The 72,089-nt window shown below is 40.1% G+C and overlaps 4 protein-coding genes across 4 annotated transcripts; all 4 read right to left on the reverse strand.

Annotated features, from left to right (window-relative positions):
* Positions 1-6,785: 6,785 nt before the first annotated feature.
* On the reverse strand, positions 6,786-23,093 carry LOC141588707 (uncharacterized). Its single transcript, XM_074410136.1, has 2 exons — positions 23,004-23,093; positions 6,786-7,352 (listed from the first exon to the last, which is right to left on the reverse strand). Exons 1-2 carry the CDS (start codon positions 23,091-23,093, stop codon positions 6,786-6,788), a joined length of 657 nt encoding a protein of 218 aa, XP_074266237.1.
* A 3,051-nt stretch (positions 23,094-26,144) lies between these two features.
* On the reverse strand, positions 26,145-28,890 carry LOC141588708 (uncharacterized). Its single transcript, XM_074410137.1, has 6 exons — positions 28,772-28,890; positions 27,505-27,676; positions 27,144-27,261; positions 26,895-27,005; positions 26,371-26,731; positions 26,145-26,274 (listed from the first exon to the last, which is right to left on the reverse strand). The coding sequence occupies exons 1-6, from the start codon at positions 28,888-28,890 to the stop codon at positions 26,145-26,147; spliced, it is 1,011 nt and encodes a 336-aa protein (XP_074266238.1).
* Positions 28,891-28,929: 39 nt separating this feature from the next.
* On the reverse strand, positions 28,930-30,727 carry LOC141588709 (uncharacterized). The gene is made up of 2 exons (XM_074410138.1): positions 29,775-30,727; positions 28,930-29,440 (listed from the first exon to the last, which is right to left on the reverse strand). The coding sequence occupies exons 1-2, from the start codon at positions 30,725-30,727 to the stop codon at positions 28,930-28,932; spliced, it is 1,464 nt and encodes a 487-aa protein (XP_074266239.1).
* Positions 30,728-40,221: 9,494 nt separating this feature from the next.
* LOC141587305 (phospholipase D beta 1-like) lies at positions 40,222-46,931 on the reverse strand. The gene is made up of 12 exons (XM_074408756.1): positions 46,796-46,931; positions 46,492-46,566; positions 45,060-46,208; positions 44,859-44,975; positions 44,150-44,344; positions 43,114-43,362; positions 42,956-43,024; positions 42,549-42,696; positions 41,985-42,133; positions 41,579-41,755; positions 41,159-41,356; positions 40,222-40,784 (listed from the first exon to the last, which is right to left on the reverse strand). Exons 3-12 carry the CDS (start codon positions 46,008-46,010, stop codon positions 40,491-40,493), a joined length of 2,547 nt encoding a protein of 848 aa, XP_074264857.1. The 5' UTR covers positions 46,011-46,208; positions 46,492-46,566; positions 46,796-46,931; the 3' UTR covers positions 40,222-40,490.
* Positions 46,932-72,089: the final 25,158 nt, after the last annotated feature.

Here is a 72,089-nt window from a genome sequence, read left to right on the forward strand (position 1 = left end):
ATAGTAAATAATACGTAAAATTTTAGGGGTTAAAAATAACAAAATCAAATGTTAAAAACACCGCATCCGTGAGTCGAACTTGTGACATTCAAAGCGGTGTTGCGATCAAGCATGAATTGTTTACCATCTTACTCCGTGCAAATTATTGTTCTATTTGCTGCTTATATATTACTTAACTCTGAAAATCTCACCCGGGCCATGGCCTATACGGCCATAACCGAGCTTCGTCAATGGATAGGAGGTAAAAAAAAATGCGGGAGAAAAAGCAAAACAAAGGTAAACAGAATAAACCGGTTCTCGATCTCGTGCTTCTCCTACTAGACCTCAAGCTGATTATCCCTAACATTCGATTTTCATTCGGAAACTCGGGATAGTGGCGTTTCTCAAAAAGATCCTGAAGCAAGTTGAAGTGCGGGAGGAATATCCTAGGATCAGCATCACCCTACAATATATGGGAAAAAAAATAGGATTACATACTTTACTAAAAAATATAAAATAAGAAATGAAATTTCTTAAAATAAGTAATGACCTTGTGGTCATGATAAGACGTCCGTAATCTATCTCCTTGTTTGGTCACTTGATAAGGAGCAAAACGAACGGACGCGCTGGGAATGCGCGTTTAATATGTCTATTCAAAACACGCGTGAATGACCTCCAAAATGGCACACTCCATAAGGGTGAATTAAAAACTCTTTCACCATTCATGCATTCACGTAGGAGTTTTAAAAGAATTTCATCATATCGACAATTTTCCCACAGTGTAAGATCCGAGGGAACTCGGTTCTGGTTCATCTATGTCAAGATACAAGATAGACTTCATTAGATAAAAGAGAACATAAATGACAAAAATGGAGAAAGTAGAGAAAAACGCAATACATGAACGATCTACGCAACCCATAATTTTCAACATAAAACTCAATGTTCTCCAATTAAAAACACGAGTATTGAACTTAAAAAATGGGACTTTGACGATGTTGTTCGCGGTTGGGGTTGAGGAGCCGTCGAGAATGATTATGTTAAAATATGAGAGAATTGATTGTCGAAGGTTGGCAATATGCCTGTGCTGTGTTAATTTTATTGATGATTCAATGATCTAAAGCTCATTATATACAACACAGGAAAGGATAACCAAATTAGCAACTTTTTTTTTTTTTTTTGAAAAGGAAATGATGTTTTGACCATGGTAATTAGCAACTAAATATTTACAAGATAAGTATGAAATAATATATTCCGTACATATCCCACATAATACGGGAATATATTATTTCATAGTTCCATAGATTACGAGGATCTTTACTTTGAGTTTTGCAAATTGATTGGTGGAGGGAGAAGTGAAGGGGTGTAAGAGAGAAGAAGAAAGTGAAGGGGTAGAAGAAATAGAGAAGCGGCTTTACTTTATAATGTGCCTTATTTTTGTACTAGTCTTTTATATTAATAAATCCGTCATAATATTATAATGGGTCAAATATTATCCACTTGTACATATGGAACAAACGTTAAATTGTTTGCCTTTTCTTGCATTCTATTTTTGTCTTATAATATTTGACACGTCTTAAGTTCAATACGGTATACACCCGTTTAAACAAAAACAAGGCTAAAATAATATAGGCCGTTGACTATTGATTAACATCAAATGATGACATCATCATGACATCAAATGATGACCTCATGTCTAATATTTTAGCTATAGCATGGTTAGAAAGGTTAGAAATTGTTACAGACACACGTAATAATATAATAATTGTAATTATAAATTTATAGGTGTCCTATACACTACTTGATAAAGATTTGGAGATTGATACGCAATGGATGCAAATGTTAATAGCTTTCATTATATGCAAATATGCAATGAATGCAAATGCCACTATTATCATATACAGAGTACTAGGCTTTTTTTTTCAATTGGTCTCCCTGGTGACGGGTTACCATTTGTGACGGATATTTTGTGAGATAAAATGGTAACAAAATGGGTTAGTGGAGAAAGGGGACCACATAAATAGTGTTGCAGAAAGAGAAAAAGTGGGTATATTGTGAGCAGGGACGAAGCTAGCATAAGATTGTGACCCGGGCCGATTTTCACTTCGTCCCATGTCTATACTCATTTACATCGATTTTATATCATTGTTTTAGCATCTTCGATATATATTTTTTTGAAACATACAAATTAATAAATCTAAACATAAATGATAATAATCCTATTTTAAGACGGTGCCATTATAAATTAAGTCGACACTAAAATCGTAAAACTATCATTAATGAAGCAATGGTATTATTGCTTTCATTCCCAATGAGAAAATTCGTCCCCTACTTTGTCATTACAAAAATCCTTATGGAAGATAAAAATTTTAATAGGTTGAGTTGTAAAGGGGTGGAGTATAATCAACAGATTTGATAGTAAATAATACGTAAAATTTTAGGGGGTTAAAAAATAACAAAATCAAATGTTAAAAACACCGCATCCGTGAGTCGAACTTGTGACATTCAAAGCGGTGTTGCAGTCAAGCATGAATTGTTTACCATCTTACTCCGTGCAGATTATTGTTCTATTTGCTGCTTATATATTACTTAACTCTGAAAATCTCACCCGGGCCATGGCCCATACGGCCATAACCGAGCTTCGTCAATGTTCCTAACCTTATTCTTGAGCTTAATAACATTATGATGATCCTCCAAAAACTATAGTTCCAAGTATAGGAACTCTCCTCTTAGTTGCACCCAAGACATCCCCATAACACTAATATAATTATTAACTAGATAATATATATTAGTATCCTTAAAGAATAAATCTAATACTACTATAGTAATATATATATATATATATATATATATATATATATATATATATATATATATATATATATATATATATATATATATTTCTTAGATTTGATGAACAAATGTTATCATAAAAATAATTTTTATGAGAGTGGAAGAGAGAATGAGAGATAAGCATAAGAAAAACAACCAAACCAAATAATGAGAACTATTATCATTATATGGGTAGGGGGTGTCGGTTGGAGGGCCTAGGGAAGGATATGCCTACTTTTGCCTTTTGTCTTATCAAAAACAATAGGCTAGTGTTTAGAACATCCACAATGGTAAGCTAGTTGGTACTAGCTTACCTTTTTCACATCATTTTTTTGAGCAACGACAATTTCAAGCTACAAGTTACTCCAATTGTGAAGCCAATTTTGGTATTAGCTTGATGAGACCTAACTAACACATTTTTCTATTAATTTATTTAATTCTTAATTTCTAAATAAAAAATAAAAACTTTATAAATAAGACAACTATTTTTCTACTGGTTATATTTTTATTGTGGGTCCATTTAAGCAAGTACTTTCATGGAGCTACTAGCTTGAAATTATTTGAGCAAAGCTAATCTACATGTACAACTCTAATGGTTGAGCTACTAGCTTACAATTTCTAAAAATTACAAGTAAGTCCTTTTTCTCAACCATTGGAGATGCTCTTAGGTGTGTAAGAGTAATCATGTTGTTTATGCATTAAAACAACCAACCAATCACAACCTTAACCACCCTAATTAAAAACCGGCCCCCCTTTAAAATGGACCTCCATTTTATCTTACATATTTTGTCAATTGTAATATGTTGTGACATATGACATGTAACATGTCATTAGACATATTAATGCATATTTATCAAATTAAATATCATTATAAATCAAATAAATTACATTTAACAAATTAACAAGTAATTCACAATTATATGTAAATAAAATGGGTCACATTAGGTCTAGTTAATATAATCTACAATGTTTTGTAATTATGATTAACCAATTATTCTTATCTCAATTGTTTCATAAACATTAATCAATTTTAGTAATATAACATTTTAATTACTAAATTGAATCTTATTTAATCATATTACAATAAGATATATAATTCTCACTTACAAATAAAATTTGTTCAAATTTAAGGAATTAATTAATCTGTATCGATATACAATCAATTAACTTATCAGTTAAGGGAATTTTTCTATAGGTGTGACCTTAAGGGATCAACTGATCACCACCATCAAACGACAGTAACGTCAAACTCTAGTCAGCCAATCGTTACCGATTAATGTTGATCAGTTGACAATATATTGAATCATCCCTTATGTATTCTTATTATGAGATTTAAATATGTGATCGCACTATTATTGAGGACACATACTACAACAAGCTATAACATCTATCCACCTCTTATCAGTCTGAGCCTGAGCATAGGTAGCTAGTTCAACTTCTACAATAACATTGGTTAGGGATCTAAAATATATTCATCAGAAAAATCCACTAGATCTTTAAACATAGATGTACAGACAACATAGACTTGTGTATGTCCTTACTCCCTGGTATAACAGGTAATTGAAAACCCTGCAATCTAGAAGATAGTTGCTTAGGTCTTGTAGAGTGTCTTATACCAGCTAGTTGCTGAGTTTGACTACTTCTGGTGACAGTTATGCTGATAGAGGGATTTGAATTCCTTGTGGTGTTAGGGATAACAACTGTATCAATTATAATTGTCTGATCAACAAGTGTAGTGGACCTGAAAGCATTGGCATCTGGAGTAGCATTGTGATTCCTATGTTGAACATGAGGATTATTGACAGTAGAAGCATCTTTAGGGTGTTGAGACACCAATAAAGGCTCTTCATAATCTCTATGAAAGATATCTACTAAAGTATCATTTTCTGAGCTACAATTGTGGAGGGAATTTTGTTTAAAAGTAAATATAGATTCCTGAAATAAAACATCTCTTGCTGCAAACACAACATGTAAGTCTAAGTCATACAACTTATATCCCTTTGACTATAAGGATAGCTAATGAAGACACACTTCCTCCCTTTAGCTACAAACTTGTCTTTTCCTGAAGGAGTTTTAGGCACTGGTGCATAGCAAAGACATCCAAAAACTCTCAAGTCTTCATAATCTGGTTGCCTTTCATATAATACTTCAAAGGGAGTTTTCCACCCTAAGATAGGAGGGGGCATCTTGTTAATGAGATTAGTGGCAGTAAGAACACTATCACCCCAGAACTTAATAGGTAAGTTAGCATGTATCCTTAATGCTCTTGCTGTTTCAATCAAATGCATGTGCTTGTTTTCCACACGACCATTCTATTGTGGTCTTCCTACAATGCTCATTTGATGGAGGATTCCTCTCTACTGGAAAAGATGAAGACAAGTCTCCTGGAAGAACTCTGTCCCATGATCACTTCTGAAGGTTTTAACCTTTGTACCAAACTGAGTCTTAACATAAATGAGGAAAGTTTTCAGTAAATCTGGTACTTGGTACTTATTCTGAAACAAATAAACCCAAGTGACCCTTGAATGATCATCTAAGATGGTCGGTCAAAAAATACTTTGCACCTGAAATGGAAGGTGTTCTATAGGGTCCCCATAAGTCCAAATGAACCAACTCAAATAATGATTTGGCATAAGAATTGCTCCTTTGGAAGGGCAAAATATGCAATTTAGACAAAGCACAAGTCTCACAATTGAACTTCTTATTCTCAGAAAAAATCATTACATGCCTCAATTTGTCAAAAGAATTATGGCGTAGCCTGGAATGTAATAATTCCATATTACATTCTTTATTACAAACATTAGATGCTGAAAAAGGAAATTCTCTAATGTTTGAAGCATTCTGCATAAAAGATGTTGGCAGTTGTCTATCCTGCTCTTTATTCTTCATCAAAGGAGTAAACTAGTTCAGTCCTCCTTTTTTTTCAGCTAATCCCAAAGGAACCTTACTGGAAAGGTCCTGGAATGCACAATACTTGGAAGTAAATAGGACAATCATAGGAGTAAACTGTATCAACTTGCTAACAGATAATAGATTTTGCTTAAAATCTGGTACTACCAAAACATTCTTCAAATGAATAGTGGGAGTAAGACTGATATCACCCATTTTATGCACCAACTTAATAGTACCATCTGGTAGACCTATCATAACTGGCTTCTGCAAGAGCCTTATATTGTATATAATATCCTCATTAGAGGTCATATGGTCAGAAGCCCCTATGTCAACTATCCATGATATCTGACCATAAGTTTGTGCTACAGTAAAAGCTTGTAGATACAAGTCTGTACCTGCAAAGTTAATAGAAGAAGAAGCAGCTGCAGAAGCATGGTCTAAATATGCCTTTAACACTTGCTGCATAACATTATGGACTATGACATCCACTGCAGCTTGATCCATGCATGCACCTGAGTTTTAGGACTAGGATCAACTGATCCAGGACCTGAAACTTCAAGTGGATTATCTGCAACAGGCAAAGTATCAACATTGTTTGCCCTCATGTGATAGACATTGGACCTGTTACTGCTGTTAGTGTGCCTGCCTCTACCCCTGGAATATGTATTGTTCCAAGCTCTTGTTCTGATTAAACAGTTAGTAATCACATGACCTGTCTTTCCATAGTGATCACAAGTTTTGAAATTGAAGCATTCATCTAGATTATGACCTCCTTTCTGACAATGAGTACATAACTTCTGTGGCTTAACAGTATTGGTGTCAAGCTTTTGCCTCTTCCAATCAGTCTGTTGTACATAAGAAGACCTAGCAGAAGCATAAGCACTAGACTCAGGATGAACAATTGTGGACTCAGATATCTTCCTCTGCCTTTCTATCTTTTGTAACAAACCTAAAGCCTTGGACAATGCTGACAAAGGTTTCATGGATAACACAGTTGTCCTAACTGCCTCAAAAGCATTGTTCAGGCCCATCAAGAATTGAATGAGCTTAGAGTTAGTCTCCATATCTAAGACTATTTTAAGCATCTAACAAGTGCAAGCATCCATTGCTCCACATGTGCAGTAAGGTATGGGGTCAAGTGCTTTAAGATTTTCCCAGGCTTGCTTAAGCTTACTGTAATACTCAATTAGTGCAGAATTATCCTTAGAGATTTGACCTAAATCCTTTTTCAATTCATAAATTTCTAAACCATTAGTCTGACCATATCTTTCAAGCATATCTCCAAACAGTTCCTTCGCACTAGACGCATACTGCACAGTTTCTGCAATCTGTGACTCCATAGAGTTTGTAATCCATTTCTTAACCAATAGATCACAACGAATCCAGCGATTATACTTTTTATCCTTCTTATCAAGAACTGATCTGAAAGATCCATCTATGAATCCTTCTTTGCTTTTAGCAACTAAAGCCTGATAAACCTTACGTTTCCACTGCAGAAAGTGAGTACCATTAAACTTTATATCTACTAACTTTAGTGTAGGCTGATCTGAATTAGAGATATACAAAGGATCATCTAAAATGTCAATAGCATCAGGAACAGACGTAACACTTATATCATCAGGCGTTGTTGCAAGAAACAAAGAGAACGATATCTAAATGATTCAATGAACAAAGAAAAACGTAAACAATTGAAGTAGAAGCAAGAAAGATCACACCAAAAATGGAGTAAAGATCCAGAGAATCTATGAGCGGAAGCGTAATAAAAGAAGAATATCACAAGATCATGAACCTCAAGCGACGGATACCATGTGAAGAACATATAATCTCCATTAATGGTGATGTAAAGAAGCTTTAGTGTAACATATATATCTTTTAGGTCTTATCCTTTAGCTCCTACGCTTACCTCTAGCTCCTACGCTTAACTTTAGCTCCTATGCACCTCCAGAAGCATCATGAGAAAGAAGTTTCAGGTATGGTCTTTTCTTATGGCTGGCGAGCTTCCTTACGTAGTCTAATGGACTTTAAACGACCCTCCCCGATAGTCGACAGACTCTAAAATGTTCCCGACGACAGGTCCTTGGCTCAGACCCCTTGAGCCGCCTCGCGTCGCCATTGTCGTCAGGTTGTAATCTTCGATTGACCTGATGGCTATACTTTGACTTTCGCCTTGTCCAAGCCTCAGTCAAAGTGGGGGCTCTGTAGACACCTCATTTTTGCAACTTCAGCAAACCACCCGGTGATGATTGGGCCGCATGTCTGGTACGCGGAACGATTTGTGACAGTTCGTAAGTTATTGTCAAGTGATTGCTCAAACATTTAAGTCTACCTCTTAATTGTCATCTACGCGCCGATACGGTCGTTTTGACAGTAATTAGAGTACATTTGGAGTCCGGGCCTAAAATCGTCTTCATTTTCTAAATCCCGAGTCAGAATGTTCTGGAATGTTCCGGATATTTCTATTCCATATTTCGCAATCTTTTAGTCTTTGGTAAAGAATTTCCCGTAATATTCATACAAAATATTAAGAAAAATAAGATTATTCCGTTATTCCATAAATTAAACACGGAAATCTTTCTTTCGTAGGAGGAAACCACTTGGGAACAGACGCAGCAGGTGCTGCGCCTCTTCCAAGAGACGCAGTGCATGCTGCGCCTCTTCCCAAGTCCTTTTCTGCGTATTTTTTCGTATCTTTTCATATCTTTTCAAGATTCACTTACAAAGTCTCTCCGAAAACCCTAATTCCGTGATTAGTATAAATAGGAGCCTTCGCTCCTCATATTTCTCACGCGAGTGTCCGCCCTTCTCTTCTCCATTTGCATTCTAGACCACGTTCTTACTTTTTGGCGTCTACGTGCTTGAATTTTCAACCACGTAAGCTCAGATCCTTCTGAGTACCAGCCTCGTTTGCATGACCGACCAATTTGACCAACTACACCATAATCAACTTAATCAATCTTAATCGTTTTCTTCTTACGAGGGCACTTTCGTTACATTCGAGTCGAGCATCACTAAACTTAAACTTAGTTCATCTCGTTTTGTCAAACATGTAAGTCTGAGGGTGTAAATCTCTCTTTTATTTATTGTTATTTACTTTTTATAATCATCTTGTAAGATTTATGTCGAAAGTACTTCTAAAACCGATTTGTAAAACCATGTTTAAAACCCTTTTTTACGGATTATCAGAGGGCAGACGTCGAGAAAGGACGCAGCAACTGCGGCGCCTCTTCGAAGGGATGCAGCACCTGCTGCGCCTCTTCGTGAGGCTGCCGCAGTTCCTGCTTCCTTTCTTCTTCCTTCGTCCTCTGTTAGTTTCGTCTATTTGTTTTCTTTCGTCATTGTTGCTCTTGTTTTTCTCACGTAATAATTTCACATGTTGTTAATCACTGTTAGTATATAATTCATCGTTAAATCCCGACTTAAATCCCTAATAACCAATGTTTGCGGGTTTTCGTCATTAAAGTCAATCCGTGTTGTAGAAATTCGATTCGTTCATATCGAGTTTCTGGAATTCGATCTTTGGTATATTCCCATCTGTTTATCCGTCATTAGTTCTTCATTAATTCGCCATATGTTTAACCTAATTAGTTCACCATGTCACTAATCAATCTTTCATCCATGAAATTAATTCGTTTACATTCGTCTCATCCATGTTTTATCGTTTTTATGACTCATTCACATGTAATTAATGTATTAAATCACTTTCATCCGAGTCGAATATCGTACTCAATCCTTAAATTCACCCACGAATACTAACGAGTTGTAGTTCAGGCTTAACAACCAGAACTCACCCTTGGAACAGACGCAGCAACTGCTGCGCCTCTTCCAGAGGGCGCAGCTCTGCTATGCCTGTTCCGGGTTGATTTCTGTCTCTGAACTTTCGTTCTGCCTTGACCTAGTTTTATTAGCTTACGTATTTAATCTACTACTAATCGTATTATCATTAATAATCTGTTCGTTTATTCCTTTACTCTTTCTTTCTCAAATCATCTGTTTTAAAGGTATTTTCGACATAAATCAATTAATCCAATGTAATTATTGTAATTTTCTATTATTGTATTATTTATCGCATTTGTATGATTTATTTACATGCTCTCACATGCAATTAACATTAAATTCCAATTCGACATTAATTGTATGCTAAAACTACATGTTTCACCGACTTAGTTAATTCTCACATGCTAGGATTAATCTAATGGATGTTGCATTGCATGCATATAATCGACAATATATCAAGTATAGACGATTTTCCCTAATCATTAGTAGAGGCCGCTATCGAGGCGGGCGGGATTATGTGTTCAATCAAAAGAGCTTCCTAATACGTACCCTCACCCCTTACTCCAGATCTCTGTGAACATCCGTGTTCATTGGCATCCACGAGAGTTATTCTAGACATAGAATGCTAAGGGTAACGAATTCGTGGTGTTCATGTCACTACTTTATGTCTTGACATGGCACGAGGTATTTGAACGGTTTCCGATTTTCCATAATAAATTGGTGGCGACTCCACAAATGCAAACGCTTGTTTCCCAAGCACCCCCGTGGCCCGTGTCGACAGTTTGGCGACTCCGCTGGGGATAATACACTTACGTGTAGCCAAAAGGGTGAAACTTGAACAAGGTTAGGGAATAGTTTGTACAAGACAATTGTCGGTTTTCATAGCTCGGTCTTCCTAGATCGTTTCATTCGGCCTTCCTAGGCCCAACCCAACCTATTCGACCAATCGTCCCGTCTAAACGGTCCTAATTCTTATTTGGGCCTAAGGATGAATAGCGATTGACGTCATCCATACCATGGTACTTACTCTTGTTTGTATCAAGAACTTTCACTACTTGAGGAAATGGACTAGGAATCGGCCTTACTCTTGTTTGGTACGAGCATCTCCATAGACTTCGGGTTTGATTGTTCGGTATGGCAACCCACCTTTTAAACCAAAACACTTTTAAATGCACTCAGCATCCCGTTATAATGCATGTATAAATGTTTGTACCTTACGTGATCACCATTTCTAAACGAAACCATGACGATTTTTGTAAAATCAAAATCCCTTAAAAATGTAAATTTCGAAAAAAAGCCAATGATTAGCGCAAAACCGAGTCGAAACTCTGTCCATTTGTCGAGTCAAAATTCCGGGCTCAAGCCCATTTCAAAACCTCACTTAGAGTCCACTCCTACAACTACACTATGGTTGACTAGGACACACATTTCCAAACTTTGTCATCTTTTTCAAAGCTCACTGGCACAAGTGGCACACTCCCACGTCACGAGTCAAAACATTTCTTTCTTAGTAAGTGTGCTAGAATGGTCGATCGTGTTTTAATTCATCGTCGATCTCTTATCCAGTTTCCAAGATGCCTGAAACAAGCGACGTAAACTTCAATCAACTCCAAGATGGTAATGATCAAATCCTAACCGCACTAGCTCGTCTCCAATTCACTCAAGACCAAGTGTATGATCGCCTTGACACCATTGAGGGCCAAATTTATACCGTAGAAACGAGGATGCCTCCTCGTGAAAGTGAAGTAGATGATAGCTTTGTGAACAACTTCGGGGAAGAAGACCCTCCCATAGGAATGACTGCAGCTGAGAAACGACTCCAATATTTAGAGGAACAATTGATGTATCTCAAAGGAGATGACATTTATAGGGAAAATAACCGTAAATATGAGGCCGTGAGTTCCAAGTTGCCAACCAACTTCAAGATGACGGTATCCCTAAATTCAAGGGGCACGAAAACCCTTTGAATCACATATGTGCTTTTAAGGACTATATGTCTATCAAAGGCACCAAACCCGAGATGTTCTTAAGGATCTTTCCTTCATCTCTTGACACCATCCCAAAGCAATGGTTCTACTCTCTAGAACATAAGAAGATCGCTACTTGGGAAGATGCCGCGATCGAGTTTGCTAAGCAATATGCGGATAACGCTGAGATCCAAGTCAACATGCACACTTTAGAGGTTCTTACCCAAAATGATAAAGAATTTTTCACCGACTTCCTTGGTAGGTGGAGGAAGACTAGTACCCAACTAGTTGAACGCCCAGACGAAGCTACCCTTGTGGAGAAGTTCGTGGACAACCTAAAACCCATCTATGCGAGTCATTTGAGGTACCAAAACATCAAAACTTTCAAAGATTTAACCGTACTAGGAATAAGGATCGAAGATGACATCCGTAAAGGGCTCTTATCCAAAATGGTAGGCCGAGGATATCAAGGCTCAACAAGTCGTTCTTACGGCTCCACTAGCAAGACCGATGAAGTTAACCTCCTCGAGCCATCCAAGAAGAGTACCCCACCAAGGAAATTTACAAATCTTGGGGACACTTACTCCAATGCTCTAAAAAGGTTGATGAAACAAGGCAAACTCCAACCCAAAGGCCCTACACCCGAACCAGAAAAGAAATCCATGTTCTGGGACGAGAATTCATACTGCGAATATCATAGGGGTAAGGGACATGACACAGAAAAATGCTACAAATTGAAAAATGTGCTCCAAGACATGATTGAGGATGGTCGACTACCAATACCGCCGGGAGGTAAGCCTAACAACACTCATAATCCTCTTGGAATTCTAGTGATCACAAGTGAAGAATCTACCTTAGATTGTTCACACCTCATTTCTCCAGTCGAAGATGAGATCCACGCGATCGAGAATGAAGGGTTCTACTCTATCATTTCCCCTACCATTACCGACTTCATCGTATGGGCAAAGAGTGTGGATAGGCAAGTTTCGGAATTGGAAAATGTGGTGACAACTTTACATGACCCCAATGCAACACCTAAAGAACATGCGCCACTAATTTTCTCCCAAAATGCTACTATGCAAGAAGTAGTCGTCGTGGTTGATAAATTAATCGACCAAATTACACAATTAGAGGACGAGATCATGAGAATAAAGGAACTAGCTACAATCAATGGAGTATGGGCCAATAATGATGAGGACGAGTATTCCATTGAACACTCCCTAGTCAAGGAAATAGCCCAAAATGGTGAAGACTAAGACGTGGACCACCTAACTCGCTCGGGGTGTCCATACCAAAGTACTACTCAAAATGGTCCAACCAACGTTATCACACCAAATGATAATGAAGATGACTCTACTGATCATTTGCTAAAGCAATTACAGAAGACAAAGGCTGATCTTTCAGTCTGGCAACTAGTAGCAAGCTCATTCCTACATCGTCAAGCTTCACTGCAAGCTTTGGCCAAACTAAACGTAGCACATAACTCCACACCCGACGATGTAGTCAACTTGGTCTTCCAAGAATCACCGAAGCTAAGTAATCATATTACTTTCTCATATGAAGATTTGCCGCCCTTTGGCGCTAGTCACAACTTGGCTCTTTACATCACTGTCATTTGCTTAAAGAAGAATGTGTCAATGACCTTAGTAGATGATGGCTCCGCAGTCAACGTCATACCCTTGAAAACAGCATACAAACTAGGCATGAAAGAGTCGGATTGGACCCCTACCAATCAAGGTGTTCGCGCATATAATGGTACACGACGAAAGGTAGTAGGACGCGTTAACCTAACCATAGCCACAGGGCCAATTGAGCGAAAGGTTAACTTCCAAATAGTTGACATTGAAGCTTCCTTCAACATATTTCTGGGAAGACCTTGGATTCACGCTTCCAAAGCGGTAACATCCACCCTTCACCAAAAGATCAAAATTCCACTAAATGGCAAAGTAGTGACGATCACTTCGTCACCCATCAAAGCAATAATAAAAAAGAAGTCAAATAATCAAGTCCTTGCGGATCCAGTATATGAACTTGGGGGCTTTCAAAGCATAAGGGTCGTAGAAAGTGAGTTGGCACCCCTATACTACGATCCCTACTCCAATTTGGTGGTCAACCACATACTCAAATCCCAGGGATACTTCCCGGGAATGCCTTTGAACCCCGCCCGAAGAAACGCCTTCGCACCCTACAAGGAAGGCAACTCAAAAAGAGTACCACTTGGACTAGGATACAAACCCACTAAAGAGGAAGTTCTCAAGATGCTCACTCAAGTTCAAAGCCGTAAGCACGTAGGAGTCCAAATGCGACCATATCTCCCTACCCTAAATGGATACTTCGTTAGGGAAGGAAGTCAAGAACTCTTTCACGGGTTTCCCGAACCTTGGCACTACCTAGGAGGGAAGCTGGTCGGAATCGAGATCTTTCACGATTGCTACTTCATTCCTCCAGAAACGGTTCCTACCGTCAAGGCTCGTCAAGCGCCTTGCTTAGACGAACAAGCTGTTAGTCTACTATTTGGAGAAGATCGATTTGTTAGAGCCGCGCAGAATGAGATCATTACCATGATACTTCAAGACGATCACTTCAACCCTTCCGCGTTAATCACAGAAACAAACGCGGACCAGCAGAAATGATGGAGAAAATCAATCAAGTGGACCAACAATCAAGGAAGACTCTCCAAGCTCACAACTGGAGAAGGAGAGATGTTCAAGGGAGAACCAGGAGACGATGAATTCGAGTCAGAGTCAGAGTCGGAGTCAGAGTCGGAATCTAGAGAAGTTGCTAGGGAGTCTCCTCCTGTCGTCATCCCCATTCCCTTTGTTTCTCCTAGCTTAGCCTCAAATAGTAACTGTAGTTCGGGAAATGTCCCAAGTACTGTCCCTTTACCTCCACTGACCATAGATCAGATGGCTTCTTTGTTTCAACTTTTCTCAAACATTAATATGAATAAATCAGGTTTTGCTTACTCTTTGTGTTATCTTGAATGCAATTCTGTTTACGATGATACTGAGGATGACCCAGACCCAGACTCAATTGAGATACCTCCCTACATAGACAAGGAAATACTACAAGAGGGGGAAAGGGGACCAGTAATAGAGAACAACGAACCCATCAATGTAGGAACCGAACTAGAACCCCAAGAACTTAGGATAGGGACTACCTTAAGCTCTGCCGAAAGGGCCAGTTTCATAGACCTCCTAAACGAATTCAAAGACGTTTTCGCTTGGTCCTACAAAGACATGTCAGGGATCGACAGGAATATTGCCGAACATAGAATCCAATTAAGCCAGGTTTCAAGCCCGTGAAACAGAAGCTTCATCGAATGAGGACAGAATGGGCTCTCAAGATTAAGGAAGAAGTCGATAAGCAATTCAAAGCCGGGTTCATCAAAGTTTCCGAGTACTCTGACTGGGTAGCCAACATAGTACCCATACCTAAAAAGGAAGTCATAAAGATGACTTTCCTCTACCACATATCGACATATTGGTGGACAATACCGCAGATCACGCGTTACTATCCTTCATGGATGGGTACGCAGGGTACAACCAAATCAAGATGGCCATGGAAGACATGCATAAGACCGCCTTTGTCACTCAATGGGGAACCTATTGCTACACGGTCATGCCGTTTGGGTTAATCAACGCCGGAGCTATATATCAACGCACACAACTACACTCCTACATGACATGATGCATAAAGAAGTTGAGGTATACGTAGACGACATGATTGTCAAGTCCAAGGATAGAGAGGGGCATATTTCGAACCTTCGCAAATTCTTCTCAAGGATACGAAAATACAACATGAGGCTCAATCCTCAGAAGTGCGCATTCGGAGTAACATCTGGCAAACTCCTGGGATACGTCGTTAGCCAACGAGGTATAGAAATAGACCCTTCCAAGATCAAAGCTCTGATCAAAATGCCACAACCTCAAACAGAAAAAGAAGTCAGAGGATTCATGGGAAAAGTGCAATATATAAGACGATTCATATCGAAACTAACCATGATCTGTGAACCTATCTTCAAAAAGCTCAAGAAAACAGATCACACCATGTGGGATGACGACTGTCAAAAGGCATTCGACCGAATCAAGGAGATATTAGCTAAACCACCAGTGCTCATGTCACCTCAATGAGATCAACCTCTTGGTTTATATCTCACAGTAACCGAAACAACCATGGGCTCCATGCTAGCTCAAACCGTAGGAAAAGAAGAAAGGGCTATCTACTACCTTAGTAAGAAGTTCCTGGAATACGAGTGCAAATATTCACAACTCGAAAAGACATGCCTCACTCTTGTGTGGGCACCGAAGAAGCTACGTCATTACATGCTTAGCTACTCCGTCAAAATATACTCCAAAATGGACCCTGTCAAATACCTCTTCGAGAAACCCGTCCTCAACGGACGCCTAGCAAGATGGACCTTGATGCTCTCAGAGTTCGATCTCAAATACGTGCCTCTGAAAGTTATAAAAGGGCGCGCCGTTGCCGAATTCCTTGCAGAAAATCCCATCAATGATGCACAAACAATAGATACTTGGTCATTTCCAGACGAGGATATACTCAAAACCGATGTAGACTCCTGGGACCTTTACTTTGATGGAGCATCAAACTTAAGAGGATTTGGAATAGGAGTGTTGCTCATTTCTCCTGAAGGCGGGCATACACCGATCTCTGTCAAACTCGACTTCGAGGTGACAAATAATGCTGCAGAATACGAAGCTTGTCTCATTGGACTACAAGCGGCAGTGAGCTTAGGCATTAAAAACCTCCGAGTGCATGGGGATTCGTCCCTGATCATCAATCAAGTTACGGGATCCTGGAAAATCCGAAGCAAAAGCTTAGCACCTTATCAAGCCAGAATAGACCAAGTTGCCCAATTCTTTGATCACGTGACCTATCTACACCTACCTCGAGAAGAAAATCAATTTGCAGATGCTCTTGCAAAACTTGCATCTTTGATTAATATGCTAGATGACATGGTGGAAATGCCTTTATGCATCGAACGACGATCAGAGCCAGCTTACGTCCACCAAATTACCGATGAAGAAGAAATCACAACGGAACCTTGGTTCCAAGCAATCCTAAATTTTAAGCTCAACGGTACCTATCCATCGGATATGGAAAAGAGGGGACAACGTGTTATACGCCTACTAGCTTCCCAATATGTTCTCATGCAAGGAGAGATATACAAAAGAACATCTCTTGGTGTAATTCTACGTTGCCTTGATCATTCACAGGCACGGAAAGTGATGGAAGAAGTCCATGATGGAGAATGCGGTCCTCACATGAGTGGGCCCATGATGGCAAAGAAAATCACACGTTTGGGGTATTATTGGACTACAATGGAATCCGATTACATCAAATACGTAAGACATTGCCACAACTGCCAAATCTTCGGGAATGTACAGTATGTTCCTCCTTCATTGCTCTATACGAGGATATCTCCTTGGCCATTTTCTGCCTGGGGAATTGATATAATCGGGAAGATAACTCCAGCCGGAACAGGAGGTCACTATTTCATCCTAGTGGCAATTGACTATTTAACCAAATGGGTTGAAGCGACTTCCTACACTAGTCTCACGGCTAAAAATGTAGCAAAGTTCATACAAAACAACATCATCTGTCGATACGGTTGCCCACATGAGATCATTAGTGATAATGGATCACATTTCCAAGCTGAAACTGAGCAATTGCTAGCCAAGTACAAAATTAGGCATCACCACTCTTTGCCATATAGACCACAGACTAATGGCACGGTAGAGGCGGCAAATAAGAACGTTGTCACAATTCTCAAGAAAATGATTGACAACTATAGAGATTGGCCGAGCAAAGATACCCTTTGCTTAATGGGGATACCGTACATCTATTAGGACGCCCACTGGGGCCACCCCTTTCTATTTAACCTACGGCATGGAAGCTGTACAGCCACTCGAGTTAGAAATACCATCATTGCGCATCTTACTCGAAAGTCAAATCCCAGAAGCCGATTGGAAGAGGGATAGATATGAAGAACTCATCCTCCTGGATGAACGTAGGCTACGCGCATTACATAATGTACAAACATATCAAGCACGTATCAAACGAGCCTTCAACAAAAGGGTTAAGCCAAGGAACATCAAGGAAGAAGACTTAGTACTCAAGTCAATTAGAGCTCTTTTACCTGTCGACCCACGAGGAAAATTTAAACCTAATTGGGCTGGGCCATTTCTAGTCAAGTCCATACTTCCGGGGGGTGCGGTTAGAATCACAAACCTAAATGGGAATGAATTTTCCAACCCAACAAACCTTGACGAACTAAAGCGGTATTATGACTAGAATAGGGACAAAAACGCGCCTCGCGTAACCTCATGTGTCGCTCTTGTGATACTAAATAAACGGCCCTTGTTCAAGCTGAAATAAGCTAATGTCACCATGGTCTTGCATTTTGACAATCTGTCATCCTCGTATCATCAAATAAACTAAATTGCAACTTAAGAGTAAGTAAGAAGCTCATGCTTATTTTCTAAGTTCGTTACAAGCTCTTGCTTAGAACAATTATTCTTTTACATTTACTCGAACTACGCGCAAGGGTTTGATTTCATTTTTTAATGAATACGTAGGCAATCCTTCGCGGGATACAACCCATTAATTTTAAAATGTAAATAGAAGGATATTTGCAGTTGCATTTGGAATTCGACAAGAATAATAAATAGAAAATCACAACGGTTTCATAACTATTTAACCTCCTTTATTTCATTCATTTTCTAGTAATAATAGTACGTTACATAATAATGCTAAAGATAAACAAAAAACAAAAAAATGGGCTAGGATTCTAAAAACCCCACCTTCTTATTACAATAATAATAATAATAAATAATAATAAAGACCTGGGCTATTCCTCCATTTTCCCTTTGCCCTTGTCACTTTTGTCATATTTCTTGTCCCGACCTCGAGCCGGACGCTCTTGCGCCACTTTAGACCTAATCACCAACGGTCTTTCTCGAGGTCTAGCCTTCCCATTCTTGTCCATCACTTTGTCCGCGGTAGGAGAGATCTTCGGTTTCTTCGAAGGATGAACAACTCGAAACCCGACTTCTTCCTCTCCCTCAGTCAGATGCTTCTCTTTCTCCTTTTCCACCTCGCGAACCTTGTAGTCAACGGGTTCACGCTTCCTTAATCTCTCACGCTCCTCCGGAGTAGTAGCTTTCCTCCACCGCAGATAGGAGTCCGACACCCATAAGGCACTACCAGAAGAGTTCAAGAACCATGCGTTTCTTTGAGCCCATTTAATGGCCCACTCCCTTCGACTCTCAGTAGTAAGCGCCACGGCAGTCTGCGGGACAGTGTCAAGCTTCGGGATTGTCTGCTTCAGTCCGACCTGTCTCATCAGCCTCTCCGGGAAGATGCATACCATGATTTCCAAGCCAGGAATGCGCACAGATCGGGTAGGATCCAAGGAAGATACTCCAGTGACGGATTTGAGATGCCACCATGGTATGATCCATCTAATCAAGGGGCCATCATCACTCTTCAATTTGTTTTCCCAATAATTGTAGACTCGAGTGAAGTCCACCATATAGGGCCTAGTCCTCATAGCAACTGAGCGAGCATGATAGGCAGGAGCATTAACTGGGGGCTCGATCAATCGAAGACGCTCTATAAGCCAAACCTACCAAAAAGCAGGTGTTACAAAAAAAAAAACGAAAAAGAAAAAAAAAAACTAAAACATGAAAAAAAAAAAAAGAAAAGAAATTCTTTAATTCTTTTACCTGCAAGATAATGGGACTTCCCAAATAAGGTAGGTCACGATTGGCTTTCCTGTTATCCAAACCCAATAGGATCTCTCCTAAACATAAACAGGCTGGGCTCCTGCGCAGTTCCATTTGCTCAATCAAGCTCAAAAGACGGGGATTACCTCTCATGTCCTCATCAACATGCCCTTGAAGGACATATACATGTAACAAGCAAAATCCGAATGTCCTTCGCCTAGCAACATAAGAGATGGTGGGGTCGACCTTGTTAATGAGTCGGTTAATAAAATCCAACATTCGCACTCCTTTCGAGGTCACTAGACGGTCCACCTCAATTCTTGTCAACCCAAGCAAGTCTCTAAACTTGTTCTTATACCCTTGTGAAGTAGAAGGAATAGCAGGCAAGTGTTCTGGGTCCCACCCACCGATCGCAGCAATTTCTTCAGGAAATGGGCAAATGTCACCTCCAGGGAAAGCAAAAACGTGATAATTCAGGTCCCAATAATCAAGACAAGCATCTAGGAATGGTTTGACCACCTTAATAAGCTTCAAACTCAACAACGATCCAAGATTATAAGCACCCATGTCATACTTCTCCACACTAGAGAACTCATTGGTCCATTCTTTTAGACGAATTTCTAAAGTATTCATGATGAATGATTATTTTGAGAGTTTTATGTGATAAGACGAAGGAAGAGACGGAATAATTGTGTAAATAAAACCTCTATCGACGTCTCTATTTATACTAAAAGCTGTTTCCTAAAATCCGCCAGGACGGATACACCGGGGAACAGGCGCAGCACCTGCTGCGTCTCTTCGAAGGGACGCAGCTCCTGCTGCGCCTCTTCCTCAGCAACGTCTCTGTGATTTTCCGCGTTGGATCTTTCCTAAATTCCTTAGCGAATAATTTCCTATTCATACGGGTTATTATTTTGGTAAATACGTCAAAGTTACCATAATTCGTGTTTCCTAATTCCACAGGCACGCATTTCGAGGCAATATCAACATTTTCGTCATTTTAGCACACATATATTTCTTTCTATTTTTTCTCTTTTCGAGGAATCATTTTTCCAATTTAATGTAATTTATTTCAAACTTATATATTTCTTTTTATTTGGGGAATCATTCCACTCCCGTCCTGCATTACATTTCTAACTTATAGGTTTCTATTTTTTCATATATTTTTTGGGGGTAACCCTCCCTGCCGTCCGGTCATTTCCGGCAAATTTTTTGCATTTTTTTGCATTTTTGCACTTTTGAGTCATTCGTTTTGCGCTAATTTAGGCCATATATACAAATGTATGTTTTACGTGATTTTCTATGTGAATTTCGGTAGCATGATGGCGTAAACCGTCGTCTACCAAACTTGTTCAAAGCGAACCTGCAGGTACAAACCACGCAACCCAGCAGCAAAAGGCACTCAGGCCATCGTATATACAACCAAAAGAGGGATATGTACAACAAACTGGGGGCTCGAGCACCAAGCAAAATCCAAAATGTCCAAAATATGGATCCTAAAATGTACAAATGTGTAAGATACAGCCAAAAACAAACAACAACAAACAAAACTACTGTCGGTCGCCGCCTAACTCAGCAACTCTCGCCTCGAGATCAACAACCTCGGTATCCCTCGAGCTCCCTCAGCAGGCGAGCCGTCTCCTCCCGAGACAGAGCTAGCTCTCGCTCCAGCTCGTGCTCCCTCTGCAAGCGCAACAATTGGCTCATGTCAATCATTTCAAGCAATCATAAGAAAGTTAGAAAGTTCAAAAATGAAGTAGACGAAAGGTTCATACCTGACGACCTCGACGGCAGTAGCTCGCAGCCGGTTGGCTACCCTCCATAACGCCACAAACCGAGACGGCGCAACCTGCATTTTCAAATAAGAAGTTCTCAATAATTGGATAAGTTCAACCAAATGTGTTCGTACACAAAAATCATACAAATTAGAGGCTCACCCTCCGAATCAGATGCTGTCAATCGTCCAAGCCATCATCCGTCACAGCCACGTCAAAGTCACGCAGCTCAGAGATCGTCGTCCTTCCGGTCGCGTCAGTGTACTCGAGGGTCTCGGGGTACTCTAGGGGCTCGATGCCCGCCGCCTCAACCTCCTGCAAATACAAAGGATTGCCATTAAATCGATGATCATTCATCATGCTTTTGAAATGGTCATAAGGAGAGTAAATGCTCACCACAACAGGCCAGTACGCCAACCTCCCGTAGAGGAACGCCGAGTAGTCCTCACCAAGAAGCAGAAGGGCGTCACCACCAACGCCTGCCAAGTCAGCCTCCATCTCAGCCTCAGAAGGCTCCCTGAACATCGTCCTAGGAGGATCGATGGGAACCGTCAAGATATCCCGAGAGCACTGACGTGCCAAGCTCTCGCCCAAGTACCACACAGGACCCATCGACGTCCTCAGCAGCAGTCGGCTCGAGCTCCTAGGTCGAAGGACCTCAGCCACAAAAGGAGGAGCGTCAGTGTACTCCGCCCAAGGTCTGGGCACCCACTGGGAAAAGACAAGCAAGAAATCGTTTTATGATCGGTTAAAAAGTAGTAAAGAAGCAAAACGAATATAAGTGAGATGCTCACGCTGTCCAGCTGAAGAGCGTTCACGTCCCGCCGGTAGACACCATGAGAGGAACGCTTGCTCCTCGTGCGACACATCACCTAATCCCTCACAACGGGACAGGCCTTCTCTAGCGGCTCCGTCCTCTTGGGCGAGAGGCTCGGAAAGTAGGAGTACACCCACGCCTGTGAATCAAGATATTCAATAACGATCTTTCGTAATTCGATAAGGAAAAGAAGTGATTTTAGTCTAAATGAAGGTTCATACCTCCAACAAAGAGTAGTGTGGTGACAAAGCACTGGGAGAAGTCCCCTTCTCCATCAACTCCGGACGAACCATGGCCCTCATGAAGCGGATGAGGACAAGAAAACCAAGAATGACCCGGCCCCCTGGCCCCAGGGAGCTCAGGTCAGAAATAAAGGGAAGAAGCTTCGTCGACAGCCTCTCTCCCTTGTCTCCGAGATAGATCGAAGACAGAAACCACCAGAGCTATAAGCGGGCCCTCTACTCAGCTGTATAGGGAGGAGGAGCCGTCTCCCTCCCGTCAATCACCTCCGACGCCGGGGTCTTCCCCGCAAAGTAGTCTCAAACGTAAGAACTAGGCACCAAACCAGGCACTGGAGCAGCCTTCGGCGCCAAGTTCCAGCCGATCAACGTCCTAGCCTCGGCCGAATCCACCCTCATGGCAGTCTTCGGCCACTCCACCACATCAGTCCCACACGGCAGACCAGAAATCATGCCGTAGTCCTCCAACGTGACTTCCACCTCACCAAAAGGCATGTGAAAAGTGGAAGTCGTGTCCCAGAATCGGTCCAAGAAAGCGCGGACCAGGCTAAGGTTAGCCCGCAGCTTCCTCTTCGCGATATCCCTCCAAGCCTGCACTAGGGCGCCAAATGCTCCCCGCTCGATCATGGCTCGCTCCTCCACCGACAGTCTCTCGTAGCACGCCATCGCCGTCGTGTAGCCCGAGAACGATCTGATGTTCCCGGCCTCCTATTGTGATTTGAAACAAAAGCTATCTTTAGTTTGAATGAAATTGGAAAAGGAATGGATAAATGAAACAAAAGAAGATGAGTGATGAGTGATGCATTCAAGATTACCAATCTCTTCACCGTCCTATAGGACAGGTGACCCTCCGCGCCCCAAAGCAAGTGCCTGCTGTCCCAGGTCTCAGCCCACGCAGGTGCACCCCTCAGCTGATGGCCACCTCGCCCAACGTTGGCCAGCCTCGGGGCCTCCTCCTCCTCCTCCTCCTCCTCCTCGAGGACCTCGTCCTCAGCAACCTCAACAACTGCCCCAACAGTAGTGAAAGCCTCCTCGAGAGCATGAGAAGCGTCAACGGTTGTGTCTATATCCATGGGAGCTCTCCCAGAAGTAGAAGCCTCATCACCTGCAACGTTAAAGTAATTTTAGGACACGTCAAGTGACGACGAACCTTGGTTAGGGGATGTTCGAGTTTTAGAAGCCCCGAAATCGCTCTTTTCTCGCCATCTTTGGCCGTATTCCCACAAACCCGATCACTCATGTGGTAATTTGGGTTAAGTTCAAGCCTAAGTTGAAGCCTAGTCATGGGTTCGAGTCGAAATTTCGACAGCATTTCGTTATAACGACGATTATGCCCTAGAAAAGCGTCCTGAAAAAGTCATCACAAACCAAAATTCCGAGATGGTAGGAACTTTACCCGTCATCCAAAGATTCCAAATATCAAGTTTCATCGTAAACGGGCAATCCTAAGGAGCAATTTACGGTTTAGCTGTGAAACCGTCACAATTTCACTCAAAATGCCCAAAACTCAACGAAAATTCGAAACAAATACATGGTTATGATTCTATATTACCAATTAGCCATTTACAAGGTCAATTGTGCAAGGCAAGATCATTTGGGGGAAAAGCCCCAAATTTTCGACATTTTAGGGTTGGAAACCCCGAATTTTGTCGATCCAATTCGTCCATTATAGAAGATTAATGCAAGAATGATATACATACCTCGATTAGTCATGGAAAATGCAAGCTCTTGGATCAAACTTCGACGGAAATGGTTGAGATTTGAGAGAGAAATTGATAATTTGTATTTCGAAACAATGAAATGAAACCCCTGTTTCATCGCGTTTTTACGCAGGAAAGACACCTCCAGGAATAGACGCAGCAGGTGCTGTGCCTCTTCCTAAACTTCCCTCCATACGAGTTTTCAAAAGTTCGTTATGAGTTCGTTATTTATGGGCCCGCCCATGTAACACCCCCATTTATTTAAGGGCCTGGACTAGGACTCCTCAGATAAAGAAGGGTGTTACCATCTCGGAAACCCGAGGTAATAGATAACAAAGGAAAAATAAACAGTACTTTAAATAGAAAGTTATAAATGTTTACAACTCAAATGAAACATGTCTCAAAACTGAAAATAAAGTTTGATAGCTAAACTGAAATAAAAGTGGGCTAGCTCTAAGTCAGGTGATCCATGCTCTCTCCCCTGCCAGCTCCATATATCTCAACAACTCAATCGCTTCCCAAGAAATGGATCATCACAGCATACATGAATATGGTTGTGGTCAACCGCGAGGTTGAGTAGGTAATACGATATAATAATGAATGCAATGATATGATCCTCCAATCTCAACTCCATCACACACATCCCCGGAACTGCCAGCCATACCGATCCCCGGCAGTCTATATTAATCGACCGTCGTCGATATACCAGCTCGTAGCTAAGGACACCAGGGCAAGTCCTGCAGAACCCGCCTGGGCCTTAATCGCAATAATCTCATCTCCTCCAACTCCAACTCCGATGCAAATGCAATGTATGAAACGTATGAAACAATAATGCTCAACAAGATAAATAAGATAATCAGATATGTCATATAATCACCGAACATGCCAACTCTTTATAATCGTAAGAACTCAATCGGTGTATTCCCCTACCTCAGTACTGCAGTCAAATAGTCGGGTGCTCAGTAATATTCCACAACAAAATCGCCCTCTGAAAGATAAATAAATGATAAACAATTACTTAAACTATTCCCGTGAATAGAAAGTTACTAAAAATAGAACTTCTTGAAATGGAAAGTTTCCTTAGATGGAAACTTTCCCGATCTAGCAGCTTTTCCATTTTAACAAACCCGACTCAAAACCCGTCTCTAAATATTTTAAATAACTCGGGAATTAAATTAACTAGCTAAGAATATGACAATTTAACGAATTATAACGATTAAATCTACGACAAAAACCGTTTCAAAACTAAAACAACCTGTCATCACCACCGTCCCTTCACACGCACTCTCACGCTCCCACGCGCCGCCTCTAGCCCGTGTCAGCCACCAGCCCAAACCCCCAGTTTGAACCAGCCACCAACGACCGCCCCCAACAGGGTCGACTATTGCCGGTGAGTCAAACCAGGGCCGTCGTTTGGCCTGGTTCACCACCGTGCCTCACCAACCGCCCCCTGTTTTCGACTTATAACCACCGCAGCCATCACCTATCCCCTGCCAAACCACCACAGCCCTGCTCGCCGTCAGACAATGCACCCAGGCGTCGTGGCGCTGCCATTTCGACCTCCCCCGAGTCCACGGTGGCGCCACCCCAAACCTAACCATCTAAACCCGCCTGAAAACCCGCATTTAAACCCGTTTGATTGTCTCTGTCGAAAAATCCCCCTGGCGCCATTTCCACCGCCTACAACCTCCCTAACCGCCACCAATAGGGGCGACTCAAACCTCCCAATATTATTTCCCCGACACCAACCACCCTTATCACCTCCCTGTGACACACGGTGACAACAACCACAACCCGACAAACTAAGAAAAAGAAAAGAAAAGGTGACTGCTTACCTAAACCGCCACGTAAACCACCACCAAGGCCGCCTCACAGCGTCGACAACCACCCTATGCTCTTCCTTGTTGTGCCATCAACACTCACACTCACTCCCTCTCTCTCGATTTGCGTGAAGGTTGAGATTGGTGCTGCTGAAATGAGGGAGGCGGGTGAGGGAGTAGGGTTTTGTAGTGTTAGGGTACAATTAGGTTAGTCCATGATGTTGGGTGTTGGGCTAATTGGGTTAAACATGTTATTGGGTAAACTCAAATGGGTCGAGGGTAAATGGGTTAGCTCACATCTCGAATTCCATATAAACGCGTCTCAATTAACTTACGAAACAACTCAAATCAAGTAAAATAATCTTAACGTAATTATCGACTAAACAATTAACCCGACTTAAAAAGTAATATAAAATACGGAGTATTACAGTCTTCCCCCCTTAAAATGAACTTCGTCTCGAAGTTCGCTCCTCTAGCAAACCCCCACGCATCGATGTGGGTACCAAACAGATGTTATAGTATAAAGAACTCATGGACTTAGGCCCATAAAACAAAATGTTACATTCTACCCTCCTAAAAAGAAAGTTACGTCCCGGAACTTACCTCATGCAAACAGGTGTGGATAGCTTTCCCTCATGGAAGCCTCAGTCTCCCATGTAGCTTCCTCAACATTGTGGTTAGTCCACAAGACTTTCACCAAAGCTGTCTCTCCATTCCTGGTCTTCCTCACTTTCCTGTCCAAAATCTTTTTAGGTATCTCCAGATAGGACAACTATTCATCCACCTCGATCACCTCAGGACTCAACACATGTGATGGATCGCTCAAGTACCTCCGCAACTGGGAAACATGAAAGACATTATGAACTATGGCTAACGCTGGTGGCAAAGCTAAACGGTATGACACTTCTCCAACTCTGTCCAAAATCTCATAAGGTCCGATGAATTTGTGACTCAACTTTCCTCGCTTTACGAACCTCATAACTCCCTTCATCGGCGACACTTTGAGTAGTACCTTCTCTCCCACCTCGAAAGAAATGTCACTTCTCCTAGTGTCAGCATAGCTCTTCTGTCTGTCCTGGGAAGCTCTCATCTTTTGCCTAATAACTGCACTGCTCAACCATCTCCGAATAATCTCGACCCCAAAACGACAAATACGATCCATCATCCCAACACACAGGACTCCTACATTTCCTACCATAGAGTGCCTCGAATGGTGCCATCCCAATGCTAGCGTGATAACTGTTGTTGTAAGAAAACTCGATCAACCCCAGTCTGTCCTCCCAAGATCCGCCAAACTCTAGAACACAAGCTCTCAACATATCCTCGAGGGTCTGAATAGTCCTCTCTGTCTGACCGTCAGTCGCAGGATAAAAAGCGGGGCTCATCTTCAGTTGAGTACCCATCAATGACTGCAATTCCTGCCAGAACTTGGATAGAAACCTGGAATCTCTGTCGGAGATGATATCTTTAGGCACACCATGCAACTTTACCACGTATTGAACATAAGCCTTAGCCAACTCAGCCTTACTCCAAGTATCTTTCATGGGAATAAAGTGAGCTGACTTGGTCAACCTGTCGACGATCACCCAAATCATGTTGTTACCTCTTTGAGTCCGAGGCAACCCGACGATGAAGTTCATGGATATACTCTCCCACTTCCACTCTGGCACATCTAGCGGCTGAACCTTCCCCTGCGGTCTCTTGTGTTCACCTTTCACTCTCTGGCATGTCAAACATCGAGACACGAACTCAGCAACTTCCTTCTTCATATTAGGCCACCAGAACGTCTTCTTGAGGTCCTTGTATAACTTATCCCCTCCCGGATGTACAGAATAAGGAGTAGCATGTGCCTCAGTAATAATTTTCCTCTTCAGTTCCTCATTAGCTGGCACACACCACCTCTATCCAAACCTCAAGCTCCCATCTGAATGAATACCGAATTTAGAGTAAGGTTCTGCACCTACCTGTTCCACTGCACAGCGCCATTTCTGCACTCTAGCATCCTCTTTCTGTAACTCTCGAATCTCCTCGTACAACTCTGGCTCAACTGTCATATCTCCAATGGTCTCGCCTCGTCGAATCATGTAAATCCCCATCTTCCTTAGCTCACCAAGCATCCTCACCCTGGATCTGGCACTGATCAGGGCATGGATAGACTTCCGACTCAAAGCATCGGCTACGACATTCGCTTTCCCTTCATGATAGAGTAAGTCCATGTCATAGTCGCCAATCAACTCGATCCATCTCCTCTGTCTCATGTTCGGCTCCTTCGAGTATAGATATACTTGTGCTCTTGTGATCGAAAATACCTTGAAAGTCGCTCCATAGAGATAATGTCGCCACAACTTAAGAGCAAACACCACGGCTCCCAACTCTAGATCATGGGTAGGGTAATTCTCCTCATAGGTCTTCAACTGTCGAGAAGCGTACGCGATTACCTTCCCGTTCTGCATCAACACACACCCTAACCCTTTCTTGGAAGCATCAGTATATACTTCGAAGTTATCATTCCCATCTGGCAAAGCAAGGATAGGAGCTGTGGTTAGGCGCTCTTTAAGTATCAAGAAAGCCTTCTCACAACTCTCATCCCAAAAAAACCTGTTCTTTTTCCTCATTAGGGATGTCAATGGTTTTGCTATCTTCGAAAAGTCTTTGACAAACCTCCTGTAGTATCCAGCTAGTCTCAAGAAGCTTCTAATTTCGCCCACATTCTTGGGACTCTGCCATCTAGTCACCGCCTCGATCTTGCTAGGATCCACTGACACCCCCTCTTTGGAAATCACATGCCCCAGAAAGGCAACTTTCTTCAACCAGAACTCGCACTTATCCAATTTGGCATACAACTGATTCTCTGCCAAAGTTCTCAACACTATCCTCAGATGCTCCTCGTGCTCTTCCTCATTCTTGGAGTAAACCAATATATCATCAATGAATAAAACCACGAACTTGTCCAGATAAGGACTGAACACCCGGTTCATTAGGTCCATAAACACAGCTGGCGCATTGGTCAATCCGAAGGGCATGACCACGAACTCATAGTGTCCATATCTAGTTCTGAATGCAGTCTTAGGAATATCCTCGTTCTTTATCCTCAGTTGATGATAACCCGACCTCAGATCAATCTTCGAGAACACTCCAGCCCCACTCAATTGGTCAAACAAATCATCGATCCTTGGCAAAGGATAACGGTTCTTGATAGTCACATTATTCAACTCTCGGTAATCCACACACAGCCTCAAACTTCCATCCTTTTTCTTGACAAATAGGACAGGTGCTCCCCAAGGTGAAACATTGGGTCGAATATAACCCTTCTCAGCCAATTCATCCAATTGTTTCTTCAATTCTTCCATCTCTTTCGGTCCCATACGATATGGTGGCTTAGAAATAGGTCAAGCTCCCAGCTTTAGATCAATGGAAAAGTCAACGTCGCGCCTAGGTGGTAGCCCAGGAATCTCTTCCGGGAATACCCCCTCAAAGTCTCTTACCACAGGTATCTCAGAAATCCTAGGGGTCTCAGACTCTCTATCCCACATCTGACACAAGATCAACTGGTCTCCCTTCCTCAGACTCGATTTTAGGGTATTTACAGAAATAAATTTGACTTTGGGTTTGACCATGTATCCTTTGTAGGTTACTCTGACTCCCTTAGGTCCTCTCAGTAATATTTTCTTTTGGTAACGGTCAATGAAAGCTTTGTACTTTCCCAACCAATCCATCCCTAGAATTACCTCGAAACCACCCAATGGAAACTCCATAAGGTCACAGTGAAAGACAACCTCCCCAATCTGAATAGGTACACTAGTATAGATCATATCACAAGACACAGATTCTCCCGAGGGTACTATAACAGAATCAACGACTCTATCATATGCAGTAAGGTTCAAGGCTCTAACATGCTCCCTAGATATGAATGAATGTGTGGCACCAGAATCGAATAACACGAACGTGGGTTTAGAATTGACAAGAAATGTACCAGTCACGACATGTGCATCCTCCTTTGCTGCTTCCTTTCCCATGGCAAAGAGCTTGCCACTGGACTTAGCTCCCGACTGACTCGATGAAGCGGTAATGGGTTGCTTTCTCCCCTCGTTCTGGTTCTTCTGGAAATTACCACCCCCGCTGGGCTGGTTTTGCTGGCTACGGTTCTGATAGTTGTTGTAGCTTCCTTGATAATTATTTGCCCTGTGTCGGCACCTCCTCCATAGCCGTTTTAGGAGCACGGTAGTTGTTGTACCGATCCCGCCGACGAGATCCGTCAGATCCAGATGTAGGTGTCTGGAAACCCCCAGCTTGGTTTCCTCCAGAACTTCTGCATTCCCACTTCTTGTGTTCCAACTTTCCACAGCCATAACAGGTGACCCTAGGCGCATTACCTCCACTACTAGCACCTCTATAACTGCCTCCGCTTTGATTCCTCACCCCCCCAGGAGCACTATTGGTGGAGTATCCACCGAACTTGCCTGAATTCTGCTTCTTGGCCCCAGTATTATCACTGACAGTTTCCGGCTTCCTCTTCTCAGCTTTTCCTTTCTTATCCTCCTTGATCTGTTCGGAGAGCCTCTCAGCAGCACCAGCCCTCAGGTAGATGTCCTGAACGGTGGTAGGTGGAGCTGCCGTGAGCCTCTTCTTGATATCCACCGTCAGTCCCCTCTCAAACCTCATAGCCAGCATAGTCTCATTCCTAGCGAATTCGTCGATGTATGAAGCCAACAGTCGGAATTTTCTGTGATAAGTATCCACCGTCATGTCCTCTGTCATCTGAAATGTATCAAAATCCTCCCTGAGCTTAGCTTTCCTGAACTCTGGCATGAACTGGTCCGTCAGTATCGCTTGGAACTCTACCCAAGACACATAACCCTCCTCGATGTCCCTAGCAACATGTCGGATCTCTGCCTTGTTCCTGATCCACCATTCTCCAGCCGTGGCCCTAAGATAGTGGGCAGCCTGGTCCACTTGTAGCTCCTCCGGACAAGCAATCAGTTCAAAAAGGTTGGTGAATTCCCGACACCACTCACCCAGCAAGTGAGGTTCCCCTTCCCCAGTGAAAATGGTGGGATTATGCCTCGCCACTGTGGTACTCATCCTAGCAGGATCAATTCTTTTGGCCTTTAGGGCCTCATTCTCAACCCGTAGCTGATCTAACTCTTCCTGGGTGATGTTTACAGCTGTGTCCCTTCTTGGAGGCATGACTATAAGAAAATTTTAGGACTTAGCTGCAACACAAAATCACATTGGCAACTCTAGCCAATGCTATCACTTCTTACCCTACTTGTCTACCTAGCATGGTTTAGGGATCATATAACCGCGTATCACTAGACATAGCCTTCTAACACAAACTTTATAGAGATATAAGTATGAATTAACTTTAAAACATGCAAAGTATTATGCCACAACCTCCCATCAACTCTTTTATGCAACAATTAATATATCAATCAGTTAACACTTAGGCAACGATATATGAATTCATGCTCAACATCATGCAACTTTTCTACCCTTTCTCTCATATACACTCAGGGTTCCCGGGTCAAACTGAGAGGGCCAATGGTTCGGTGTGAGGGGGCCCCTAACTCATCCCTTACCATTAGTGTGCTCCTAACAGTTCTATCCCGGGGTTCATTTTATTTAGACTCTTCCTATTTTCATTGGATTCATTGGTTTAGGCCTGAGGATCGTTCGCTCTGATACCACTTTGTAACACCCCCATTTATTTAAGGGCCTGGACTAGGACTCCTCAGATAAAAAAGGGTGTTACCATCTCGGAAACCCGAGGCAGTAGATAACAAAGGAAAAATAAACAGTACTTTAAATAGAAAGTTATAAATGTTTACAACTCAAATGAAACATGTCTCAAAACTGAAAATAAAGTCTGATAGCTAAACTGAAATAAAAGTGGGCTAGCTCTAAGTCAGGTGATCCATGCTCTCTCCCCGCCACTCCATATGTCTCAACAACTGTCAATCGCTCCCAAGAAATGGATCATCACAAAGCATACACGAATACACAGGGTCAACCGCGAGGTTGAGTAGGTAATACGATATAATAATGAATGCAATGATATGATCATCCAATCTCAACTCCATCACACACATCCCCGGAACTCCCAGCCATACCGATCCCCGGCAGACTATATTAATTGACCGTCGTCGATATACCAGCTCGTAGCTGAGGACACCAGGACAAGTCCTGCAGAACCCGCCTGGGCCTTAATCGCAATAATCTCATCTCCTCCAACTCCAACTCCGATGCAAATGCAATGTATGAAACGTATGAAACAATAATGCTCAACAAGATAAATAAGATAATCAGATATGTCATATAATCACCGAACATGCGAGCTCTTTATAATCGTAAGAACTCAATCGGTGTATTCCCCTACCTCAGTACTGCAGTCAAATAGTCGGGTGCTCAGTAATATTCCACAACAAAATCGCGCCCTCTGAAAGATAAATAAATGATAAACAATTACTTAAACTATTCCCGTTCCCAAAATAGAAAGTTACTAAAAGTAGAACTTCTTGAAATGGAAAGTTTCCTTAGATGGAAACTTTCCCGATCTAGCAGCTTTTCCATTTTAACAAACCCGACTCAAAACCCGTCTCTAAATATTTTAAATAACTCGGGAATTAAATTAACTAGCTAAGAATATGACAATTTAACGAATTATAACGATTAATCTACGACAAAAACCGTTTCAAAACTAAAACAACCCGTCATCACCACCGTCCCTTCACACGCACTCCCACGCTCCCCCGCGCCGCCTCTAGCCCGTGTCAGCCACCAGCCCAAACCCCCAGTTTGACCTGACCACCAACGATCGCCCCCAACAGGTCGATTGTTGCCGGCCGAGTCAAACCAGGGCCGTCGTTTGGCCTGGTTCACCACCGTGCCTCACCAACCGCCCCCTGTTCTCGACTTACAACCACCGCAGCCATCACCTATCCCCTGCCAAACCACCACAGCCCTGCTCGCCGTCAGACAACGCACCCAGGCATCGTGGCGCCGCCTTTTCGACCTCCCCCGAGTCCACGGTGGCGCCACCCCAAACCTAACCATCTAAACCCGCCTGAAAACCCGCATTTAAACCCGTTTGATTGTCTCTGTCGACAAATCCCCCTGCCGCCATTTTCACCGCCTACAACCTCCCTAACCGCCACCAATAGGGGCGACTCAAACCTCCCAATACCATTTCCCCGACACCAACCACCCTTATCACCTCCCTGTGACACACGGTGACAACAACCACAACCCGACAAACTAAGAAAAAGAAAAGAAAAGGTGACTGCTTACCTAAACCGCCACGTAAACCACCACCAAGGCTGCCTCACAACGTCGACAACCACCCTATGCTCTTCCTTGCTGCGCCGTCAACACCCACACTCACTCCCTCTCTCTCGATTTGCGTGAAGGTTGAGATTGGTGCTGCTGAAATGAGGGAGGCGGGTGAGGGAGTAGGGTTTTGTAGTGTTAGGGTACAATTAGGTTAGTCCATGATGTTGGGTATTGGGCTAATTGGGTTAAACATGTTATTGGGTAAACTCAAATAGGTCGAGGGTAAATGGGTTAGCTCACATCTCGAATTTCATATAAACTCGTCTCAATTAACTTACGAAACAACTCAAATCAAGTAAAATAATCTTAACGTAATTATCGACTAAACAATTAACCCGACTTAAAAAGTAATATAAAATACGGAGTATTACAGCCCATCTTTGGTGCGCCTCTTCCCCAATGCCATTTTATATTTTCTGGTCCGTTTGACGATTATTCTTCACTCAGACCCGCATTCCTAAGCCAACTGCGGACTACCGTGCATCATTTATTGCTTCCAAGACCCTGCTTGTCACAACGAGCAAGTATTCTCTGACAGGTGTTTCGACACGCCTTCATTATATTCCCCCAGCGAGAGTAAGCGGATAGACAATCCCTCTCGAGACATAGAGATAAATTCCCGATAAAGCTTCCCCAACGAGAGTTCACGACATACAATCGTCCTTCTCAAGTTCTTCTGAAGTTTGCTTGAAGACGACCCAAGCAGATTTCTCCCAGCAGTTCCCGCATGTGTCCTGCTACTCGCGATATTTCTTGTTTCCCCGCGCAGTGCGATAAAGTTGTCGTTCTCCAGAAGTTCCCAGACCGGCAGAGTTATTACGCTCAAGCCTTAGTTACCTCTTAAGTTGAAATTATATTTGACCTCCTCCCCATCGATGCTTTCCTTTAGGGTCCCACACCCTAGAGCACAATCCTTATATATCTTTTAGGTCTTATCCTTTAGCTCCTACGCTTACCTCTAGCTCCTACGCTTAACTTTAGCTCCTATGCACCTCCAGAAGCATCATGAGAAAGAAGTTTCAGGTATGGTCTCTTCTTATGGCTGGCGAGCTTCCTTACGTAGTCTAATGGACTTTAAACGACCCTCCCCGATAGTCGACAGACTCTAAAATGTTCCCGACGACAGGTCCTTGGCTCAGACCCCTTTAGCCGCCTCGCGTCGCCATAGTCGTCAGGTTGTAATCTTCGATTGACCTGATGGCTATACTTTGACTTTCGCCTTGTCCAAGCCTCAGTCAAAGTGGGGGCTCTGTAGACACCTCATTTCTGCAACTCCAGCAAACCACCCGGTGATGATTGGGCCGCATGTTTGGTACGCGGAACGATTTGTGACAGTTCGTAAGTTTATTTTCAAGTGATTGCTCAAACATTTATGTCTACCTCTTATTTGTCATCTACGCGCCGATACGGTCGTTTTGACAGTAATTAGAGTACATTTAGAGTCCGGGCCTAAAACCGTCTTCATTTTCTAAATCCCGAGTCATAATGTTCTGGAATGTTCCGGATATTTCTATTCCATATTTCGCAATCTTTTAATCTTTGGTAAAGAATTTCTCGTAATATTCGTACAAAATATTAAGGAAAATAAGATTATTCCGTTATTCCATAAATTAAATACGGAAATCTTTCTTTTGCAGGAGGAAACCACTTGGGAACAGACGCAGCAGGTGTTGCGCCTCTTCCAAGAGACGCAGTGCATGCTGCGCCTCTTCCCAAGTCCTTTTCTGCGTATTTTTTCATATCTTTTCATATCTTTTCGAGATTCACTTCCAAAGTCTCTCCGAAAACCCTAATTCCGTGATTAGTATAAATAGGAGCCTTCGCTCCTCATATTTCTCACGCGAGTGTCCGCCCTTCTCTTCTCCCTTTGGATTCTAGACCACGTTCTTACTTTTTGGCGTCTATGTGCTTGAACTTTCGACCACGTAAGCTCGGATACTTCTGAGTACCAGCCTCGTTTGCATGACCGACCAATTTGACCAACTACACCATAATCAACTTAATCAATCTTAATCGTTTTCCTCTTACGAGGGCACTTTCGTTACATTCGAGTCGAGCATCACTAAACGTAAATTTAGTTCATCTCGTTTCGTCAAACATGTAAGTCTGAGGGTGTAAATCTCTCTTTTATTTATTTTTATTTACTTTTTGTAATCATCTTGTAAGATTTATGTCGAAAGTACTTCTAAAACCGATTTGTAAAACCATGTTTAAAACCCTTTTTACGGATTATCAGAGGGCAGACGTCGATAAAGGACGCATCAACTGCTGCGCCTCTTCGAAGGGACGCAGCACCTGCTGCGCCTCTTCGTGAGGTTGCCGCAGTTCCTGCTTCCTTTCTTCTTCCTTCGTCCCCTGTTAGTTTCGTCTCTTTGTTTTCTTTCGTCATTGTTGCTCTTGTTTTGCTCACGTAATAATTTCACATGTTGTTAATCACTGTTAGTATATAATTCATCGTTAAATCCCGACTTAAATCCCTTATAACCAATGTTTGCGGATTTTCGTCATTAAAGTCAATCCGGGTTGTGGAAATTCGGTTCGTTCATATCGAGTTTCTGGAATTCGATCTTTGGTATATTCCCATCTGTTTATCCGTCATTAGTTCTTCATTAATTCGTCATATGTTTAACCTAATTAGTTCACCATGTCACTAATCAATCTTTCATCCATGTAATTAATTCGTTTACATTCGTCTCATCCATGTTTTATCGTTTTTATGACTCATTCACATGTAATTAATGTATTAAATCACTTTCATCCGAGTCGAATATCGTAATCAATCCTTAAATTCACCCACGAATACTAACGATTTGCAGTTCAGGCTTCACAGCCAGAACTCACCCTTGTAACAGACGCAACAACTACTGCGCCTCTGTGCTGCGCCTCTTCCAGGTTGATTTCTGTCTCTGAACTTCCGTTCTGCCTTGACCTAGTTTTATTAGCTTATGTATTTAATCTACTACTAATCGTATTATCATTAATAATCTGTTCGTTTATTCCTTTACTATTTCTTTCTCAAATCATCCGTTTTAAAAGTATTTTCGACATAAATCAATTAATCCAATGTAATTATTGTGATTTTCTATTATTGTATTATTTATTGCATTTGTATGATTTATTTACATGCTCTCACATGCAATTAACATTAAATCCCAATTCGACATCAATTGTATGCTAAAACTACACGTTTCACCGACTTAGTTAATTCTCACATGTTAGGATTAATCTAATGGATGTTGCATTGCATGCATATAATCGACAATATATCAAGTATAGACGATTTTCCCAAATAATTAGTAGAGGCCGCTATCGAGGCGGGCGGGATTAGGTGTTCGATCAAAAGAGCTTCCTAATACGTACCCTCACCCCTTACTCCAGATCTCTGTGAACATCCGTGTTCATTGGTATCCGCGAGAGTCATTCTAGACATAGAATGCTAAGGGTAACGAATTCTTGGTGTTCATGTCACTACTTTGTGTCTTGACATGGCACGAGGTATTCGAACGGTTTCCGATTTTCCACAATAAATTGGTGGCGACTCCACAAATGCAAACGCTTGTTTTCCAAGCGCCCCCGTGGCCCGTGTCCACAAGAGACGATGCCTAAATTTTAATTTTGGTGTAGCAAAATATATATTCAAGATAAAGTGTATAAATAATTAGTGTAAAAGCAATAAATATTGGTGTAGCAAATCACGAGATTCTAACTGAATTTTTCGTTTTTGGTGTAGCGGCTGCTACACCAAAGGCCTTGTTGGCCACGCCCCTGATCGTATGAGATAAACTTGGACACCTAAAGTGGAATTTTGTAAATGTGAGATACCTAAATTGAATTTTGCGAAACCTCGGGCACCCAAAGTAAAAATATCCCAAAAGAAAATTACGAGTATTTTTTTAGGGTTAAGTCATTTCACTTAGGGATACAACTATAATATAACATTAAGGTAAATTAAAACTACGGACTATTTTTTTAGGGTTACGTCATTACTCTTAGAGATACAACTTCATATATGTGAAGATTCTTTCTTGATGCAAGAAAAACATTGATTTGCAATAAACAAGAATGTTCATGACATTTCAGAAAGTCCAGATTCGTTCAACTCTTTTTAAAGCATAATATCTCAAAAAATATTGTTCATTTTTCTCTAAAATCTCAATTGGAGATGAAAGTACATGATGTTAGCTTTCCAATGAGTGGTCTTACGCTTAATTCAGCTTAGTAACGAATGAGATATGGTCATTTTAAGTTAGGCCGTCAAGATTATTAGTGAATGATACAAATGCTTTTGATTGAGACCTTCAAGGGATGCAAGGTGTGTGCTTGGAGTACGATTTGGGAGCTGATATTCATTCTTGTGCAAGAAAAATAAACACCAAATTGGCAAGAATATCTCGCCAAAATAGGCGGTAGGAGTAGGTGTTTCATTTAGCATCATATTGCTTTTATTTCTTTTCTAAGTTAGATAATTTGGTATCCGTGCTTTATTTAGTTTTCAGCTATTTAAGTCGAATAAGGAGAAACCAATCGGTAGTTGGCGCAGTGGTAGCATGGGGCTGTGCTTGGTAGGGAGGTCTGCGGATCGATCCTCCACAACTGCGATTGGGAGGGGTTTAAATACCGTAATCCTTGGACACGCCCCGAAATCCGGATTAGTCGGCCCAATGTGGTTCGGATTACCGGATGGTTTAGACCAAAAAAGTCGGATAAGGAGAAAGGCAGATTTGAGATTATGAAATTGATGTTTGATATAAACACAAAAACCGTTGTAAGCTTTTGATCATTCCCGATAGGTTTGTATACAAAATTCGAGATTGTACTTCGAATTGACATTTGAGGATTGGGCTTCAATCTCATCGTTATTAATACCGGGTTCGAGGTAGAACTACGGACTAAATATCCCTTTTATTTTCTATTTTCGAATCAATTCACTGCTGATTTCGTTCCATATCAAAAACAAATTGTTTGTTTCGCTTCCGCACATACGTTAATGGATCAAATTTCACATTATTTCTCGATATTTTGCATTTTCTTTATCTTATGTTTTGTTACCTTCTGTTTTTAACACATCATTTACTTAAATATCCCGAATAATATTCTACTCAGTATTTTAGTATCATCCAATACATGATCCGAATGTATTATTAGTTTTATAGACGAAGTATAGTCGTTGATACACAGCAATCAGTGCCAAAAACGTTAATTATTTTTAAATGAATATATGACTATTTTGACCAAGTTGCAATTTTACAACTAATAACGACGTGTTAACATGTGATAATTTAATTAAAAAATGCATGTCGCAAAATAATGATGAATGAAGACTGAAAATGAACGTGTAGATGCACTCTTGTTCCCATATAATCCATCCATCCATCCATCCATATAAATATAATCACACAGGTTGCAATTGTCCCACTACCATACTCACCCACTGCCCACTACCTTCCATTAATCCATTGAATTTCTGATTTTGTGTAGTTTTTTCTGACATGTATCCTAAAATTAAACATTACTATTGTTTCTATTATGTCATTATATCCCATTGAAATTCTTATAATAATACTAAGGAAACTCTTCATTTAGGTTTCGGTTATTTTCGGTTTAATCTGAGTTTGGGGACTAGAAAACTCTTCATTTAGGTTTCTAGCGAGTCTCTAATGCCAGAAAATCCTTATACATACAAGTGATACAACAAATCTCACAACCTCATTTTTACAAGTGAAGTACTCCCTCCATTCAACTCCAAATGGTAGTTATCTTTTTTATACACTATTCACAAGTAAGAAGAATCGTCTCATTTCCTCCCAATATATAAGATAAAATATATTCATGTGGGATCTTCTTTTATTCGTCTTTAGGAGTACATTTAAAATATCAAACTTTTATAATTTTTACAAATGTGTAACTTAAGATATTTACAAAGTAAAACTCGCGTTGACAAACGTGAAAAAGTGATAAGTACCATTTGGAGTTGAATGGAGGGAGTACTAATTTGCACCAACTTCCACACTACTGGTTGGTGACCTTCATGATAATCATAAGAATGGGATCTCTTTTTTCTTGGTTTCGATCCGGGTGAGGGAGTTACAAAGAAATCCTCGCAACTTATATCCAGTGTCAACCCTCGGATGACTCCTTCTATTGAAAATTCTCTAAACATGGTGTTTTCACAGTCAAGTCAGGATACTATGCTGCTGCTATGGCCTTATCTAATGGACCTTCCTCGACTGCTGATCGCTCTAAAATGTCTGCAACAATTGTGGCCTTTTGCAAAGCAAAACTCTGGAAGTTGCCTATTTCTAACGAACTAAGAGTGTTTTTATGGAAATTTATGGCTAATGCCTTTCCTGTGGGCTTCGAATTCCTCAAATGAAAAATGAATTGGCGCTCCTCCTGTACTCTTTGTGATGGCTCTTCCCCTTGTGTGGAATCTATTTCTCACCTCTTTAGAGATTGTAGCTTTGCAAAGGCTCTATGGTTCGGCTATTCTTTAGGACTTAAAATCACCGGGGGTGGACATTAATGTTAGGGTTTGGGTCATAAACTGGGTCACTTATTTCTTAATTGGCCCAGATCCTAACTCCCTCCTTTTTCCCCTTATCGCTACCCTCTGGAGAATTTGGTGTTGTAGGAATGATATGGTCTTCAAGAACCGTCGCCCTTGGCCTATGAGTGCTCTCAATTCTATTCTTGGTGACATTCAGTGTATGAATGAGGTTGTGTGCAGGAAGGATGCTAGCCTCCTTCGAGCGCCTTTGTTGGACTCCTCTCCTGATTTTGGATTAGCTAAGAGGATTAGAAACTCCTTCCCCCTATTGGATTGTTGGTGGACCTGGGTGCGGAAATGTTTGCAATGTCAAGTGTGATGCTGCTTGGAGGGCTGATAGAAGTTCTGGCATGGGCTGGTGCTTGTTGGTTGGTAATGAGACCTTAAGGAATATTGCTCACGCTCGCTCGTTTGCCTCCTCTGCCTTGCATGCCGAAGGACATGGAGCTATCATGGCGCTTAAATGGGCCTTGGACGAAGGGTACCTTCATGTTAGACTTGTTACGGATTGTCTTATCTTGATTATGCAGGTTGCTGGAGCGGAGAAGGCGATTGCATCTATTTATTGCATTATCCATGATATTAGGTCTATTGTGTCTCATTTTTCATTGTTCTTTCTCTTAGTTTTCGTCCAGGGAGTGAATAGGATAAATTTCACAATCTCGCTTAAGTAATTTATCTTATTTATTCTTTGTCAAAAAAAAAAATTGCACCAACTCGTTTTTTTATTGCTTATGAGTTTAAAAAAATGTTGGACTTACACGGTTCAAACTCGAAATTTAATCAAGCTAAATCAATCCCGAAATTAAAACGAAACACAAGGTCATTAATCATTCAAGCAAATAACATGAAGTATCTGTCATCAGATGCCATTTTACAACTAGATCATGTAAATACAAATATTCTACAAAAAAACTGTTTCAGAAAGTTCTACATGTAAGACTAACGCATTAAACATGTACTGGAAGTCTGTAAACCTGTACTTGAATAAAAAAATACATATCTTCGTAATTTTCATATGTGAATCGCCTCATACAAACTTGTATACGAGGCAATAGACAAAAAATCACAATCTCAAATGGTGAGGTTTTCTTGAATACCAGAGAAGGTACCCATAACTTTACCACCCAAATCAGGGAAAGTCTCAGAACCAGGAAGAGGAGTAACATTTCCGGTACGATCAACTTGTAGAGGGTACTTGAGTAGGTGTCCCTTCATTTCTGTTACTTCTTCTGATGCATATTGTCTCCAGTTTTCCTCACCCATACATCTTACACTTCTCACACACTCCAAACTTTCTGGATGACTAAAGCAGTCGTCGACTGTCCCTAAGTGCTCCGCCCACAACGACATCCTGTACCCGTATACCTGCAATCCCAAGATCAATGACATTGTAAACAAGTATGTGGAAAACCCTTTTGTAAGACAGTCATATCCTGTACTCTTTGTATCCGACTATCTTATCATCGTACCAATCATTTTGGAAAGTTGAATCTATAATCTTAAAATCGCACTTTATGACCATTTAGTATATAATTTTACCAGCATGTACCGGCTGACATTTAAAAAAAAAAAAAAAAAAAAAAAAAAAAAAAAACACAACAGTTGATCTTAGAAACCTCAATACGGGTGTGACCAAATATAGCTTTGTTGTGAGAGTGTGGGATCGTCTAATCCAAGAATCTGAGTTTTTAATTTTCTTTTCTATTTAGTGATTAAGATAGATGAGTGAACATGCATACTTGTCCATAAGGGTGAGAACGCTTTCTAGCCCAAGTATAATGCGGCTGATAAGCACCCATTGCGATTTCAGTATCTCTGGTGCCTTCCATAGATCGCTGGTTGATATTTGCGGAACCCAAAAGGACATACTCATCATCTACAATCATGCCCTTTGAGTGAACATAGATCATAAACCGGCGGTTCTTCTTAGTGTGGGCCTGTTTCAATCAAGTGTAGCATTTCAGATGGATTAGCCTAACTGCATGAGATTGGATGTGTATATATATAGTACCAGAGGACAAGAAATCCAAGATATACGGAAACTAGAACAAAAGGAAACAACATATATAGCCATATTCCGAAAGAGCACTTGATCAGTTGAAACAGTTGCAGAGTTATAGTTTAGTCAAAAGCAACCTAAAGTATCACAGGATGTATACCTGAGGAGTATTTTCATTAGTTGAGCCTCCAGAATCTCTGGAACGATGCTCATTTGATGCCTCACGGTTTCCTAAGCAGAAGAAATTCAGAAAGTCTTGAGGCTCAAATGTGTTTTCCATTCCCGCTTCTTCCAAAGCCTTGTAGATTATCTCATACATCATTTGCATTGTCTTGTACTGCAAGGCAGAGGAATCGTGTAAAAGCACAGCTTATAAGACCGTTTCATCATTAGGACGCCTCCAAACGTCCATATTCTAAAATACTTAAAAAAAATGAGTTATCACAGGTTTCAGACCTAGCCGTCACAATGGAGGAAGAAAAATGAGGGCGGATATAGTGTGAACAAACCATTTAACGTATCATACGCTTTTATGGTGATACAGATCTATACAAATTGTACTCTACCTGCCAGAAAAGAATCCTCTGTGGTGCCTGACCTTTAGGATCACCCTCCGGCCACATTGGAACTATAACATACACTGCAAATCTTTCATTCGCTCGGATTTTGTCAGCAATCTTGAAAGCAATCTCAATAGGTATCAAATTGTTAGCACCTGCAAAAGATACGAACAACTAAGGACATAAAATACAAAAGCCAAACTAGATTATTACTCCATACATTATTTGTTTGGTGTAAAATATACGGGCAATTTTCTGATGATGACGGTGTTCAAAACAAGGCCATGAGCACCACCACTCAATGACTTTATCAACTAAGTTAGTTAAGATCTACATCGACTGCATTAGAGTACTTCAATATACAACAGCAGATTTCAGGGTAATACTACACAGTGTAGAGCCCTAGATGAACACAGACATCCATACAAAAAGTTTTTGAGGCCTTAGTTCAGTGATAAAGGCTGAGGGTCTGTGGAACAAAAGACCGCAGGTTTAAAATTCAAGTTCGCTTTACTTACAATAGTAATGACTTTATGCCTTGCAACAACAAATAAAGTTACCGTAGCTCACCTAAGTTCTTGGAAGAATCCCAATTATAGGATGAGCCAAGAAAGTATTGATTCTCAATGTAAATGTAATGCTGGGCTGAACGAATGGCGTGCACATAAGCCGCATGTATACTCATGTCTATGAGTACGTTTTTTCCGCAGACAAGATTCTGTTTCACCATATGAAGACCAAATATTAGATAACAAAAGGGAAGATTGTGGAGAGATCGAAAAGAAACGTAATCCCTTGTACCGTTTATACTGTAATTTTAACCAACATTTTCACACAATATGCAATGTCTATAAATTTTAAACACCATAATGTGAAAATAGTTGGTTTTAACAAGTCAAACTAGACAAACTTTACACCGTCTCTCGTCATGTACTTGGGAGAATATAATGGAGACATTAATAAAAACATAGTCGTACCCACTGTGTCCCGTCTCTTGGATCCTTTGGAAATCCTTTCACAGAATTGGAGTCAATTGAGCGGAAAACCTTGAATGTAGTCATAAACAGGTCAGTTTATACTTACAACAGATCACAAACAAAATCTTGTAGAACAACATTTAAAGCTAAGAGACTACCTGAACGTGCCATGATTCGCTATCTTCAACACTGTGGCTCAAGGCATCATTAAATCCAATAATATCAGGAATAGTATCGATTTTAAGCAGATGATCATCATAAGATCTGCTCATCATTTGAAGCCTACCAGGCTTTGAAGCCTTTAACCACCGACTCTCAAAATTAGCCAGAACATCGTATGCAGCTGGTCCATCAATTTGACTGTGCATGTCATGCCACGGCTCTCTTGGTAAACCATCAGTAGAACCCTGTCAAGTGGAGGCAAGAATTAAATAAAAAGGCGAAAAAAGGATAAAAAGTCTCCTCAGCGCTCCCCTAACCCGGCAAACTGACCGCTCCAAATGACCTGACCCGAGATCCAATTTAGGCCCAGACTGAATAAACAATAAATGAACCAAAATATGAATTTACTCAGCCTGATCCGTAGTTGGTCTGAACTTTGCTGAACCTGACATCCACTAGATCTGCAATTACTCGACTCTAAATCATTTGACTTGAAAATGACAATCCGAAGTATTGGAAATTGAAGGGTAGGTTTTGGGGAGGAGGATTTAGTCTCCTAAGTTTATGTACATACCAAAACAAAAACCTTCATATTCACGATCCAACTTGACCGGACTAAAATCTAAATGACCCTAGGCATAACTACTCGCTCAAACCATTTGAAGGTGTATAAAATACCCAAAATGATCCGACCTGAACTCAACCCAACCCAACCCTTGCCCTACTCGAATGACTCATTTGTTGACTTATGCGTCATGACTAAGAAACAATATGGTGTACAGCAGAACCATATAATAAAAGTGCCTCAAAGGCCCTAGGGCTACGCTAAGGATCAAACCAGACCAGGAAGACGGGGCATTTGTAGAAAAGGTAAATCCTGACCATTTCATTAAATGACGAGAGTATATATACAATACATTGCTAGGCTCTAGGCTAAGCTACAATAATAATACAACGATATATGCAAAACAACAAATTACATCCAAACATGTTAGTTTATCAACCAATCAGAGAGGAGAGCAGAATGATTACAGTAAAATTTGGTTGATGATAGTCATCCTTGTGAAGTGTTTCCAATGTTCTGTAGAGAGAATGTCCAGGATTATCATACCGTCCCCCACAGAGGTCGAGCCCTCCAACAAAAGCTATTATCTTTCGCTTGTAGTAACCTGCATCAGCGTCTACTATAACAGTTTTTTGGTGATGAGTGTAGATCACTTCTGCTTCCTAGTGATTAGGAGACAAACAAAAGGACAAGATCAGCGCTTTGAAAACTATATAGAACAACTATTACCAATCTAACATAGAAACCTACAATATGCAAATAGAGAAATCTCATATACCACAATATGCAACCCGTGACAGAGAGTAGGAGTAACACAGGTTTAAAGTGTTGTAAATCATAGAATAAAGTGTTGTAAAATGCAAATGAAAATAAGCAAAGGGCCGAAATAACTACCATGGAAAAAATGGGGTTGTAAAATGTTTGTCAATGGATTTCACCTAATACTTTAAAACTTGCTCATGAACTGTTTTAAGCGGTAAAGCCTCCTAAACTAATAGTCTTTCTTTCGTACACCGTGGATGTTGATGGGAGGTCCTTCGATCAATCAATTAGGTACATTTTAGATTAACTCAGAGAACTGTATAACCTAAAACTAACTTGTGCAAGTGTTCAGCATAAATACTGCAATGTTGTAATTTATAGAGTCAAATCACATTCAACTGATACACGAATTACCTGTTGGCTGATCAAACTATGCCCTTTGCCACCTGACCGAGGGCAGAGTATCACATGTACTGATGAGCCTTTGAAGAATTGGTATGTCTGCTCATCACCTGTTGCTAAAAGGCCATCCTACAAAATAGAAATATCAATCAACCTGACACGGAACATTGAAACGCGGTAATTTGAAGCAGACGAAAACTATAAACTACTTACAGTGGTAAATTGACAAAATCTCCTAGAAGTGGGATCATCCCAAATAAGGAGAAGAACTCTAACTCCCTCTTGAGCCTTAGATTTAAGAAGGGCGCCTAATGTGATACCTGATGCATTATGAGCATCACGAACCAATCTGACAAGGTTATTTACAGACCACCCTGTAATATACACCAATTGACGAGCAGCAGAAATAGAATTGAATATGTCACGCCAACATTTTCCGTGCACATAATGCATACCATTCTCGAGCCTGAAATCAGGAAGCATACCATCTTCAACATGGGCATCTTGGTAAAGCGTAAGCCTATTTCCATACCTGAGAGGGAAATATGTCCTTGGAACCCCAAAATAATCAGGACCAGGTCCCACACCCAAGTAGTACATGTTCATTCTCTCAACCGGAGTATATTGGATAGAAACACTCAGTGTAGCTCCATTCTCCCAATTACTACCACTAGGTTTCACAATTGGAAAGGTCCCCTCAATTATTGCACCAGACAATAGTTGCTCTGCTGGGATACCTACAGCACCTATGATCTGAGAACCTACAACATCATCATCTTTGACCACAAAATGCATTTCTGCAGTATTATGTGCTACTGGTACAAAAAAATGTTGCATCCAAACGGGGTTCTCGTCATTTCTGATCACAAAGGTTCTTGCTATAATAGCATTGGCCACAGAAATGGTCACATAAGGATCACTTGTTAGCTTTTCTGACATCCTCTTAAGCGACAAAAACCCGAAAATATCATGTAGGGTTTTGTGAAAAAGATCCAAATTAGGGAGGTTTCTGGCCTCTTTGACCCAAATGTCTAAATGCCCATGTAACTTCAACACTCTCAAAGACCCTTGAGAGGTCTGAAAATTCACAATCTGACTACCTTGTCCGTGCTGAGAAGCGCCACTTTCCGGGTTATGTGCATGTCCATGTCCAAAATGAGCCATAACTCAGACAGTCAAATCTCAACCAAGTCAATAAATCCACAAGAAATATACCAAAAGCTCAAACAATCAATATTTCAATCAACAAGGCAACAACTCCACCACATTTTCAACTTTTTCTTCTTATGTTGTTTTCTCAGCACAAGTTCCAGAAAACATCAAACTACAAGTACACTGAAAACTTCCCAAAAGTCAACACACCTGCCCAAATGAGCATATCCAAAATTAGACACCTTTTCATAAATCTATCAGAAAACTCAATCTACTTATACACACAAGCAGTGGTGAAGCGAGGGGGGCCTAGCAGGGACGGTCGCCCCCGCTGTACAATGAAGAATTTGAGTTTTTAGTTAAAATATTCGATTTTTTCCGAGTTTAGCTTATTTTTCAGTAGTAATTCGCACCCTAAAGATAAATTCCAGCTCCGCCACTGCACACATGTATAATAACAAGAAACTGAAGACAACCCAAATGTCAAAAATACCTGATAATGCAGTTGTGATGAACTAAACTGCAAAAAAATGACAGCAATGGCCAATGTGATGTGTCTTTCAAAACCCTGAAACAAATTAAGGGTAACCTGTAATCCTTTGATTGATTGGGAATACCAAGAAGAAATGATTGGTTGGAGGACCAAGTAGTGAATTATTGACAGCAAAGTTTGAAACTTTAAATAACACAATAAAGAGTTGAATGTTTGAGAGAAAGTGGGAAGCCAGAAACATGTCAGGAACACATTAATTTGATACAAGGTTTTCATTTGAGAATGGTCAATATTAAACACCTGCCTTTTCATTGAACTTGAAAGAAATAAATTAAATTAGTGCAAGTTATGGTTTAGTTGAGTTTTCAGGCATTCAAATTCAATCATTGATGGCTTTGATGCAAGTGGAGGGAAAATATCAACTAGCAATTGTGAGTTGTAGTAACAGAAAACTGCCCTTGGAATTCTTGATTAAGACCCAATTCTTGATATGGATCGAGCTAGTTTGGGTCGGGGTCTATCAAATTATTGGGTTTGTTTGGGTCGGGTTGGGTTGTTTTGGGTTTTGGGTGTTTTCGGATATGTTGATCGGGTCATTTTCGTGTTAAGCGGACCGATTATTTCGGTCCGGGTTATTTTCAGGTCAATAATTAATAAAAAATATTAAATTTAGTTTTTATAATCGATTATTTATTTTTAAATAAAAAATATAAAGTGAGTTTTAATCTAGTCATTTCAAGTCCTTATTGGTCAATACCCGTTGTATTTTGTCGGGTCATTTCGGTTCAGGTTAGTTCCAGGTGAACAAAACTCGGGTCAATTCGGGTTTTGGGTCACATTTGAAGTTGTAGTTCGGGTTAATTTTGGGTCTTGGGTCAGCCTTTTCGCGACGAGTCAATCGTGTTGGGTTGATTTTGCCAAGTCTAATTGGAACCAATAATATATGATAACGATGTCTTCTTAATTTCTTACTCCGTACTTGTTTGGTGTCTGTCAGTCTGCCGTGCGCGGCCTACTTATATTTACCATTTACATTTGATTAGCTGTGAAATAAAACTACGTTTGACTCAAACTCGTATATATCTTGAAATTACTATTAAATGAACGTAATTGCTATTTCCTACACACCTTTTTTCTTAATCCTACACAAATTATCCACTCTTCCCGACTTTACCCTTCTCCCCTCATACCCACCCAAAAAACATTAAACCTAATTTAATTCCTTTCCCATCCAGCCACCCCGCCCTTTCCCCTTACCCACCATAAACCACCATGGTCAGTCGCCATCGACCGACGACGACCACCGTTCCCAGGTAAATTAATCAATGGTAATGTCGTTGTTTAATTGCTGAGACAATCTGATTGGAAATCGCCATTAAAGTTCGTCAACTTGAATTGCCAAGATTCCTCAATGTTTCAAGACATATTGTTGTTCGATTATATATCCTTGTTGTTACTAAGAAATTAAAACACACTAATTTTGTCATACTGTTTCAATTATATGTTTCATTTGTTTACTCAATGATGATTTTAAGATTTGTTATTAGTTAATACAGGAAGAAATACGAATGAGCGACACTAGTGGGGGACGGTGGGGATGCGGAAGTAGTGGCCTGGTCGACGCCGGTTGATGGCGCTTGAGCACAGTGGAGTGGGGTGGGAGAGGAGGTGGTCAGGGTTGGGATTTGATTTAGGGTTAATTTACTTTTTCTTTTTGTGTTTGAAATGGGAGGGGCAAAGTTGGAAAAAGTCGGAAATTTGTGTAGGATTTAGTAAAATGATGTGTAGGAAATAGCACGTCCCTAAATGAAAAATGTATCAACAAATTATGAGACACATTCATTACTCATGTTGTTAATATTATTACTTTCACGGCATCCCTGATTAATACCATTAAGTTCACTACTTTTGCGATTAATCGATTACCATTGTTTTTATGACTACTCCCGTTATTTTTACCGTTAAATTCACTATTGTCTTTAATTTTATCAAACTTATATATTTAAATAGATAAAATATTTTCCCTAAATCGCTCAATTAGCTAATTTTTCATACTTTCTCCTTCCTGTTGTTACTTGTTACTATTGTTACTTTACTACATTCACGGTTACTTTTATTACTCCCGTACTAATTTTGTTAATTTCACTACTCCCCTTGTCGCTACTATTACTTGCACTACTAATGTTGCTATTGTTAATTTAACTACTCTCGTCGATGCTACAATTACTTCACTACTCTCACTGCTATTATTGTTATTTTTATAACTCACTTAGGTGATTACAATCATATTTATTTACTATATCCAAGGTTGAGACGGAATAATAATAATAATATAAGACGGAATGTGTAATAGACCGTATTTAATAATTATATAATAATAATATTTTATTATATTTAACGAGTTATGTTGAGACGGAATAATAATAATATAATAATATAAGATACATGTATTTATACACTCAGCTATACTACACTCACCCCACATATATACTCCCTTATCCCTTATCCCTTATCCACTCACCTCATCATTTCATTCATCATTTCCACCACACAAAATTGAAGGAATCTTAGAGAGTCAGAAGATAGAAAAAGAGAAGAAAAGGAAGATCACCTTTTGTCCCTCCGCCTTGAGATTGTAAGGTAAACCGTTTTATACTAGCCTTTACGTTATTATTTTTATACCATCGACCCGTCCCGACCTTGACCCACCTATGACCCGCCTTTGACCAGCATAAGGGTTGCCGTGTTCCACCCATATGAGGTTTGACCGAGTAGAAAAAGGGGTTTTGGGGGTTTTTGTGTCGCGGGTTGGGGCTGCGTTGTTTAGAGGGTTTCAGGTCGGTTTGGGTCTTGTTCTGGGCAGATCTAGGTTGAGGGAAGAGAGGGGAGTAGAGTGGTGGTTGTGGGTGGCCGTGAGGGTGGTCGGAGGTGGCGGTTTCAGAGGAATAAAGGAGGGATGTCGGGTTTGTTGTTGTTGTTGGGTTGTGTTAGAGTGGTTGGTGGCGCGTGGGGTGGTGCCGTGGTGGCCGGGAGTGGCTGGGCCCACCCTGGTCAGTGGGGAACCCACGCTGGAGCTGGGTGGCCGTGTTATGGTTGTTGTTGTCGTGTTGGTTGTTGTTGGTGTTGTTTTTGCTTGGTGAGGGTTTAGGTGGCGGCTGGGCAGACCGGACCCACCGTGGGTGGATGGTGGCCCACGGTGGGGAGGCGTCATGGTGGTGGTGGTGTGTAGTGAGTCGGGTGTGGGTAGTTGTATAAGACGGGTTAATTAGTGTATACATATTTAATTAGTATTAGATTAGTATATTTATACGTATTTGTATTTGTATACGTATTAGATTGGTATATTTATATGTATTTGTATTATTATCGTATTTTAGGAAATGGGTTTTTGTGAGATGGTTTTACGAGACGGACCTAGCTTGTGTGACAGATTGCTTATTCGGATTTGCTGTGAGGTAGGTTTATCGTACTCAATTTTCATTGTCATATTTATTTATAAAATGAATCTTTTGTCATTTAATTGCATCGAGTGAGTCGTATTGCATGCTGTTGGTCATGACGACTCAATGAGTAGGGATTTAAGGAAATGGTATCCATGACATGTTTGGCATGTCATGGTGTATATGGTCTGTCATGCCTTTTATACTGTGACGATTGTTGTATGTTATGATCGTATATGTGGAGGATTGGTTGTTGTTATTATTTGGAGAGAAAAGATGGTTGGGATACCGTCTTACGCTTAAGTCCCCCTTGGAGCTTCCCACTCCAAGGGAGATGTGCACATTAATGGCTTGAGTTACGAAGGGACTCGTGTGGTTGAGAGTCTTGAGACACAACGTCTGGCAGGGGATCTGGTTGGCTTCTGGACTCGGTACGTCTGGGCGTGTCCCGGTACCTGTTTGTGGTTATCGGTATGTCTGGGCGTGTCCCGATACCAGTGTGGTTGTCGGAATGTCTGGGCGTGTCTCGGTATCGTGGTGGTGGTTGTTTATGGTGGTTCATTCATATCATGGTCATGTTGTATGCTCACACACTCGAGTCGTGTCACACTTTATTTATTTAATGAAACTGACGTTTGTGTGTCTGTGTAATTGTCACTTATCTCTTTTGGGGTGGCCTGTGCCGATCCATATGATATCCTTTGGTCATATGGGGAGCAGTTAAGTACATGTTTTTTGGATACCACGCGGGAGACGGGACGAGATTGATGAGTCACGAGACGAGTCTAGTTGGCTAGAAGAGTGTAGATGTCATGAGTTGTACTTTTCTTCATTTGTTTAAGTTTTATGTAATTCACTAAACATTACATTAATAAAATGTTCTTTGATTGATGTTTTGAAACCCTACCTCGGGAAACCGAGATGGTAACGCTCCAATTATCTAGGCCGGATAGTTGGGGTGTTACAAAATGGTATCAGAGCGACGATTTTGGAACCTAAAACCAATGAACCAAAATGAATTTATGAGAGTCCAAGTAAAATGAACCCGACATGAGTACCATAAGAGATCGGTTTTCGATGAGTAGGCGCCCTCATGCCAAAGCTAGTACCTATCGTCTGAGTTGGACACTACGTGGGTGGTTAGGAGTATGAGAAACGTTATGTGAATCGTGATATGAATGCATATGTGCTATGGTTTTAATATGTGTTTGCATATGGCATGGAATATGATCATTAGTGAAGGTGGTATGCATACATGTGTTCTGTGACTCGTAATAGGTTTATAGTATGATAGAATCGTTCATGTGAAATATGATAACTGTTAGAACACATTTGTTGATGATGACATGCCTATGTTTAACCATGCTTTAAGATGTTCCATTTCAGGATTTAGTCCTCTTCCCCAATCAAGAATTAATCAATGTTCAAGGTCAAGAAGTGTTGATGAAGTTACCCAAGAATTGTGTTGTAATTAAGAGTCACTTATGTAACGGTAAGGGAGTATAGTACTAAGGCAACAGTAAGCAGGACTGTTGTTTAACAACGGTCTGCTTACTTATAAGGCAACAGTCAGCTAGACCGTTGCTTTAACTCGTGTCACTTGGAAGAAATCTTCAATTTCATACTCAAACTTTCAAATACAAATCTCTATTTGTGAAATTTACATTTCTGAGATTTTGAAAATAATGAAAGGTTTTTCAAGAAAAGAATATGCCATTTGAATATCCTAAAAGGCTTTCACCAAAATAGTAAAAAGACTTTCCCTTACTGTATGAAAGCAAAACTTGTTTCTTTCCAAAATGGTCTTTCAAGGGTTGTCCTCTTTTGTTTGGTTCACATGTTATATTTCTGAAACCAAACCTTCTTTGGGTGCCTTACAAACCTTCTTTTCTTATTTCATCTTTTAAAGGTTTACCATTTGTGTGCAAGCTTTGAGTGGTCAAACTTCTTGTCACATGTTAAAGAGTTTGACCTCTAAAACCCTAATTTTCAAGGCTCTTGCCTCTCTATAAAAGGAGCACTCCTCTCATTCATTTATTAAGACTTTCCTGAGAATTTCAAAGTGTTTTGCAAATTTGTTTTTAAGAACTCAAAGCTTTTTACTTCCTTTGCAAAATAATTCTAAGTCTTCCAGTGGCAGCAGTCTTCACTACCGTTGTCTTAAGTATTACATTCTCTTGCCTAGAATCGATTGATCTATAAGTTGTCCTTATCAATTATTTCATAGAATCAGTTTGAGGAAACTTGATCTTTGTAATCATTCTAGTAAGAGTCTTAAGTTTCTAGACGGAGTAGTCTTGAGACTTGTGTCGCAACCGGAGTAGGTTGTTGGTCCTTTTATTTGTAAGTGTCTAAATAGTCGGAGTAGATCACTTAAACTTATTAATAAAAGAAGATTGGACGTAGGCCCTTAGGGAGTTGGCCGAACCAATTCAAAAGCATCGTGTTAATCTTTGTTACTTTAATTTCCGCTGCATTTATATTACTCGATTGTTAATTCACGTTTTATTTAACAACAATGATCGACATCGTTGCTTTTGGTCGATAGCCTTCTCTTATGAGCTAAGACATACAAGCAACATCAGATCAACCGTTGCCCCTTCGCAATCTTCTTAAACATCGTGATACACTCTTAATGAATCAATATTACTTGATGTATCCTTTTGTTCTTCACATTATCAATCAACTTGCTTTAATTCAATAAAGACTAAGTTGAAATTTTTTAAAGTAGTACCTAATTCACCCCCTCCCCCTCTTAGGTACTTGAATCCTAAACTCTTCAATTGGTATCAGAGTCTCGTGTTCTTGATCAAGGCTAATTGCCTTAGAGTTTGATTCTTGGGATATGGATTCTACAAAACACTCCAAGATCCCGGTCTTTACCGGTGAGAATTTTGGGTGGTGGAAGCTCAAAATGGAGCACTATATCAAAAGTATAGATTATCAATGTTGAAAAATCATTGAGGACGGACCTCTTGTTATTGAGGAAACTGACATTATTACGGGTTCTACTAAAATCAAGGCCGAAAAAGATTACAATGAAAATGATTTTAAATTGGCCGAAAAGAACTCAAAAGCAATGTCGATTCTTCAACGATGTGTAGGAGACGCCGAAGTGAGTCGGATTTCCGGATGTCCTAAGGCTAAATTAATTTGGGATTCCCTTGTTCTTGCCTATGAAGGGACGTCTCAAGTTAGAAAACACCGTATTGACCTTCTCATGCAACAATATGAGATGTTTCACATGTCAAAGGACGAGTCCATAAATAGTTTTTCATCTCGCTTTTCGTGTATTATAAATGAACTAAAAAGCCTAGGAAGAAATTTCGAGTCCGAGGACACCATTCGAAAAATTCTTCGCAGTCTTACCACTAAATGGCAACCTAAGGTTACCGCCATAGAGGAAGCCAAAGATCTATCCACTCTATCTCTTCATGAACTAATGACATCACTAATGGCTCACGAGTTCAATCTCGATAAGCACTCTAGTGAATACTCAAGGGGAAAGAGTCTTGCTTTAGCATCCTCTTCAATTGATGATGAGGATGAAGAAGAAGATGAGTTTGCTTTGTTCTCTAGGAACTTAGTTGGAATGGTGAATGACCATGGACATAAAAAGTTCAACAATAACTACATGAAAAAACGCTTTCCAAAGAAAAGACCCTCCACCACTATTGGATGCTTTAAATGTGGTGACAAATCACATCAAATTAAAGAATGTCCTAAGTGGGATGAGATTATAAAGTCCAAAGATAAGCGAGATAAGGCTAAAAAGGACTACAAAAACCGAGTCATGTCCGCCATATGGGGAATGTCCGACTCCGAGGACGATGAAATCATCGAAGGAGGAATTAGAGGCTAAAATGTGTCTTACAAGTCGTCTCAAGGACAAAGTCTCAAAACCTTCTAAAACCGAGCATCTTAGATGTCTTATGGCTCATCCCGACGATTCCGACTCCGATTCCGACAATGAGGTAAAACTTCTAAAGGCCAAAGCTAGGACTTACTCCAAAGAAAAAGTATGTAAGCTTCTTGACAAACTCTTTGATAAGTGTCGTTCACAAACTGAAAAGTTGGGTCTCATGCAAGATGAAATAGAGGAAATTGCTCAAGAAAACTATCATCTTAAAAGTGAACTTAAGGAAACAGAGAGTGCGACTGTTGCCTCTGATGAGGTGAAAAGAGTAAACAAATTGAACAAGGAGTTGTCAAACGAACTAAAGTGTCTTAGGTCGAACCCCAATGATGTTTCTGATCTTGAAAATGTCAATACCACTCTGATTTTACAGATGTCCATGATAACTAAGGAACGTGATGAACTTCTAAATGAACAATCCATATCTAAAGGTGTAATTAATGACTTAGTTGATGAGATAGAAGAACTTAAAACAACAGTGTCTCAGACTGTTGCCTCTGACAATGTCAAAGAAGTGTCAAATGAACTAGTCACTAATTTATCTAAAGAGAACGAGTGTCTCAAAGTCAACTTAGATGCCTACAAAATGGAGATTAGAATGCTTCATGAAAAATTTGTCAAATTTCAAAATGAATCTCCCGAATGTAGCTTATCTAGATCCAAAATTGTTCATTTAGATAGTTGCATATCGAGTCTTAAGAAAGGAATTAAAATCCGAGTATGTTTTAATGAAGAAGGAATTAGAAAATTCTAAAAAAAGGAACAAGTATCTCAACTTTAAAGTCGAGGAACTAAAAAGAGAACTTGTTGAAGCCAAGAATGTGTCTAAAAATTGGGAAGGAAGTCAAAAAGTCTTAAATTTCCTCACTAATCAGTCTAAGAGATGTGATAAAACTGTCGGTCTTGGTTTCAAATGGAACAGTCAGTCCAACTGTTGCCTCAGAAAACCGGATCCAACTCAAATCGACTTTAGAAGAAGGAAATATGTTGGTCTTCCCGAGTATATCATTTGCAACTATTGTGGTAAAACCGGTCATGTCTTTAATGCTTGCAAGAAAAGACATAGTGACATTAACAAAAACATTAAGGTTGTTAAACAAGTTTGGATTCGAAAAGATTTATTGCGAAATGTGAAGGATAAAAAGGGACCCAAATTTATTTGGGTTCCTAAACTCAAAGTCTAATCTTGTGTAGGGCTTGGTGAGAGGCGGCCGCAATTGGTACTTGGATAGTGGATGTTCGCGTCATATGACGGGAGATAGAAGCCAATTCCTCTCACTAGAAGCTTATGATGGTGGCAAGGTAACTTTTGGCGACGACAAGAAAGGTGAAATAATAGGCATGGGAAAGGTCGGTAAGTCATCGTTACTTTGTGTCGACAATGTGCGGCTTGTCAAAGGTTTGAAACATAATCTCCTTAGCATTTCTCAACTTTGTGATATAGGTAATATTGTGGAATTTAGTGCTAATTTGTGTCGAATAATTGATGCCACAACTCATGAAATTATTCTCGAAGGTAGACGTGTCAAAGATGTTTACTTAACCGACTTAAACACGTTATCCGGTCATACCATGTCATGCATGAGTGTAATGAAAAATGATCCTTGGTTGTGGCACAAAAGGTTTGGACATGTTAGTGCTAAAACTCTTAATACTCTTAAAAGACTTAACTTGGTAGAAGGATTTCCTAACATGAAATTTGACTTTGAAAAAGTATGTGATGAATGTGCTAGATGTAAACATGTTAGAAGTTCCTTTAAGTCTAAAAGAATTGTGAGTACTCTTCGCCCATTACAACTTTTGCATATCTACTTATGTGGACCAATGAGAACTAGAAGTAGAGGAGGTAGTCGTTATGTGTGTGTCATTGTTGATGATTATTCTATGTTTGTTTGGGCACTTTTCTTGAGTTCCAAGAGTGAGGCTTTTGATGAATTTTTAATTTGGTTGAAAAAGATTCAAAACAAACTTGATCTCAAACTTGTTTCCATAAGAACCGATCATGGAACCGAATTTGAAAATTCATCATTTATCGCTTATTGTAATGACAATGGTGTAGACCATAATTTTTCGGCTCCTAGAACACCACAACAAAATGGAGTGGTCGAACGAATGAATAGGACCCTTGAAAGTATGGCTAGAACCATGTTATTGTGTAGTATATTGCCAAAGAACTTTTGGGCCGAAGCGGTAAACACCGCTTGCTATATTCATAATCGAGTCATGATAAGAAGCATAATCAATAAAACACCCTATGAAATTTTACGTGGTAGAAAACCCAATATCTCATGTTTTAGATGCTTTGGGAGCAAATGTTTTGTTCACAACAATGGTAAAGACAACTTGGAAAAACTCGATCCACGTAGTGATGAAGCGGTTTTTTGATAAGTGCATATTTTATATACTTTCACCCCCTATATTAGCTCCATTTTATTTTTTATTTAGCACTTATCATAGTGTCATAAGCTAATATTTGTTGTTCTAGTGTATTTGCTTGTCTTAACATGTTTTTGTAGGAATCTAAGCATTTAGAGGCTTTTTCCTATCGTTTTGTACACTAAGTCCACTAAGCTAAACAAGACCTAATATTGGACTAGCATGAAAGTGTTTGAATGGGTGTTTGCATGAAGATTTGTTGGATTGAAGTGAGAATTACAATTGAAGCCCAATGTTCAAGTCCAAGTCAAGATGGAAAAACATAAGATTCCAACATGCTTAGGATACTTTTTGGGAGCTCTAAAGATGATAGATGAAGCATTTACCCGGGTGCATTAAGGGTCATTAATCACGCTCTTTGGATTCCTCAACAATTAAGTGGGGAATTAAGTGGAAAATACCCGGAAACACACGACCCCGATCGGGGCCGCATGCCTCATGATTTCTTACGTTTTCTTTTCCTCTCCTATAAATAGGAGAGGTATTCCAAGGCTTTAGGCATCTCTTCTTCACGTCTCATTTTACTCTTTCATAGCCTTAAGCATTACAATTTCTCTCAATAGTTTTCATATTAGTTTACAAATTAATTAAGCTTGTAGTTCTTAAACATTTGGTTCTTAATACATTTTCAAGCATTTGGTTACATATATTGTTCTTCCATTCAAGTTCATCTCCTTAAGGTATTTCTATATAGTTTACATTTTTACATATCTATTTAGTTTATATTAGTTTATAATTAAGCACTCTAATTAGATTAATTTAGTTTAATTTCTTTTACATGTTAAAACATTTAGTTCATATAAATCACTCAATCATGTTTGTCATTTCTCTTTATATAGTTTACAATTTGCACCTTAACATGAGTAGCTAAATCTCTTAGTCTAAGGGCTAGGGGAGCCATGCAAATTAAGTATATAACATGATAAAATAGGTTAATAATAATATTGTTCAAATTGCTTCTATCACATGCTTGTGCCATAACGTTTAATCTTTGTTTAAGGCCTTATTCAATTGATTAAGTTTGTTCATTCGTTCTATAAGTCGAGAGGCACGGAATTGAATTAGACTAAGCATGTATAGTAGGACGACCTAGTCATGGACGAGAGTTTCTCTAGGACCCGGTCTATGGTTGACACTAATACCGTAAGGTGGGTGTCTCAATACCTAAGCAATTGACAATTTTATTAGTACCGAATTTATCATGATCATATGTTTACCCTTGCATGTGTGACCCGAACCCCTTAGACTCTCCTTTTAATTATATAATTTACATCATAATTTCTATTAATCATTAAACAAACAAACCAAATCAAAATCGAAATCGACCTTGATAAGAATCTACCCATAGCAATTCACGACGTAATTCCCGTTTCCTTGTGGTTCAACCCCTATTACTACATTTATTTGTATTTAGGGAATTTATCTTTGCATAGGTACGCAACAATCCTATCATTTTTATTGGTTATTCCGACCATATCAAGGCTTATAAAGTTTATAACAAACGAACCATGCTAATTGAAGAAAGTGTCCATGTCATATTTGATGAAACTAGCATTCTTGGACAGGTACAAAATGATGGAGAAGATGATGAAGATGGCGATTTTGAGATAGGTCTTGTGAGAAAAGACTTTGTGTTTGAGGATGAGGAGGCTCCAATCAATGACGTTAGGCAACAGTCACAGACACTGTTGCCTTCTGGTGAAAGCAGCAATCCAGGGGGAACAAACAGAGACACTGTTGCCCCTGATTCCACACCCCATTCAGCAACGGTTCACACGACTGTTGCCTCCACTTCCAGAACTGTAACAGTCCCAGACACCGTTGCCTCAGAAGAATCCTCAAACACCAATCCAGAGCCTGCCTCTAATCAACAGACAACAGTCACGGAGACTGTTGCCTCCGAGGGGAACAAAGCGCCTTTGTTCCTAAAAAATGGAAACATCAAAGCTCTCATCCACTCACAAATCTGACTAGTGACTTGAACTCCGGTATCAAGACAAGGGCCTCTCTCAACAACTTTGCATCCCTTGATGAGTTTTGCGCCCATAGTGCATTTATCTCTCAAATCGAGTATAACAATTGCATTAACCGATGCCGATTGGAAGCTAGCTATGCAAGATGAGCTCAATCAATTCAAAAGAAATGAGGTATGGCATCTTGTCCCTAGACCATCTAATCGTACCGTCATTGGTACTAGATAGGTCTTTTGCAATAAGCTTGATGATTCCGGTGAAATCGTAAGGAATAAAGCTAGACTAGTGGTGCAAGGTTACAACCAACAAGAAGGAATTGATTACGATGAAACCTATGCAGCGGTAGCTAGGCTTGAGGCCATACGATTATTGATAGCTTTTGCGGCTCATAAAGACATTAAGCTTTTCCAATGGATGTCAAAACCGCTTTTTTAAATGGATATTTGGAAGAGGATGTCTTTGTAGAGCAACCATCGGGCTTTTTAGAAAATGATTTTCCTAAACATGTTTTCAAATTAGACAAAGCTCTTTATGGTTTAAAACAAGCACCAAGGTGTTGGTATGATAGATTGTCTAAATTTCTCATTGAAAATGGTTTTAGAAGAGGTTCAATTGACAAAATATTGTTTCTAAAGCAACAGTCCAGTGAACTGTTGGTTGTCCAAGTATATGTCGATGGCATCATATTTGGAGCAACAAATGAGATCGGAATTCGAAATGAGTATGATGGGTGAGCTAGGATTTTTTCTTGGGCTCCAAATAAAGCAATCCAAAGATGGAATCATGATCCATCAACAAAAGTACATTAAAGAGATGCTTAAGAAATTTGGGATGACTAATGACAACCCTCACTCCACACCAATGGTATCCAAGTCCAAATTGGACAAAGATGAGAAAGGTAAGAGCATTAGTAAAAAGGTGTATCGAGGTATGATTGGATCGCTTCTCTACTTAACTCAAGTCGTCCCGACATTCTTTTTAGTGTTTGTTTATGTGCTAGATTACAATCAAATCCGAAAGAATCTCACTTTAAAGCCGTTAAACGCATTCTTCGATATTTGATTAGAACACAAAATCTTTATTTGTGGTATCCCTTACATTGTCCCTTTGATCTTATAGGATATTCCGACGCGGACTATGCGGGTTGTAGCGTCGATCAAAAGAGTACATCCGGAATTGCAACATTCTTGGGTCCGTGCTTAATCTCATGGGGCTCAAAGAAACAAAACACGGTTGCTCTTTCAACGGCCGAAACTGAATACGTTAGTGCCGCACATTGTTGCTCACAACTTCTATGGGTAAAACAACAACTTCTCGACTTTGGTATTATTTATGACTCCGTTCCCATTTTATGTGATAATACGAGTGTGATAAATATATCAAAAAATCTTATTCAACATTCTAAGACCAAACACATTGAAATTCGTCATATTTTATTCGTGATCATGTAGAAAAAGGACATGTTGAACTTATTTTTTGCAAAACCGAAGATCAAATTGCCGACATATTTACTAAACCACTTGCAAGAGAACAATTTGAAAAACTTAGGTTACAAATTGGCTTAACTAATTGCATGTAATTTTTATGTGAATTAAACTAATCCCTCATATGGTTGACTAGAACAGGTTTCCTATCTTTTATTCTAGTTTATTCATTCCATGTTATGTCCGTAATCGATAAACCGTGTGTGTGCTTAATAGTCACTCAACCGCATGTCTAGTCTTGTGTTTAATGGTACCTACCCTATTGAATGAGGACACCTCCCCTCTCAAATCAACCCGAAAACCAACCATTTCACTCACCTTCAAATAGATGTCTCTTACTCTTCAAATCGCTCAAAATCCTTCATTTTTAATACCCAAGACCTCACCATTTCACATTCAATTCACTTATGTTGCAAAGGTCTATGTGAAACAAAGAACCAAACAATTACATGTTCTGCATATGCATCAAAAGATGATTGAGAAGTTGGTTGGAAAAATGGAGAATGACAAAAAAAAATAAAATAAAAAATAAAAAAAAAAGTGGAAAGAAATGGGAAGATAATATGGGGATGTCAAAGTGATTGTAATTATTGGAAAACATATAGAAGCATTAAGGGTGAATTTCTTGAAGAAAGTAGTAAGGCGAAAAATTGGGGGAAGTAGAAAGGAAAGCAACAGTGTATGCGACTGTTGCTATGCTCAAAGGTCAAAGTAGAAAGGAAAGCAACAGTGTATGCAACTGTTGCTATGCTCAAAGGTCGAGATCAAATTTGTCAAAAATTTTCATAATATGAAAGCAAACAAGTAGTCGTTGATGTTCTTTTATCACAAAGTCCAATGCAACAGTAGCGATCACTATAACTCAAGCCTTCATTGTCAAACCTTAACCATTTTTAAATCCTCTTCATTATCCTCAAAAAAAAAAAAAAAGAAGGCCAAACTTCCGCACCCTAAATTTGCCCATACTCAAACTTGTCACCTCTTGCCCCTCTCTCATTATCATTCGGTGGTGTACTATTTGAACTATGGTTTAGTCTTGTTGAACCTTGTGTTTAAACTCATGTTTAAACCGTTGTTTTGTGTTGACCTTGTTATTATGATGCAACTATGGTTGTCTTTCATGTGACGTCTCATGCATGATATCCATGACATGTTGGCATGTCATGACGACTCAATGAGTAGGGATTTAAGGAAATGGTATCCATGACATGTTTGGCATGTCATGGTGTATATGGTCTGTCATGCCTTTTATACTGTTACGGTTGTTGTATGTTATGATCGTATATGTGGAGGATTGGTTGTTGTTATTATTTGGAGATAAAAGATGGTTGGGAGACCGTCTTACGCTTAAGTCCCCCTTGGAGCTTCCCACTCCAAGGGGGATGTGCACATTAATGGCTTAAGTTACGGAGGGACTCGTGTGGTTGAGAGTCTGGAGACACAGCGTCTGGCAGGGGATCTGGTTGGCTTCTGAACTCGGTACGTCTGGGCGTGTCCCGATACCTGTTTGTGGTTATCGGTATGTCTGGTCGTGTCCCGATACCAGTGTGGTTGTCGGAATGTCTGGGTGTGTCCCGGTATCGTGGTGGTGGTTGTTTATGGTGGTTCATTCATATCATGGTCATGTTGTATGCTCACACACTCGAGTCGTGTCACACTTTATTTATTTAATGAAACTGACGTTTGTGTGTCTGTGTAATTGTCACCTATCTCTTTTGGGGTGGCCTGTGTCGATCCATATGATATCCTTTGGTCATATGGGGAGCAGTTAAGTACAGGTTTTTTGGATAGCACGCGGGAGACGGGACGAGATTGATGAGTCACGAGACGAGTCTAGTTGGCTAGAAGAGTGTAGATGTCATGAGTTGTACTTTTCTTCATTTGTTTAAGTTTTATGTAATTTACTAAACATTACATTAATAAAATGTTCTTTGATTGATGTTTTGAAACCCTACCTCGGGAAACCGAGATGGTAACGCTCCAATTATCTTGGCCGGATAGTTGGGGTGTTACAAAATGGTATCAGAGCGACGATTTTGGAACCTAAAACCAATGAACCAAAATGAATTTATGAGAGTCCAAGTAAAATGAACCCAGCATGAGTACCATAGGAGATCGGTTTTCGATGAGTAGGCGCCCTCATGCCAAAGCTAGTACCTATCGTCTCAGTTGGACACTACGTGGGTGGTTAGGAGTATGTGAAACGTTATGTGAATCATGATATGAATGCATATGTGCTATGGTTTTAATATGTGTTTGCATATGGCATGGAATATGATCATTAGTGAATGTGGTATGCATACATGTGTTTTGTGACTCGTAATAGGTTTATAGTATGATAGAATCGTTCATGTGAAATATGATAACTGTTAGAACACATTTGTTGATGATGACATGCCTATGTTTAACCATGCTTTAAGATGTTCCATTTCAGGATTTAGTCCTCTTCCCCAATCAAGAATTAATCAATGTTCAAGGTCAAGAAGTGTTGATGAAGCTACCCAAGAATTGTGTTAAAATTAAGAGTCACTTATGTAAGGGTAAGGGAGTATAGTACTAAGGCAACAGTAAGCAGGACTGTTGTTTAACAACGGTCTGCTTACTTATAAGGCAACAGTCAGCTAGACCGTTGCTTTAACTCGTGTCACTTGGAAGAAGTCTTCAATTTCATACTCAAACTTTCAAATACAAATCTCTATTTGTGAAATTTACATTTCTGAGATTTTGAAATAATGAAAGGTTTTTCAAGAAAATAATATGCCATTTGAATATCCTAAAAGGCTTTCACCAAAATAGTAAAAAGACTTTTCCTTACTTTATGAAAGCAAAACTTGTTTCTTTCCAAAATGGTCTTTCAAGGGTTGTCCTCTTTTGCTTGGTTCACATGTTATATTTCTGAATTCAAACCTTCTTTAGGTGCCATACAAACCTTCTTTTCTTATTTCACCTTTTAAAGGTTTACCATTTGTGTACAAGATTTGAGTGGTCAAACTTCTTGTCACATGTTAAAGAGTTTGACCTCTAAAACCCTAATTTTCAAAGCTCTTGCCTCTCTATAAAAGGAGCACTCCTCTCATTCATTTATTAAGACTTTCCTGAGAATTTCAAAGTGTTTTTCAAATTTGTTTTTTAAGAACTCAAAGCTTTTTACTTCCTTTGCAAAATAATTCTAAGTCTTCCAGTGGCAACAGTCTTCACTACCGTTGCCTTAAGTATTACATCCTCTTGCCTAGAATCGATTGATCTATAAGTTGTCCTTATCAATTCTTTCATAGAATCAGTTTGAGGAAACTTGATCTTTGTAATCATTCTAGTAAGAGTGTTAAGTTTCTAGACGGAGTAGTCTTGAGACTTGTGTCGCAATTGGAGTAGGTTGTTGGTCCTTTTATTTGTAAGTGTCTAAGTAGTCGGAGTAGATCACTTAAACTTATTAATAATATAAGATTGGACGTAGGCCCTTAGGGAGTTGGCCGAACCAATTCAAAAGCATCGTGTTAATCTTTGTTATTTTAATTTCCGCTGCATTTATATTACTCGATTGTTAATTCACGTTTTATTTAACAACAGTCGCTGATACTGTTGCTTTTGGTCAGTAGACTTCTCTTATGAGCTAAGACATACAAGCAACAGTCAGATCAACCGTTGCCTTACTGTAATCTTCTTAAACATCGTGATAAACTCTTAATGAATCAATATTACTTGATGTATCCTTTTTTTCTTCACATTATCCATCAACTTGCTTTAATTCAATAAAGACTAAGTTGAAATTTTTTAAAATAGTACCTAATTCATCCCCTCCCCCTCTTAAGTACTTGAATCCTAAACTCTTCAATAACATGTGATGAATGGATAGGTAGACTCATGTGAGTAGTATATCGTAGATATGATTATTGTGTATGTTGATATGAGGGACGGTAGTTCTGAATCTTGCCATGTAGATATCATATGCATATTTGAGCTTGCTAGTGCCGTATTAGAGTATAAATGATGATGGTTAGTGGTAGAATGGTTATGATTATGAGAGTAATGTGCCAAAGATCGTGAGTGTGAAGCCAAACCCAATCGAGGAGAGTAGTACTCGAGCGTGTTGACCAGTCACTCGACCGAGTGGATGAGTCGCTCGACCGAGTGGACAGTTCACTCGACCGAGTGGAGATGTCACTCGACCGAGTCGGCAAATTTAAGAAACTGAAAACTCCTGGAAGGTTTCCCACTCGATCAAGTAACCAGTCATCACTAGACCGAGTGGAGTTGCACTCGACCGAGTGCCCTAAGTACTCGGCCGAGTGGGCCTGTTTAGCTGAGAAATTCATGTACAAAAATTGTTTTTCTACCTTATTTTTTCATTTATATCTCGAATCTCGTAACTTCGACATCGATTTATCTTAAAATAATTCAAAGTTTTTATATTTGTGATTTGTTGTTTGAGTTACACTTTGCTACCCCGCTTTTCTTTATCTGTCTTCTCAAATTTCGACCATGTAGTTCAGTCATCTTCTTCATTTTACAATTTAAAATGGTTTTATATATAAACATGTTTATTCGAGTTTTATCAAATAATTGCATGACTTTGTTCAATTTCATAGTAATGGTTGATTTTTTATATCGTTGGAGTGGTCAAAAATCAGATTTTTACGATAATTTTTTTTCCCCACCATGGATGAGCTTGGAAACTTATGCTTTGGAGTCGATAACCGGATTTTCTTGTTTGTTGTTGGGTCATGTTAAACAAGAAAGGGCTTAACACTTGTGTTAATGTCGGATTTTGTTTTGTATACGAAGATTCTATCCTAAGAGTTTACCTTAATCTTTGATTTTCATAGTTAGAACTAGTTTTTAATCGTCTTACAAAGACTACCGTTATCCCTAATAGTGTGGTATATTGTCTTGGAAATGAAGACTTCGTTGCAAATTTTAGACTAAAATTTTGAACCAAGTGAGGAATATGAACAATTTTTATTTTAACCCAATTATGGTTTAATAGTATTGTAAAATTATAATATTATTTCTGAAATTTTGTAATAAAAAGGTGTAGAGTAAAAATTTTCCGTATCGAAAGAGCTATTCGCATTAGGGTATTACATGATGTGCAGAATCCATTAAAATTCAAGTACTTTTGAGGTAAAGTATGAAAGATTACCTACGTTCTATTATGGTTGTGGTATTTTGGGTCATGGAGAGAAGAAGTGTGTGGGCGGACCGTACAAGGGAGGGGAATATAAGCTTGGTGAGTGGACAAGAGCTCCGAACTAGAAGATTACAAAAGTGAACACTGTTCAGCTCGGACAGACTAGACCTATTGTAGATGTGGAGGATAATGCGGTTAGAAAGAGACGGGAATAGGCAGGTATTGAACTCATGATAGAGAGGCTACAACGGGTAGTGGTTTTGATGAGTCATAATTATATACATATTTATGCCTCCCCTTAATTGCTTTTGATACGGTTTTCGTGCTAGTTTATAGCATTTACATGCCTTTTAAGTTAGAATGTCGATACTTCCGCCTTTTGATGTTTAATGCAGGAATGATGCATTTGAGGAGCAAATGAATGAAATGGGCATCGCGGAGTGAGCATGAAGGGATACACGAAGCATGGCACGAGAATCCATAAGAATGAAGGAAGAGAAGTTAAGAAGAAAACACGAAGAAAAGAGCTTCTTATTACAAGTTCCTACTTTGAAGAGCCATATCTCGAGTTGTACAACAGATTTTCAAGTGATTCCAATTGGAGGTTAAAGCTTATCCTCTTAGCTTTCCAACGCCATGAAAATCGCTTGTTTCTGACAAGTAACGAAGAAATGACGGCCGTTTGAAGTTCAGTGCGCGAAGCAGGAAATTGGTGCCTCGATCGAGTCAACCTTGGCTCGATCGAGGAACTTCATGCTCGATCGAGTCACTCTCGACTCGATCGAGGAACCAACCTAATCAACTAAATTTCGCAATGTCGAGAGTTGGGTGTTCTTGAAATTTGGTGCCTCGATCGAGTCACTCTCGACTCGATCGAGGAACCTTCCAGTTTTATAATTCCCGCAACTTTCCTTAAGTCGGTTATGTATTGCTATAAATACCAAAACTCGTACCCTAAGTTATTTTATGCTTTATTTTTAGTAGGTTTAGTATAGCTACCTTAGAAAACTCTCTCAAATACTTAGTTTAGTTTATTTATTGTTCTTCCTTCCGGATCTAAGTATTCCTTTATTACGGTATCAATCTTTCTTTAATAATTATTCTATCATTATTGTTCATCTTTTATGTTCTTAATTATGCTTTCTTATATCATTATTGTTGTTATTATAATTACTATGAGTAGCTAAATCTTCATCTAGGATGAAGGGGATCTAGGTTAATTAGAAAGGGGAAATTGATTAATTGCTAGTGAAATCGTTTAAGTTGCCGTTTGATTATTGTTCTTATTCTAGTTAATTAACTTAGGCCTGAGTTGTTAATTAGTGTAGCGAATTAATCCTTTCACCGACCGGGTTAGAATTAATATAGGCTGCGATAATCAAATAGATTGTATCTAATTATAGCGACCGCATGTTAGAATCGATCTAAAGGGCATAATAGAGTCGACCGATCTTATGACCTTAGACAACTTGGTAGATCTAGCAATTGATTAATAGACCCCATATAATTGACCTAGAGAACCGGAAATCCTAGACTTTTAATATCATCGTTTAAACCTCTTTTTATTACTCGCACTTAGTTGGTTAGATAACAAACAAAACAAACCCCTTAAAACGGTTACCTTTAAGACAGATTTAAATATAAACAAACTAGATAATCACCGCCTCCCGTGGATTCGACCCGACTTACCTCTAGCTATTTTGTTAGTAGTAGTTTAGGTTTACTTTGATTAAGGCCAACGACTGAAATAACCTTATCAAATTTGGCGCCGTTGCCGGGGAGGCAACAATTTTTCTGTTTGTTTTTGTTTAGTTTGTCTTTTGTCTCAGGGAACATCAGTTCCTTGAGACCGTTCTAATGTTTTCCATCGAGTTTCTACAGAGTGAAGATGAGAACTTCCATGATTACATGCATAGCTGGAATGATTGGATTCGTTCCCATAATTACGAAGCCAAAATTCCGCGGCTTACTATGTGCCTTACCATCATAAAAGGTATGAACAGACAAACCCAAGCCTATATTGACTCCATAGGTATGGGAGATTTTGGTGGTAAGAATATTGAAGATATCCTTTCTTTCTTTGAATGGCTTGCTATTGAATGCATTAAACCCACTTTTTCATTTCAGTCATACATGGATGAGGGTGTGGGTGAGACCATAGAAACCGTTTTAAAGAATGAAAAGGATGTTGAGGGAAACATAGAGGATGAGACCATATGCTCAGTTGATAACCCCTTCTTTGATGATAATCTAGAATCCCTCTATGACGATTTTATAGATAGTGAGTCACATGAGGAAGACTTGACAGACCCCTTAGATTACCCCTTTTGTGATGAGTCTTGGGATAAGGAGAGTGATGATGCGCGGTTCGAAGATATTGAGGTTAAATGGGACTCATGTGACGATATGTTGACTCTTTCTTTGGATACTTCTCCTTCAGTTATTGAATTTGATTCTAATTTTGTGTCTAGTGAGGTTCATTTTATTACACCTGTGCAGAATGCATACTTTGATGTTTCTGATGTTGAAGATGATATTGATGAATACTCTGCACAAGGGCCCCCTACTAAGGACCCTTTAGATGCTTTGATATCTTTTGAGACATGTGCAGGTGAATCTCCCATATGGAAAGCTGAGTTGGATGCTTTAGAGGCTGAAATATATGGGATAGAGCCTATCAACAAAGGGAACGCGGAGGTATACGAGTCAGTGAATACTCCTAGCACGATAGAGGTAATATATTCTTTTGCCACTGATTCTGTCATTAGGAGTGGTAGACCTCCTGACCAAGAGGTAATTCCTGACGATAACTTCATAAGGATTACTGGTGTGGTGAATGATAAATTACCTCGTATGACTTCTACTTTGTGTTTTGATACTCCATATTCTCTTGGTTGGACTAAAAATTTGATGCGGTTTTGCTATAATTGTCATCAAAAATTTGATATGCTGAGACGGTCTTTAACATTGATTTTCTATGCTCCTGTTATATCTTGGTGCTACTTATGCTTTTGTGTAGCACATGCGCAGATTTATGATCGACTATTAAGAGCTTTGAGCTGTTTTGATTGTGCTCAATTGCGGGTAATCGATATATAAAGAAAGGAAGAGGACGGCAACAGGTGCCTCGATCGAGTGGCATGGGGCTCGATCGAGTCACCAAGGTTTTTGGGTCAGAAACGTGCCAGACTATGATAGGAATTGCGCGGTTGATATTTTCCCCTATTTTTGCAGCTGGTTTGGGGGAATTCTTTGCTCTTACCCGGTATTCTCTTCCCTTGTAGCTTCTTTAATTGTATTGTCTATTTCTTTTCCATTCCTTTTGTTAGTTGTGTCCTCTAGGTTGCTGGATTTATGTGTGATTGCTATGCTGTAAGCGTCACAATGGGGACACTGTGACATTTAGGTTTGGGGGAGGAGTCTTTATTTATGTTGTGTGCTTTTTATTTATGTTGTGTGCATTTATATAAAAAATCCATAAAAATTAAAAAATTTCAAAATACAAAAACATGTTTTTACCTTTGTTTTAGGTCGAGTCTTGGTGAATTTTAATAACAATGATGTTAAATTGCATTGTTTTTGCATTTGAATCCTAAATAGTTGTCCATGTACATTGTTTTGACTCGTTAGCCATGAAAACAAAGCTCATAATTCAAGTCTTTACCGTATTGACATGCCTTATATTGATTAGATTTGACACAATTACGTTGGTAAACTACTTAAATTCTGAGGTCTATAGAGCTTCCTAGGCCAGGAACATCAATAAACTGGTCTCATTGTCAATTAGGCTTGAGTGTGTTTTCTCCTTGTGGAATGTGTAATATCATACTGCATAAGTGTGACATTGATTTCTTGATACTTCTATTGCTTTCATTTGACTAAGTACATGTGGATAGGCGATTCTTATCGTTCAAATAAGCCTTACATTACCTTTTGTTAGCCCGTTTGAACCCTTGTAGCCAATATTAATTACATCCTATGAGCTACAATCCTAGAATTTGCCTACCTTTTCGGGACAGTCGCAGTTGCTTGTTTATCATGTTTATTTTGCTATTATGGTTGGGTTGGAACTTATTGTTGTCATGTGGGTATAGCAAGATCATTATATAACAATTGTGTTGTATCCTTGTGTTGGAAAAAGAAAAATATGAAGCGAAAGAAAAAAAGAAAAGAAAGAAAGAAAAGAAAAAGAAGAAAGAAAAAATCGAAAAATAGAAAAAGAGAAAAGAAAAAAAAAGAGATTGCTTCATTTGGTTTTGTCAAGGATCAAAAAGATGGTTGTTAGAGTCTAATGCATAGTTGGAGAGTAATTTATTAGCTCTCATATGTTGTAAAGTTGAGATCATTTCTCTAAGTTGGGTGTATTTATTATCAAAGATTTGTTTTTTGTTTTGGTTAGCGCTGCGACTACCGTCTTAGCTCCACATATCCATAACGTGCTTAGGCACAAACCATTTCTATCCCTTTAACCCATTTGCCACCCTTATTGTCCTTGATACATGTACTTTTGTCTACATATGTGATTGCATATTAGTTGGGGAAATCTCTATCACATTAGATTGCATGCATGTTTCATAAGTTGAGTGAGTGTTTCTACTTCTTTTTATCTTCACATATAACTCACCCTATATACTTATGAGTGCATGAGTGACATCCGCGAGAACCCAACTAATTTGTCTTGCAAGATCGAAAGGTATTTGGCATTTGTCTATAGTATGGTGACTTGAGACTTGAGCTATGTTTTCTATTTCCCGTACCTTTGAATTTCTTTTATTGGTACACTTTAGTCATTGCTTTGTTACAAATATGGATAGCTTGGGATTTGTATGTGCATTAAACATTAACTCTGAGTCGTTTATTCGTCATTTGTATGATTGCCTTTTGTATTGTGTATTGCTTTGCTTGAGGACAAGCAAAGAGATGGTTTGGGGGAGTTGTAGTGGTTTCCATGGAGGGACATGCGTTTAAGGGTGCTGGAGGTGAGATCATTGTTGGGGACGAAGGGGAGAGGACTGATGTTGGTGAATTGCTGTTGGCAGGCAGTGTGAAGGGTGGAGAAGTTATGGTGCAAGAGCGGTGTTCTCATATGACAACGTTGATAGGAAAGGAGAATGACGTGAGAGGTAGTGACAATGTTGAGGAGGACGTGTTGAGTGAGGTTGTTATGGTGGATTCCGTGACGGGTAGTGATTCAGTAAGGAAGATTGGTCGTAGTTGGAGGAGGTTAGACAGGGGTGCGGTGGAGGTGAAGGAGGGTGGAACTATAGCGGAAGTGGTTAGGATGAAGGGGTCGAAGAGATTACGTGGAGGAGAGTTGGAGGATCTGAGTTCTGTGGCAAGGCGGTCTTTTTTTTTTTACTATGGGTGTGTGTTCACCTGAGGCGAAGGTTGAGGGCGCTCAGCCCCACCGGGCCCAATAAATCTTTTGAGGCTTATCAGTAGGGGGCTGGGTGTAATGAGTCACAGTTGTAGTGCACAATTCCTAAAAATTGCGCGCGCGGCCATTCCACTTCGAACCCTTAGATTTCTTATTTGCACTTATGTATTTTCATTTCTGTTTTTAGTTTCATTTAGTACTCCAAGATTACTTCCTGCGTGTCGAATCTTGGAGTCTCGTTTTTAGTTTAAGATACGTTTTTAGGCGTTTAGAAAACGTATCTCTATTCTGCACAATCAATGTATCTTGCTACTAGGACCAAACTATTAAATTTGCCTCTGTGAGAGGTGCTAGTCAATGAAAAACCGCTTCTCATCCAAAAGCTTGTTGTTGCTTGTTGCTTGCTTTCAATAATCATATTGCTTACTTTTATTGCTTTCGTGTGCCGGACTTGATAATCGTGACTAGGATTCCCGACACACGCCGACCCGAGACCGATTACGAATGCACTAGTGATCCTTCACTAGTGCTTGACGCTCTCGCTTTCATTCTAGTCGCGTGTTAGACAAGGGTGCGCGCCACGATCCGGCTCAAAGTCCCGGACCATGACATTTGGTATCAGAGCTCGGTCTTCACGACGAGCTGCTGCTTACGATGATGGGAAAGAACGCAGAACCAAGTGGGAACAAAGGAGAAACTAGGGCCCGGGTGACGGCCTTAGAGAAGCTACTTGAGGAGAAACTTCCGTATCTGGAAGGACTCGTGGTGAGCCTCGGGGGCACTGACCAAGCCGTATATGAGACGGTGAGGGGGCATGAGGCCCGCCTAGAAACCGTAAACGAGACGATAAAGGGGTATGAGGCTCACTTTGACGCCATAGATGCTTTGATCCCGCATGAATACGCAGAAGAGATGGGCTATGTCCACGAGAGACTCGGACAGCTCGAGAACATGTGTAATACATTGATGAGAATGGCCGCAGACGGGAATTTTGGTGGGACTCCCAAGGTGAAGCCGCCTACACCCCACAAGTATATATAGTGGGGCAAGAGACTCGAAAGAAGTCGACAATTTCCTCTTCGACATGGAGCAATTCTTCCGAGCGAGTGCGCTCGATGAGACCCTGAAGGTCACTACCGCAAGCATGTATCTAATCGATGATGCCAAACAATGGTGGCGCTCCAAATACGCCGAGATTGAGGCAGGGAGCCTAGTGTTGGAGTCACGGAACGATTTCAAATGACTCTTCAAGGAACAATTCTATCCGGAGAATACCGACTTCCTAGCTCGAAGAAAACTCAAGAGCTTGAAGCATACGGGTTCTATCCGGGAGTACGTGAAAGCCTACTCGACGTGTATGCTAGAGATAAATGATATGACCGAGAAGGATCGCGTGTTCCAGTTCGTTGATGGTTTGAAAGAGTGGGCTCAACGAGAGATCATGCGACAGAGACCCGAGTCCCTCTCCGCTGCAATGACCGCGATCGAGAGACTAGTCGATTACTATTCTGAGCGTGAAGCGGCGCAGAAAAAGGTATTCCCAGCAGCGAGCGGGGGTAACCCCAGATTTGGAGGAAACACGTCGCAAGCCAAAACTCATTCTACGGGAAACAGTCGATTCCGTACAGGAGGAGATTATAGAAAGTGGGGGAAAGCTAATTCCACACCAACTTCCTCAAAGGGGAGTACCTCGGAAGCGTCTACCGCTAGGAAACCTTTTGCCTGTTTCTTATGCAAGGGACCACACCGAATGTCCGCACCAGGGGGAGTTCAACACCCTCAAGAAGAATTTATCTAAGATGTCAGTGGAACCAAACCCCGAAGGGACGGACCATGAAGTCGAC

Source organism: Silene latifolia, chromosome 6 (genome assembly GCF_048544455.1).
Source record: "Silene latifolia isolate original U9 population chromosome 6, ASM4854445v1, whole genome shotgun sequence".
In the NCBI taxonomy this organism is placed as follows: domain Eukaryota; kingdom Viridiplantae; phylum Streptophyta; class Magnoliopsida; order Caryophyllales; family Caryophyllaceae; genus Silene; species Silene latifolia.

What these genes read in the sequence shown, in the direction of transcription:
- LOC141588707 (XM_074410136.1), bottom strand. Translation starts at nt 23,093, where the DNA reads ATGGATATAGACACAACCGTTGACGCTTCTCATGCTCTCGAGGAGGCT. An exon ending in TTGAGGTTGCTGAGGACGAG is followed by an intron (nt 7,353 to 23,003) that starts GTCCTCGAGGAG and finishes TGAATCATTTAG; the next exon opens with ATATCGTTCTCTTTGTTTCT.
- LOC141588708 (XM_074410137.1), bottom strand. Translation starts at nt 28,890, where the DNA reads ATGGAAGAATTGAAGAAACAATTGGATGAATTGGCTGAGAAGGGTTAT. An exon ending in GTTGCCTCGGACTCAAAGAG is followed by an intron (nt 27,006 to 27,143) that starts GTAACAACATGA and finishes GTGTGCCTAAAG; the next exon opens with ATATCATCTCCGACAGAGAT. An exon ending in CATGTTTCCCAGTTGCGGAG is followed by an intron (nt 26,275 to 26,370) that starts GTACTTGAGCGA and finishes GATTTTGGACAG; the next exon opens with GAAAGTGAGGAAGACCAGGA.
- LOC141588709 (XM_074410138.1), bottom strand. Translation starts at nt 30,727, where the DNA reads ATGCCTCCAAGAAGGGACACAGCTGTAAACATCACCCAGGAAGAGTTA. An exon ending in GGATCTCGTCGGCGGGATCG is followed by an intron (nt 29,441 to 29,774) that starts GTACAACAACTA and finishes ATTCATATCTAG; the next exon opens with GGAGCATGTTAGAGCCTTGA.
- LOC141587305 (XM_074408756.1), bottom strand. Translation starts at nt 46,010, where the DNA reads ATGGCTCATTTTGGACATGGACATGCACATAACCCGGAAAGTGGCGCT. An exon ending in GATTTTGTCAATTTACCACT is followed by an intron (nt 44,976 to 45,059) that starts GTAAGTAGTTTA and finishes TCTATTTTGTAG; the next exon opens with GATGGCCTTTTAGCAACAGG. An exon ending in CAAGAGACGGGACACAGTGG is followed by an intron (nt 42,697 to 42,955) that starts GTACGACTATGT and finishes ATGGTGAAACAG; the next exon opens with AATCTTGTCTGCGGAAAAAA.